Raw genomic sequence first — 72,089 nt, 5'->3', positions numbered from 1 at the left:
TATCAAAATATTTAAATAGGTTAAATCGCACCCTAGAATATTTTTGTGAATTTTTCTTTTACTGAATGAATTATGGTCTAATTACCAGGACATACACATTTTGTATTTTGTTTAATAATGTAAAAATGGACAAAATGGACAGAACCACACATGACTAGCAGCACATGTTACGGAAACTTGAAAATTGTACAGCGAGGTCCTTTGTTACTATTTCTTTTGGAGTGACTGTCCGTGAAGCAAAAATCACGTGCTTACAGCTGCCCCTCTTTGCACGAAGACACGAAGGGTTTTCGCGCAAAGATAAAGCGAGCGATTTTTGCCCGTCCGAATACTCCGTGTGAAGCATTTTTTGAAAGAGATTTGACCGAACCTTTGCTTCAGAGGTTTCCTACATATCCTGGGCTGAACAGGAATCAGGTCAATGTAGTTCGGGAAATTTTGGTAGCTGGGACTACCGTGTGACTGTATTGCTTGCTGTTGTTGTGCGCTGTTGTATGCTGCTGTAGGATGCTACTGCTCAACCGATCTCCCTGTTACATTGCTCTAAAAGGAAAACAAGAAGCTAAGCTAAACTGAGGATCCTGAAATCTCATCCATCTTCGACTTGTTCTTGTTGCCTTGCTTTCTTGTCGGCTATCGCTTTCCTCCGATGCCTCTATTTTGTGAACTTGGAGATGATGCTGGTCCTTCACCTTTTCTGAATGTCAGTTCTCATCACTTTGCTTGATTTGCTGGGGACACGGCTTTCTTCTTTAAATCTTCCAATGGTTTCTTCAGTGGTATGGCTTTCCATCAGAATTGTTATACTGGGCATGCTACAACGTTCCCTAGAACTTAAAATGTATTCCCGCATTATACTGGTGGGCGACCTAGAACTTAAATGTATTCCCGCATTATACTGGTGGGCGACCTAGAACTTAAAATGTATTCCCGCATTATACTGGTGGGCGACCTAGAACTTAAAAGTATTCCCGCATTATACTGGTGGGCGACCTAGAACTTAAAATGTATTCCCGCATTATACTGGTGGGCGACCTAGAACTTAAATGTATTCCCGCATTATACTGGTGGGCGACCTAGAACTTAAAATGTATTCCCGCATTATACTGGTGGGCGACCTAGAACTTAAATGTATTCCCGCATTATACTGGTGGGCGACCTAGAACTTAAAATGTATTCCCGCATTATACTGGTGGGCGACCTAGAACTTAAATGTATTCCCGCATTATACTGGTGGGCGACCTAGAACTTAAAATGTATTCCCGCATTATACTGGTGGGCGACCTAGAACTGAAAATGTATTCCCGCATTATACTGGTGGGTGACCTAGAACTTAAATGTATTCCCGCATTATACTGGTGGGCGACCTAGAACTTAAAATGTATTCCCGCATTATACTGGTGGGCGACCTAGAACTTAAATGTATTCCCGCATTATACTGGTGGGCGACCTAGAACTTAAAATGTATTCCCGCATTATACTGGTGGGCGACCTAGAACTTAAATGTATTCCCGCATTATACTGGTGGGCGACCTAGAACTTAAATATATTCCCGCATTATACTGGTGGGCGACCTAGAACTTAAAATGTATTCCCGCATTATACTGGTGGGCGACCTAGAACTTAAATGTATTCCCGCATTATACTGGTGGGCGACCTAGAACTTAAAATGTATTCCCGCATTATACTGGTGGGCGACCTAGAACTTAAAATGTATTCCCGCATTATACTGGTGGGCGACCTAGAACTTAAAATGTATTCCCGCATTATACTGGTGGGCGACCTAGAACTTAAATGTATTCAAATTGTTTCCCCGTTCTTCCGAGAAAATTTTCGACAATCGGCAGAAAATTTTCTGCCCCGGTTTTGGTGACTTCCTTGGCGTTGCAGCTCGCTGTCCTCATCAATCCTTTGTTTTCCTGCAGCAGACAGAAGGATTTAATTAGTTTTTATCGTGGTGGTAGAGGGTGCCTTTCTGGCGAGCCGTTTTTCTCTCTTCCCCCTTTCTTGCTCTTTGTCCCCATAATTTGTTGGCGGGCAAAGTTGCCTGTTGGGGACTGGTTTTCAATTTATCCCCTTTTATGCTTTCTTTTAAGAGTCTGCTTCCAACTCCCGAAACCACTCCCTTTTGGAGCTTACTTCTTCCAAAAATTTCCGGGCACAATCACTGCATTGCCTGGGACCGGCCCTTAAGACTGTTTGTATTATCCTGCATTGGGATGAATTCCCCTTCGGTTTCTGGTAGTAAGCTTTGAAAAATCCTTTCAAGACATATTTTAGGAAAAGAAATAAAGATATGACAAAGAGAAAAACTTTCTGAACCAATGTTTTTGTGGGAGGAGATAATCAAAAAGAACTTATCTGGAGGACATGACTGGTCCCCGTGATCATGACGTGCACCATAGATTCCCGACCCAGTCTATTTGTATCAATCGATTTGCCCGATGGTCTGACTTGCTGGGGATGATAAATGGATGTTCATCTTGTTGCGAATGTGGTAGCTTTTGCTGCTCTATCTTGTCGCCTCATAGTGCCCTTCGAGGGGTTTTCACTAATGAGACTCTCTCTTTTCTCTCATCTCCCGGCGCCTTATGGTGCCTGTGAAGGTTTTCACCAATAAGACTCTCTCATTTCATGTCCCTCATCTTACATCGCCTCTCGGTGCCTGTGAAGGTTTTCACCGATAAGACTCTCTCATTTTATTTCTTTCGAGGAATCGGGGCGTTGTAGATACGACCCTTTCTTCTGGAGATTCTTTTGACTATCAATTCATTCTCAGTCTCACGATCCTCTTCTTTGCTGGGGATCAGTGTATTATTCTCGGTCTTATTCGCCGGACTTGGCATCTCTCGAACATTGATCGGGAGGTCTTTTGGATGTTTGATGTTGGTTTTGGTGTGGTATTGAAGAAGGGCTATAAAAATGAAAACAACTTGAAGGGTGATGTGCTACAACTTTTGGAATCAAACCTTTGTTGGAATTTAAAACATAACCTCTGCCCCGGTTTTCTTGCTTGGGGAATTTATTTTTTACGCTTATGTTGAGTTACGTGCGTTACGCACATTGTGCTATATTGTGCACACTATGTACATTATGCATCCTATATTTGCTATGATGCATACTATGACCGAGCCGTGAGGCGCCTACGTATCCTCTTTGAGGAATCAGGTCAAACGTAGTTCCCACGGTTTTATATTCCTTGATTTTTCTTTTCTTTCTTTTCATTTTCTTTTCCTTTTCTTTTTCTTTTTCTTTTCTTTTCCTTTCTTTTCTTTTCTTTTCCTTTTTTTTTTCGTATCTTTCCCATTAGTGATTCCAAAAGAGGGGTATTGAAAGAATTTGCTTAAGGCTCAAAGGGGGAAGCGAGGGTTAAAAGTGTTTGGATAGAAGAAAGAATTGCCTCCGTCATCTCATTATTCAACAAATGCCAAATACAAACAAATAAACCAAAAATTGCCGTAATTAAAGAAATTACGCATAATATCTCTTGACTGCATCTGAATTGATAGCCATGTCGACACATCTACCCTCGACATCTGTCAAACACAAAGCACCGTTGGACAATACTCTGGTCACGATATAAGGCCCTTGCCAATTTGGGGCGAATTTGCCTTTCGCCTCGACCTGATGTGGGAGGATCTTCTTCAATACCTGCTGCCCTACTTCAAACTTCCTGGGGCGCACCTTTTTATTATACGCTCTAGCCATTCTCTTCTGGTACAGCTGACCATGGCACACTGCTGCCAATCTTTTCTCATCTATCAGGCTCAACTGTTCCAAGCGAGCTTTGATCCATTCATCATCATCAATTCCGGCTTCAGCGACAATTCGGAGGGACGGAATTTCGACCTCCGCTGGTATCACGGCCTCAGTTCCATACACCAACAAATAAGGAGTTGTGCCTATGGAAGTCCGGACGGTAGTGCGGTAACCCAACAAAGCAAAGGGTAATTTCTCGTGCCACTGTCTGGACCCTTCCACCATTTTTCGCAGTATCTTCTTGATATTCTTATTGGCTGCTTCGACTGCTCCATTTGCCTTAGGACGATATGGGGTGGAATTGCGGTGTGTAATCTTGAATTGTTGGCATACCTCTCTCATCAAGCTGCTATTAAGATTCGCACCGTTATCCGTGATGATCACTTTTGGGATCCCAAATCTGCAGATGATATGGGAGTGAACAAAGTCCACCACTGCCTTCTTAGTTACTGATTTGAAGGTTTTAGCCTCAACCCATTTGGTGAAGTAATCAATGGTCACTAGAATGAACCTATGACCGTTGGACGCTGCTGGCTCGATGGGCCCAATGACATCCATGCCCCATGCTACAAACGGCCAGGGTGCTGACATCGTATGTAACTCTGTTGGCGGAGAATGAATCAAATCTCCATGTATCTGGCACTGATGGCATTTCCTTACGAAAGTGATACAGTCGTGTTCCATGGTTAGCCAATAACACCCTGTTCGAAGGATCTTTCTTGCCAATATATATCCGCTCATGTGTGGCCCACAAACTCCGGCATGTACTTCCGCCATAACCGTCGTTGCCTGCCCGGCATCTATGCATCTCAACAATCCCAAATCCGGGGTTCTTTTGTACAATACTCCTCCACTGAGGAAGAAACCATTCGACAAACGCCGAAGGGCTCTTTTTTGGTCCCCAGAGGCATGTTCTGGATATATCCCCATCCTGAGGTATTCCTTGATATCATGAAACCAGGGTTCGCCATCTGCTTCTTCTTCTACGGCATTGCAGTAGGCGTGCTGATCACGGACCTGGATGTGTAGAGGATCAACATACATTTTGTCAGGGTGGTGCAACATTGATGCTAAGGTGGCTAAGGCATCCGCAACCTCATTGTGAACTCTCGGGATGTGTTTGAACTTTACCGATCGAAATTTCTTGCTCAGATCATGCAAGCATTGTCGGTATGGTATGAGCTTTAGATCTCGTGTTTCTCATTCACCCTGAATTTGATGTACCAAGAGGTTCGAGTCTCCCAAGACCAAGACGTCTTGGACACCCATGTCAGCAGCCAAGCGCAGACCCAGAATGCAAGCCTCATATTCAGCCATATTGTTGGTGCAATAGAAGCGTAGTTGAGCCGTAACAGGATAATGCCGTCCTGTTTCAGAAATGAGTACTGCTCCTATTCCAACCCCTTTTGCGTTTGCAGCTCCATCGAAGAAAAGCTTCCAACCCGGTTCCTCGGGTAATTCCAACTCATTCGTATGCATCACCTCTTCGTCAGGAAAATACGTTCTTAAGGGCTCGTATTTTTCATCAACGGGATTCTCTGCCAAATGGTCTGCCAGCGCCTGGGCTTTCATGGCCGTCCTCGTCACATAGATGATATCAAACTCTGTGAGCAGAATTTGCCATTTTGCCAACCTCCCCGTGGGCATAGGTTTCTGAAAGATATACTTCAATGGGTCCAAGCGGGATATGAGATAAGTAGTATATGAAGACAGGTAGTGCTTCAACTTCTGAGCTACCCAAGTTAGGGCGCAGCATGTTTTCTCGAGTTGAGTGTACTTGACCTCATGCACTGTGAATTTCTTGCTAAGATAGTAGATGGCCTGCTCCTTCCTTCCTGTGTCATCATGTTGCCCCAGTACACAACCAAATGAATTTTCCAAGACCGTCAGGTAAAGGATTAGGGGTTTCCCGGGCTTAGGCGGGACCAATACGGGTGGATTAGACAGATACCCTTTGATTTGGTCGAAGGCCTCCTGACACTCTGCTGTCCAACCTACTGCAGCGTCCTTTCTCAGCAGCCGAAATATGGGCTCACAAGTCGCTGTGAGTTGAGCGATGAACCTGCTGATGTAATTGAGTCTACCCAGCAAACTCATTACCTCTGTTTTGTTCCTTGGCGGTGGCAAATCTCGGATGGATTCAATTTTGGATGGGTCTAACTCAATCCCCCGTCGACTGACGATGAATCCTAGCAACTTTCCTGATGGAACCCCGAATGCGCATTTGGCCGGGTTAAGCTTGATATCATACCTCCGGAGTCTTTGGAAAAATCTCCTTAGGTCTGCTACATGGTCCTCCTGACGCCAAGATTTGATGATCACGTCGTCGACGTACACCTCAATCTCTTTGTGTATCATGTCATGAAACACAGCAGTCATTGCTCGCATGTACGTTGCCCCGGCGTTCTTTAACCCGAACGGCATTACCCGATAGCAGTAGGTTCCCCATGGCGTAATAAACGCTGTCTTCTCAGCATCCTCTTCGTCCATTAGGATTTGATGATAACCCGCATAGCAATCCACAAAGGATCCGATCTCGCGCCCAGCGCAATTATCGATCAGGATATGAATGTTGGGTAACGGGAAATTGTCCTTGGGACTTGCTTTGTTGAGGTTGCGGTAGTCGACGCACACCCTGATTTTTCCATCCTTCTTTGGGACTGGTACCACATTGGCCAGCCACTCGGGATATCGAGTGACCCGAATGACCTTCGATTGCAACTGCTTGATCACTTCTTCTTTGATTTTTACACTCATTTCTGTTTTAAATTTCCTTAGTTTTTGCTTGACCGGAGGGTATGCCGGGTCAGTGGGTAGTTTGTGAACCACTAAATTGGTGCTCAATCCAGGCATATCATCATATGACCATGCAAAAACATCTTTGAATTCCCTGAGAGTTTCGATCAATTCTGCTTTGACATTCGGCTCAATGTGGATGCTAATTTTGGTCTCTTGGACGTTATCAGCGTCTCCTAGATTTACAGCCTCGGTGTCATTTAAGTTAGGCTTGGGGTTCTCTTCAAATTGGCACAGTTCTCTGTTTATTTCTTCGAAGGCTTCCCCTTCGTCACATTCGGATTCATTATCACAAACGACCTCTTGCATCATTGAGTCAGATTCAGATTGATTTATTAGACTAGGTCGAAGATCCGCTGTGCATGCCATGTCATTAGGACCAGTAAAAAGAGAACTGTTCAGAAAGAAAAAGAACAAAACAAGAAATTAAAATGGGACAAAAGAAAAGAACTTTATTAAATTTGCAGGATAAAAAGGGTTCACACTTTTACAAAACGAAAGTAAAATTTGGATTACACCCTTGAATAATCCGATCAAACAAATAAACAAACAAAACATTAATCAAAGCCTACTACCAAGACTCCCCTCGGACAGGAAGAGGAGTAACCGTCCAATTGTTGGTCTTGGCCTCAGGCCCCACAAATTTTATCTCTGCTCTGCTGGAACCTTCTCCAGCTTCCACCATACTGACATCCGCGAACAACCTCTCAAAACTCTGATTCAGGTTTTCATTTATACCGATCAAAGGTCCTCGAATCTTTGGGATCACTGACCCCTTGGCACTTGCTTTAACAAAAGACCTTGAGAGGCGTGGCACTGGTTTAGGCAGAAACCAGACCCTCTTCTTCATTCTTCGCGCCTCCTTCCTGTCTGCTGCGGTTGGTTTGAACCCCAACCCGAAGGTTTCCAGATTCTTAGGAAGGGAAACAGGTTGGACTATCCCTTGAAGTTCAACTCCCAGGCCTTTTCCCGGCACAAATCCATTACCCAGCATTTCTGATACCATCATGACTGTTGCGGCAGCTACCCTAGGGTGCGGGATGATTTCTCCTTCAGAAATTTTGTTGGCCGACCCTGTATCGAGAATCTGGTAGACCCAGGGACCCTTGTCATCAGTGGTCTCTATGAAAGGCACAATGGTTCCGCTCATGGTGCATGTTGTATCCTCGCCGTGCAACACGACCTCTTGTCTTTCCCACTCGAACTTCACTGTCTGATGTAGGGTGGAAGGCACCGCTTTAGCTGCATGAATCCAGGGTCGTCCTAACAGCAAGTTGTAAGATACCGTGGCGTCCAATACCTGGAATTCCATGGTAAACAGGACCGGACCAATGGTCAGTTCAAGTACAACATCCCCCACAGTGGCTGTTCCGTTTCCGTCAAACCCCCGGACACAGATGCTATTCTCCCGGATTCTTCCACGGTCAATCTTTAACTGGTCCAGGGTGGATAATGGACAAATATTGGCGCTTGAGCCGTTATCCACCAATACTCGAGTTACCACCGAGTCTTCACATTTGACAGCTAGGTATAGAGCTTTGTTATGCTCCGTACCTTCCACCGGCAGGTCATCATCTGAGAATGTTACCCTGTTCACCTCGAAAATCTTGCTGGCAATGGTTTCCAGGTGGTTTACAGAAATCTCACTGGGTACATGGGCCTCGTTCAATATCTTTAACAGGGCCCGGCGATGTTCCTCGGAATGGAGGAGTAATGACAATAGTGAGATCTGGGCAGGTGTTTTTCTCAGCTGCTCAACCACAGAATAGTCTTGCACTTTCATCTTCCTCAGGAAGTCTTCAGCCTCTTCTTCTGACACTGGCTTCTTGGTTGCCACTGGGTTGGTTTTTCTTAACTCCACCGGAGCAAAACATCGACCTGATCGAGTCAGCCCTTGCGCTTCACAACTGACTTCTTCCACCTGTTTTCCTTGGTACGTCACCACTGCTTTTTCATATTTCCAGGGCACAGCCCTGCTGTCAAGCATTGGCAGTTGGACCACCGGCTTTATGGTCACTCGTTCTCCACATACCCCTTTCAACATGACTGCCGGTGTGGGTAGGATCCCTGGTATTACCAACTTGCTTGGCTCGGGTTTGCTTGCTATGACGGATGGGCTCTTCCCCCATATTACTACCGGCTTGACGCCTCCCCCCTGCGACTGTACATTTGTTCCTCCACTGGTTAAGACTTCCTTCGGGGCAGCTTGGATCATCATCACCGTTTGTGAGGGTTTTCTTAATTCTCCTCCCTCACACACCAACTCAATCATGTGAGTTTCGTGGTGTGCTGGCAGTGGGTTTTGGTTGATGTTAGGAGCCTCCGGTGTCTGGACCTCGATCTTATTGGCGTCAATAAGATCCTGTATGGCATGCCTTAACTTCCAGCACTTCTCGGTATCGTGCCCGAGCATCCCTGAACAGTATTCACAACTGATTGAACGATCCAAATTCTGAGTCGGGGGATTTGGTTCCCGAGTATGGACAGGACTAACCAAACCTAATTGCCGCAGCTTGTGGAACACAGCGGTGTAGGTTTCTCCCAGTTCGGTGAAGGTTCTTTGTTTCCGCAACCTGTCATTTCTGGCATCTGGATTTCCCCGGAAACCTGCCCCTGAAGGATTTCTATATGCCCTTGGTGGAGGGTAAGTGTTTTGTGGTGGTGCATATATGTTCTGGGGAGCCGGTGCGCGCCATTGTGGGCGAACCGGAGGCTGAGTGTATACCTGGGCTTGGTGTACGGAACAATGTGGTTCTCGAGGTGGATAGAAATTTTGTGGTGGGTTGTATGGGTAGTTTGACCTGTGAGGCCTGGGTTGGTTGTAGTGCGGCCTGCCAGCCCTGGACCAACTGCCTGCCTCGATCGTGGCAACCTCTTCTTTCTTTCTTCTTAGCGCACCTCCCGTGCCGCTTTGAATAGCCTGGGTTGTGGCCTTAAGTGCCGAATAGTTTAAGATCTTGTCCGACCTCAAACCTTCTTCTATCATGACCCCTATTTTGACCACCTCGTTGAAAGATTTTCCAACCGTTGTCACCAAGTGACCAAAGTAGGTTGGATCCAATGTCTGCAAAAAGTAGTCTACCATTTCTCCCTCTCTCATGGGAGGATCGACTCTAGCTGCTTGTTCTCTCCAGCGGAATCCGAACTCGCGAAAACTTTCCCCGGGTTTCTTCCCAGTTCTCAATAACGTGAGACGGTCAGGGACTATCTCTAGATTGTACTGGAAATGACCTGCAAAAGCCTGTGCCAGATCATCCCACGTGTACCACCTGCTGAAATCCTGCCTGGTATACCATTCCAGTGCAGATCCGCTCAGACTTTGGCCGAAATAAGCTATCAAAAGCTCATCCTTGCCTCCTTCCCCTCTCATTTTGCTACAGAATCCCCGCAAATGTGCCATGGGATCACCGTGCCCTTCATATAAATCAAACTTGGGCATCTTGAACCCAGCCGGGAGTTGGACATCTGGGAAAGGGCACAGATCTTTGTATGCCACGCTGACTTGATTGCCCAGCCCGTGTAAGTTCCTGAAGGATTGCTCCAGGCTTTTGAACTTTCTCAACACTTCATCCTGTTCAGGGGCCTTAACCGGCTTCTCAACCTCTGCCGGTACTTCCAAATGGGGATTGTAAGCCTGTGGTTCGGGTGCATGGAATGTAGGCTCAGGGGGATAGTATTGTGTATCATGAGCCTGAAACAATGGCTCACTGGTCGTTCGCTGCAAAGGGGCTGATGCAGGTCCCACAAAAATGGGAATATTGGGTGTTGGGAGAGGTTGATGGGGTGGTGGAGCTTGGGAATCATGAGGGCTTCTTTCTTGATGATAGAGGGGATTTGGGCGGCTTGTGGAAGGGCCAGAGTGAGGGTACTCCGGCACGTGTCCCAGTGTCTCAGGGCTCTTTTGCGTTTTGGCCAGGGCTAGCTGCATTGCATGCATCTCTAGTCCCATCCTTTCAATCTTTTCCATTGCCTCTTTTAGCAACTGGCTCATCGGCCTTTCTTCCTCATTACTATTCTCAGAAGTAGTCATGCTTGTTGCTACCGGTCCTTTGGATCTGGTTTGGTATGAATGTGTTGCCAGAATTCTTTAACAACTAACTGTCTGGTATCAGACAACAACAAACTTTGTTAGTGTTAGAGCTTAACAGATTTGATCATAACACATACAGGATGCAATGCACCTAGGCAGTTAACCGTTTCTACATGCTTTGCTTCAAACCACATGCGTCATCCCGGTTTGTTCATTCGTTTCTTTTTAAAGTATTTTGCGAAACCCCGCGTTTTATTTTATTTACATTTTTTCTTTATTTATTAAAAGCGGTCGAATCTTATGGGGATTGCCTACGTATCACGTCCCCGCGTGAATCAGACCAGGCGTAGTTCTGCCTTAAAGTAAAGACACATAGAAATTCTTCCGGAGTCACTTAATTTCATTATCAAAATTTGCTATTACACATTACTTCAAACAAAATAGCAACAGTACAGACTCCAGGGTTTTAAACTTGGTTTGAGGAAAAGAAAACAACATTGGGGAAACAACAAACAAAACAACCAGGACTCGATCAACAACTAATTTTCCAACTTAGGGACCCACGAGGCATCTTTCGGCCCTTTCGCGGCCCTAGGTGTAAGGTCTCTTTGCAAGCCCTTCAACTCGTTCATAATCCGATGGACGCAGCCCATGATGGAAGCAATGAGGTTTTCCCGAGGTGTCTGCTCGCATGCCAAACATTTTAGGTAGATGTAATGCCCGACTTCGTCAATTCTTGCCCGAATGTTGTCCCTTTCTGCGAACAATTGCCTTATCTGTCGGCTCTTTAACCCTAGCGTTTGTGCATTGGCGGCGAGCTGATCCTGGAATATATCCATTTGCCTTTCCATCCTTGTCATTGCATTGTAATAGCGTCTCCGGTCGGCCTGGGCATCTTGTGTTTGCTTGAAGATCCGCTCTTGCAAAGCGGAATTTGTTTCCTTTGCTGCTTTGACGCTCAGTTCACAATTCCTCATGACTTGCTGTAGGCGCTTTCTCCGGGCCATTGTACCTTCTGCCCATTTGACCCTCATCCTTGCTATGCAAGCCTCTGATAGGTCTAATTCTACCTGGCTCTGGATGACCTGATTTCTCAAACTGGCTATCAATCTTTCGTCGGAGCAACGCCTCTGTCGGTCGATGTTATTCTTACTGGCTTGGCGAAGCCGGGCCCTCAGGGTTTGGTTTTCTTGGGCTAACTTGTTTTTTTCAGCCTGCTCTTGGGCGACTTGTACGTTGTTTTCGAATACCATCCTTTCAATTTGTCGCTTCAGCTTCCTAATTTCAACCAGGTAACCTTCCTCTTTTGCGGGCCAGTCCCATTGTTCTTGCGATGACTCAACAAAATTTCGGAGGTGAGGCCGTTTGGTTGGCCGTTTTACGATGTTCTTCTTGTTCTGCCAAGTGATATAGGCCGGCGAGACTTCACCCCTAGACACATCATTTACTCGGGTATTTGCCGTTAAGTACTGGCATTCACTCCATATGCAACGAACTGTCTTTTCAGGAAATTGGCCGTCACTGCTGACCTCGACTGCATAAGTGCTGAGATCTTCGTCCGGGTGTAGTACTTGACATCTTCCCAACTGCCTCATTACCCTGTAAGGGGCGTAAGGTTGAATACCCCTGAGTCCCATCAAGAGGAAGTGAGGACCAGTGGCGGGCATGTATATGATTTCTTCCACAGAAAGCCAACCCAAAGTCCAGTTTATTTGGTCTGCGGTGATGATCCGGAGATAGGATATCCATTCTTCAAACCCTCCCGGTGATCGGAAACCTGAAACCCTTAGGCTATAACCCTCGATGCAGCCCCCATTTGTAGACATGTAGCGCATATACTGAGGGTGGTGACACAAGTGTTCGATCATCCACATCTGTAACAACAAGTTGCACCCTTCGAAGAAGTCTGCTCCAGCCTTACAAGCCGTGAGGGCTCGGTATATTTCTGACATTATCATGGGAGCAAGGATGCTTTTATCGTTGGTAATCAGGATTTTGACGATTCCAGCCACCTTTAGGTCGATATTTCTATCTTTTCGGGGAAACACCACAAGGCCCAAAAATGCCACCATAAAAGCGAACCGCCTATGCTCATTCCATTTTACCAGATTTCCCCTGCTGCAAACACCACTTTCTGGATCATTGAATCCTCCTATGCTCCCGTACCTCTGGTATATGAATTGTAGGGTAGAAAAACCTCTATCCAGTTCAGCGTATGGGACTCCTTTGCTTATCTTCAACAGATCCATGAATTTGTGTGAATTCACAGCCCTTGGAGCGATCAGGTATTTGTGTCTCAAACCTTCAGTGACGTCCATGTAACCCGCCATTTCCTCTAAGGTTGGGGTGAGTTCAAAATCTGAGAAACGGAACACGTTGTGGGCCGGATCCCAGAATGTAACCAAAGCCTTTATGATGTCGCACCGAGGCCTGACTTTCAACAAATCAACCAAACCCCCCAGGTGCAGTTTGACCTTGTCTTGCTCTGGCCTTTCCAAATCCTCCCACCATAATCGCACTTCCAGGGGGATTTTGCTTCTAACTGTCATCGGCAAACTTGGACTCATGCTCATTCTGCATGTTTATTGGGGTGATTAAGCGAAGATCCAGACTCATTAGACTCAAATACACAAATCGACACACTATTTTCTAGAAAAACGAAATTTTGGTTGTTTCTGAAAAGTACGATGTTACCTTAAAACTTTCGTTATTTGGTTTGTACCTCTATTTTGAAAGAACAAGTTGAGCCCGATGGGGGTTGCCTACGTATCCCGCACCATGCGAGAATCAAACTGACGTAGTTCGGGCATAAATCGAATTTTGGGGACACCCTATTTTTCTCTTAAAAATGAATCAAAGACTCCTTTTTTTCTTTTTTAAAACAAATTAATAAGACACACATTTTTTCTTTTTTCAAAATTCTGGCAGAGCTTTGACCATTTTTGTGACTTTTCAAGAATAAATAAGTACCTCTTAACCGTTATTCCTCTTCCCTTTCCAAACATTCCCGATATTCAGAAACCGGTCAGCATGCAAGCCTTGAAACAAGTAAATGCATAAAGCAAACAGGATGTAGCAGGATGGCCTTTATTCTCAGGTTGCCTGTCCTAGACGGACCCAGCCCCTGTGCTGAGTCCCCTAAGTCAAATGCACATGATGCAAATAAGCGTTCCTACTAGGGATCCGGCATGAAGCTATGTTATGCTAAGCTGTAAAGCCTAGGTGTTTGTTCTAGACCTGGCTTACCCGAGCGGACAACTCGAGCCGAGGATGGGAGCTGTGTACCGGTAACCAAAAGGCCATCCGATTTTGCAACTCCTCCGAATCCTCGTTCTATTTTGGCATATGACACTAACAGAAAGAAGCCACGACCAGCGTGCGCTCCTCAAGAGAGAAGAGAAGGGTTTCGGCACAGTTTATATATACAGTCCAAATAATATCAAAGCAGTAAAAGCAGCATTTAGCACATTAGGCTCAAACACGTAAAAAAACCAGATAATAAATAAAGCCAAATAATAACAATTATTTCAAGCTCGAATTCTTAACCCTGAACCAGTGGTTCTGGGTTACAGTTCCCCAGCAGAGTCGCCAGAGCTGTCACACCTCCTTTTTCCGCACTAGAGAGGGTGGGGGAGTTTTTCCAATTAAAGGACAATCGAAACGGGATTGGTTTATTTATTTCAGAGTCGCCACTTGGGAGATTTAGGGTGTCCCAAGTCACCAATTTTAATCCCGAATCGAGGAAAATAATGACCCTATATTACAGTCTGCGTACCAGAAATCCGGATAAGGAATTCTGTTAACCCGGGAGAAGGTGTTAGGCATTCCCGAGTTCCGTGGTTCTAGCACGGTCGCTCAACTGTTATATTCGGCTTATTTATCTGATTTTTAATACAATTATGAACCATGTGCAAATTTTATCTTTTAACCGCTTTATTAATTATTATTATTAAGAAATGTGAACATCGCTTAAAACATATCTTTGGACTGTGTCACATGAAATGCACCCACAATCCGAAACATATTTTATTTGATGTTTTAGAATTTGGATTTGGGTCGCATGAAATGCACACCCGAGTTTAAGAAAATTAAATTATTAAAGACGCGCCTAAAGCAACTAGCGCATTATTATTTTGCGGAGGCCGTGAAATTCGCTAAACAACCCTCCTGAATTCTAAGTAATTTAAAATTTGTGTTTTTATTTGGCGAGGCTCATCTCATTCTTATTTTTTTTTTAAAAAGAATTTGCAACGTCATGAAAATGCATCTCGAACCACGTCACAATCAATGTACCCGTGATTAGAAACACCTTTCGACTCCGTTGAGAATTGGATTTGGGTCGCATAAATGCGCACCCGAGTTTAAGAAGGTAAGATTTATTAAGGCGCATCCTAAAGAGTCTAACGCATTATTATTTTAGGAGGGTTGTGAGATTTGCTAAACAACCTGTCCTGGAACCTAAATGCTTCGATAATATACATTTAAACAAGGGCCCCGCATCTGCGCGTTTTGTTTATTTTCATCGAGGCTCATCTCGTTCTTATTTTTAAAAGGATATCCTATAACAACTACGTTTCTTGTCGTGTTTGTCTTTATCAATTAAAAATAGTAGATAGTCCTAATTAATTAGGTGCTTGCAAGTTGTTTGTAATGACATTCAGAAAAGCAAAAAAAAAAAAAAAAAGAAATGAGGCCGCACATACAGCCAGCCGAACAGATAATCCCGGGCCCAAATCCAGCCCATGCGTGATAGGCCAGACCTGGGCCTCTGCTTGTTCGATATGGGCCTACCTGGTTTGCTTCGGTTTGGGCTCGACCTTCATGAGATTTATGTTACAAATTTTATGTTTTTGTCTTAACAGATGGTTTGTTAGTTATATGGGACCATTGATCAGAAAAGACGAACTTAACCCCTTGTGTACAGTTTCATGTTTGGCATACGTTACAGCATCTATGGCAAAGTAAACTAAATCTGAGATGCAAACTAATTCATTGAGACCACTTTTATCTAACAGCATACATATGCGATTATCATTCGATACCCTACATTGACATCAACTAGGTTTGCAAACTACTTCCAGCATCCAAACAAGAATAACATTATTCTACATTACATGATATTTAGTGCAACAATCTATGTATAAAAAGACATTCTTCAAGTTTTCTCATTTTGTATTCATCCTCAATTTTCCGATTACATCTGACAGTGTATTAGGTGTGTACCTGGTATGGAGAACAACAGAAGAAAGGAATAGTCAGTCGGGCAGTATGCCACAAACACAGCAGCAGCAGATACATAGCAACAGCACAACAACAAACCAAACCAAATGTTTTCCACAAACCTCAGACGACCAACAATATTTCCAAGAACAAAGAGGACCAACAAATAGTCGAGTACCAAACCAATGAACCCAGAAAAGAAGGATGAAACAACAGCAACAACAGAGTATTCAACGCAGCGACACTACCAATTCAATAACCAGAAATAGCTCAATCAATGCAAACAAAGAACTTGGCCAAGATAGCTTGACCAATATGCACTCTTATACAACTTTCAGGCAGTGTTTGGTTGCAGTGTTTACTGGAAAACTACCTTATGTTTTCAGTTTTTCTTTTTCTGAAGATTCCAAATCCAGCCTCGTTTAAGTTATCAAATGGCCTATTTATAATCCACATGACCAAGGGCAGCTAAGCTGCCTGCCCTGCCAATTGGCAGAATGCCCATACCCTTTTAGGCCCATGCCTAAGCATCTTTGGTGTCATCCCCCTTTATTCCCCACGCCTGGTTTTGTTTAATCAGGAGTTATGGGCATCATTTTATTATTCAATTTAAGCCCCATACCCTTGTGTCTTGTTCCCCCATTGGCATTAGTTTAATCCTAATTTAGTACCCCATTTGTCAGCTCACTTAAACTAATTACTTCTGTTCTTTTTAACACCCCAGAATACCCCTGTCAACCTTGATTATTACTGCCCCTGCCTATTGCAGCATCAGGGCATTTTTTGAACTGATGAAAGTTCGAACTCAAGACTGCCTGGGCTGAACCTTTTCAGTCAGTTTTATAGTGCAAACAAACCATTTCAAACAATGCTGGGACATACAGTCAGTGACAAAGCTCGATTAGTCATGCGACATTATTAGCTCATTCGATTTATTAGTTATAGAAAGCTAATCGACGATATTTATCGAGTCGACTATACTAATTATAACAGGTAATAATCAATCGCTCACATAAACAATATGTTTAGGGACCTAAAGGGCATCAGACAATTTTTGTTCAATTACTGGGGCCTATATGAGTTAACTTATCTGACGATTAAACTAATCGACGATCATGTTTATCACAGAGTACATTCAGAATACACACATAGAAAATCAACCGACCAAAGAAAAAGGTCTTTAAAGAGATGAAAGAAATCCGAATGAAAAATAACAAAAATAACAAACAAACCCAACGAAACATGCTGACCACTTAACTAAAACTAACACAAAAGAAAGGAAAACGTACCGAAAATGTTTAAATCAAACAGACCCAAATCTGATTCATCTTCGAACTTTTGAGGCCGAACAAACTTTAATCAGGGTGTTCTCACATGAGAACACCTTGATTAAGGTCTATTAGACCTCAAACCCTTGTCAAAACTGGCCGGGTTCCCCAGGTGCATGTGTTTCAAGTTCTGGATTTCCAGATCTGGATTTTTAGGAGTTGTGGGTAGATTCGGACCAAACCAAGCTTGGTTTGGTCACGAGGAAGGTCAGGGGAATGTCTGGTATGAAGATGGGGTGGTTTGGCATAGGTCCGGGTTCGACTCAAATCTTCAAACGAAGATTCGAGACGAGGGAAGGTGATTCGAGGCAAGAGGGTAACAGATCCATGTTCAGGAGAGTGAGGGGGTCTTAGGGTGTTCAGGAGGTGGTCACCGGCGTTCGTGCCGCCGGCTTTAATGGCGAGGGAGACGAGGGCGGCTAGGGTTTCTAATGGGAGGTCCGGGTTCGACTTGGGGACGAAGGGGTGGGGTGTTGGTATAGGGGGCGTGGGTATAAGGGAAGGTTTATATATGGTCTATGGGATTGGATCTGAGCCGTTAGATCAGATGATCTCAACGGCTTGGATCTGATGCTGAGAAATGAGACGGGGTCGTTTGGCAGTTAAACGGGGTCGTTTGGTTTAAGTGAGGGGTTGGGTCAGGCTGGTTATTTGGGTCGGGTTTGAACATGGGTCGCTGAAAGAGGTCCTGAACCGTTGGATCGGCTGGGACGGACGGCTCAGATTGATTTGCCTGAAACGACGTCGTTTCAGGAGGTGCCTGGGCAGGCCTGGTTTGGACCGGGTCAGATCGTTGGTTTGGGCCTATTTTTGGTTTATTTCCTTGGCCCAAACCGCTTCCTTCATTCTTTTCTCCCTTTCTTTTTTCCTTTTTCCTTTCTTTTTTTTTTCTAATCTTAAAACTAAAAAATAAAAATGAAATTCAAACAAACATAATTATCAAAATATTTAAATAGGTTAAATCGCACCCTAGAATATTTTTGTGAATTTTTCTTTTACTGAATGAATTATGGTCTAATTACCAGGACATACACATTTTGTATTTTGTTTAATAATGTAAAAATGGACAAAATGGACAGAACCACACATGACTAGCAGCACATGTTACGGAAACTTGAAAGTTGTACAGCGAGGTCCTTTGTTACTATTTCTTTTGGAGTGACTGTCCGTGAAGCAAAAATCACGTGCTTACAAGTACTACATAAATATTCAACTTTCACTTCTAGTATGCTCCGGTAACTATTAATGCATTTTGGTAGATAGGGATTTTAGAGAGTCTGTGGTAGAGGGTAGGTGGGTGATGATAGACTAATGACTATTAAGTTGGTGGTTGGTGAGTGTACTATAAATGTCATCAGTGCTTACGCGCTGCAAACAGTCTTGGATGAGGAGGTTAAAAGGCGCTTCTTGGAGGGGTTGGATGAGATTGTGCATAATATTCCGCCTGCCGAGAGGTTATTTATAGGATGGGATTTCAATGGGCATATTGGGTCGTCTGTAGGTGGCTATAGTGAGGTGCATAACGGCTTCGGTTTTGGGGATCGGAATGGAGGAGGTACCTCACTCCTAAATTTCGCTAAGGCATTTGAGCTTGTGATTGCTAACTCGAGTTTTCCAAAGAGGGAGGAGCATTTGGTTACTTTTCAAAGTATGGTGGCAAAGATGCAAATTGACTATCTCCTCCTCCGAAGATGTGACAGAGGGTTGTACAAGGATTGCAAGGTTATCCCGGGTGAGACCCTCGCGACACAGCATAGGCTCTTAGTGATGGATGTTAGTATTAAGATAAGGAGGAAGAAAAGGTCTGTACGAGGACATCCGAGGATCAGGTAGGGTACCTTGACTAAGGATAAAGCTCAAGAATTGGATGAGAGGTTAGCGGCTATGGGAGCATAGAGGAGTAGTGGAGACGCGAGCATTATGTGGTCGACGACGGCGGATTGTATAAGGAAGGTGGCAAGAGAGGTGTTAGGGGTCTCGTCGGGCTACTCTGGTGGTCACAAAAGCGACTGGTGGTGGAATGAAGTGGTCCAAGGTAAAGTGGAAGTGAAGAAGGCGACGTACCTGAAGCTAGTAGAGAGCACTGGCGAGGAGGAGAGGAGAACGGACAGTGAGGGGTATAAGGTAGCTAGGAAGGAGGCGAAGCTGGTGGTTTCGGAGGCTAAGAATGCGGCTTTTGCTCGTTTGTACGAGGACCTGGGGACCAAAGACGGGGAGAAGAAGTTATTCAGGCTGGCCAATACGAGAGAGAGGAAGGCTCGGGATCTGGATCAAGTGAGGTGCATTAAAGACGTGGATGGTAGGGTGTTGATGGGGGATGATCAAACTAAGCGGAGGTGGCAAGCCTATTTTCATAAACTTCTAAATGAAGAAGGGGACTGTGATATTGTTCTAGGTGAATTGGGGCATTCCGAGAGTCATTGTGACTTTAGGTATTGTAGACGCATCAAGGTTGGGGAGGTCATGGAGGCTATGCATAAGATGAGCAGGGGCAGAGCTACCGAACCAGACGAAATCCCGGTAGAATTTTGGAGATCTGTCGGTAGAGCAGGCTTGAAGTGACTGACTGGGTTGTTTAATGTTATTTTTAGAACGGAGAGGATGCCGGAGGAGTGGAGGTGGAGTACGGTGGGGCCGTTGTACAAGAACAAAGGTGATATCTAGAGTTGTAACAACTATAGGGGTATCAAATTACTGAGTCATACCATGAAAGTTTGGAAGAGGGTGGTAGAAGTAAGGGTGAGGAGGACAGTATCTATTTCAGACAACTAGTTCGGGCTCATGCCGGGGCATTTTACCACAGAAGCTATCCACCTTATTCAAAGGTTGGTGGAACAATATAGGGAAAGGAAGAAGGATTTGCACATGGTGTTTATTGATCTGGAGAAAGCCTATAACAAGGTTCCTAGAGAGGTTCTATGGAGGTGTCTGGAGGCAAAAGGTGTGTCGGTTGCTTATATTAGGGTGTTGAAGGACATGTATGATGGAGCTTAGACTCGGGTTAGGACAGTGGAAGGCGACTTGGAGCATTTTTCGGTTGTTATGGGGTTACACCAAGGGTCTGCGCTCAGCCCATTTTTTTGCCCTGGTAATAGATGCACTGACACACCATATTCAAGGGGAGGTGCCATGGTGTATGTTATTTGCTGATAGCATAGTGTTGATTGATGAGACGCGAGGCAGCATCAACGAGAGGCTGGAGGTTTGGAGACAAACCCTTGAGTCTAAGGGTTTCAAGTTAAGCAGGACTAAGACAGAGTACTTAGAGTGCAAGTTCAATGTTGAGCCGACGAAAGCAGGATTGGACGTGCGACTTGATTCACAAGTCATCCCCAAGAAAGGCAGTTTCAAGTACCTTGGGCCGGTTATTCAGGGGAATAAGGAGATCGACGAGGATGTCACACACCGTATATGGGTGTGGAGGTTAGCGTCTGGAGTCTTGTGTGACAAGAAAGTGCCTCAGATTCTCAAAGGTAAATTTTATAAAGCGGTGGTTAGACCAGCCATGTTGTATGGGGCTGAGTGCTGGACAGTTAAGAACTCACATATGCAAAAGATGAAAGTAGCTGAAATGAGGATGTTGAGGTGGATGTGCGGGCACACCAAGATGGATAAGATTAGGAATGAAGTTATTCGGGAGAAGGTGGGTGTCGCCCCCACGGATGACAAGTTGCGGGAAGCAAGGCTCATATGGTTCGGACACGTCTAGAGGAGAAGCTCGGATGCGCCGGTGAGGAGGTGTGAGTGGCTGGCTTTAGTGGGCATGAGGAGAGGTAGAGGGCGGCCTAAGAATTATTGGAGAAATATGATCAGACAGGACATGGTGAGGCTTCAGATTACCGAGGACATGGCCCTAGACAGGAAGTTGTGGAGATCGAGCATTAAGGGTTATAGGTTAAGAAGTAGTTGAGAATATCTCTACGGCACCGTAGAGTGAGGCTAGTCTGTTAGGACTTGATCTTTGACTGTTAGTGGTTTATGTTGAGTTCACACTACTTTTTTCTTCCTCTTTGATATGCTTTATCTACTAGTTATTGTTTTGCTTTTCACTTATTTTCTAGTTATGGTGATGTTGTTCCTTGCTCTATGGTTTTGTGACGACCCAAAGGGGTCATCACCGTCTCTAATTGAATTATGTGTCTCCGAGGCCTTGAAAACCTCATTTAGGGTTGCCTCAATTTGCGTGACACATAGCCGGAAAGCTTAAACATGAAATTCTATGAAAAATGTTAAGTTTTGATATTAAAATGAACAAATTTGACTTCGGTCAACATTTTGGCTAAATGGACCCGGACCCGTGATTTGACGGTCTCGGAAGGTCCGTAGGAAAATATGGGACTTGGGCGTATGCCCGGAATCGGATTCCGAGATCCCAAGCCTGAGAAATGAATTTTTGAGTGAAATTGTTTTCTTGAAATAATTAAGGAAATTGGAAATGAAATTTGATTAGAAGACTATGTTATCAGGCCCGTATTTTGGTTCCGGCGCCCAATACAAGTCTTAGATATGTTTTGAATCACTCCTATAAAGTTTGGTTAAAAACAGACATCGTTTGACGTGATCCGGACCCTAATCGGGAAATTGATGTTTAAAAGGAAATCTGAGAAAAATCCATTGATCTTGAGGCTTAATTCGATGTTCATGATGTTATATTGATGATTTGATCACACGAATATGTTCGTAGAGTGTTTTTGAGGTAGTGTGCATACTTGGGTTAGAGCTTCGAGGGCTCGAATGAGTTCCGAGTAGGTTCCGGGATGTTGTAGGCTTAAAAGACCAGATGTTGCAGGTTCAAGAAAATATTGCAGGCCTCTGAACCCTCTAGCGCAGCCTGCGAGGAATCGCGTGCGGCCGCGGAGGGGATAGCGCGGCCGCGGTCGCCTTTGCGCGGTCCGCGGTGGGTGTTATGCGGCCTCGGTCAGCTTTGCGCGGTCCGCGCGGTGCAAAGATCCGCAGGTCTTTAGGAGGGGCCAGCGCAGCCGCGATCGGCTTAGCGCGGTCCGCGGTGGGGGCTTCAGAGGGGTATAAGTTCACGTGAATTTCAGTTATTTTTACACTTTTCAAAACCCCAAAACATAAGAGGCAATTTTCTATATAACCTTTCTTCTCCAAAACGATTGGTAAGTGATTTCTAACTCATTTTCTTCACTCCTTAACATCTTTTAACATGATTTCAACTTAAAATCAAAGATTTTCATGGGGGAAAATGGGTGTTTAGGGTAGAACCTAGGTTTTTCTAAAAATTGAGGATTTGGACCTCAATTTGGGGTCAGATTTCAAAACTAATTATACATTTGGATTCATGGGGGAGGGTAAACGGGTTTTGGTCTGAACCTCGGGTTTCGACCATGTGGGCCCGGGGGTAATTTTGACTTTTTGAGTAAAACTTTGGGAAAACTCATTTTCATGCATTGGGATTGATTCATTTAACACTTATTGATGTAATTAAGTAACTTGTGACTAGATTCGAGCAGATTGGTGGTGAAATCAAGGGGTAAGGCTATAATTAAGGCTTGAGTGGTGTCCAAAGCTTCGCGGTAAGTGTTTGGTCTAACCTTAGCTTGAGGGATTAGGAGTTGAGTCTTATTTGCTACGTGTTAATTGTCGAGTACGACGTATAGTCATGGTGACGAGTATCTATACGGTTGTATCTAGTATGACCGTGAGTCCTTATATTACGGATATTCTGATTTTGTTGTATCTTCCATGCCTTAATGATGATTTTCTATATAGTGTAACAAGCATGTGAAAGAAATTTTGACCCCTGCACTTTGAGGAGTGTTGGCTCGAGTTATAATATGAATTGTGAAAGTGTACGAGATGATTGAACCCCTATGGACCGTTGGCTCAGGTGGTAAAGTGAGATGAGAAGTGAAAGTGAAATAAAGAGAAAGAATTATTAAATTGCTCCCTTGCCGGGATGTTTGTTGTTTTGTTGATTATCTCCCTTGCCGGGAAGCTGAGAATATTGATATTGTTCCCTTACTGGGATTTAACTGCTTAATTGCGTTCCCTTGCCGGGATTTCTACCATTATTTGTCTACTCCCTTGCCCATTTGTTTGTGATTGTTGTTTGGGTGAGGAAGAGCGTAAAGCACGAAGGGTGATGTCGTGCATTGTTTGCTATTGTGAGGAAAGAGTGTAAAGCACGAAGGGTGATGTCGTGCCGCACGATGTACCATTCCGTGCCGATTTTATTGATTATATGGTGAGGAAAGAGAGTAAAAGCACGAAGGGTGATGCCGTGCATATTTTTATTACATGATTGTTTTGGTGAGGACGAGAGTAAAAGCACGAAGGGTGATGTCGTGCATTTGTTGATTCCTGATTCCTTGTTGATATCCGAGTTATGTTGTTTCTTTCATTACTTGTTGTTATTTGATTTACTTCGAGGTTATAGATTCCCTTACCCTATTTGCCTTGTGATTGTTGTTTGGGTGAGAAAGAGCGTAAAGCACGAAGGGTGATGCCGTGTATTGTTTTGGTGAGAATGAGAGTAAAAGCACGAAGGGTGATGCCGTGCAAATTGTTGACTTCTGATTCTTGTTGATATTCTGGCTTTGTTGTTTCTTTCTTTTTTTGAGGTTTTCTATTTGGAACTGTTACCTCCCCACAACATGTTTCCCCTTCCCACATTTACTGATTATTTCCTGTATTTCTTTTTCATTGCACATATAGATATTTGAACTGCACAGGTTATTTGGAGTCTGGTCCTAGCCTCGTCACTACTTCACCGAGGTTAGGCTAGACACTTACCAACACACGGGGTCGGTTGTGCTAATACTACACTCTGTGCTCTTTTGCACAGATCCAGGTCTTGGACAGCAGCAGTAGCGTGGGGGCCAGCCTTCAGTCCAGTGAGACACTGAGGTAGCCTTGCAGGCGTCCGCAGGCCCGATGTCTTCTCTATTTTTTATTCTAGTCTGTTATCTCCTGTATTTCAAGACAAACAGCTTATATTTTTTTTTCTTTCAAATGGTTGTATTTAGTACTCTTAGAAGTTCGTGAGTAATGTGACACCAGTTCTTGGGTAAAGGCATATGTTGATTCTCGCATTATTGTTTCGTGTTCTTTAATTTAAGTCTTCCGCATAATTATTTAAATTCTGTTGCTTTCATGTTGTCACTGATAATTGTTAAAAGATGAAACTATTAATGAAGTAAGCAGTTAAGGATTGGCTTGCCTAGCTCGCATTAGTAGGCGCCATCACGATTCCCGAGGGTGGGAAATCTGGGTCGTGACAGGTTTCTATTGAAGGTACTTATAGATTGCCTCTTTCGTCTTCTTTTTTTCTTCTTGAGCTGAGGGTCTTTCGGAAACAGCCTTTCTACCCCCTCGGGATAGGGGTAAGGTCTGCGTACATACTACCCTCCCCAGACCCCACTAGTGGAATTTCACTGGGTCGTTGTTGTTGTTGTTGTTGTTGAAGTGCAAAATGAACATCTTTGTCCTTAATTATTTTGTGTCAAGCTAAAAATTGTTTGAATTGGTGATTTTTATCTACAACCATTTCTACTGTTGGAGGTTCCCAATCATCTTGAATTGGTGCATTAAGATCACGCTCATCCTCGATTATCATATTGTACATTCCCAATGGTCCCTACTAAGTTATTATGCTATTTACCGTAGTTTCATTTTTTATATATTTTAATTTAATGCATTTTCAATTTTAATGTATTTCCAATTTTAATGTATTTTCATTTAATGTATTTTTAATTTTAGCAACATCTAATATTTTATATTCACGCCTTTCAATTTTAGTAATATCTAATATTTTATATTTGCACCATTTAATTTTTGAGATGATTATATATTTTTTGTACAATTATAATTTATAATAAAATTAACTTACAATTTTACATAAAAATAATAAATGCACTGATCACGCCCAACTATGCCTTATAAAAAGGACAAAGCGGTCATTGCAAATATATTTTGGTTAAAAAGTCCGAAGTCGAATCCCATAGGGATTTAACCTATCAATCACAGCTATTGGACTCATCCAAATTCACGTATTCAATCTTCAGAAATATTTAAGTAATAAATTGGATGTTTACTAACTAAATATTACGTAGTGAAAATGCAATAATTAAGAACTAACTATGAACGAGTTGTAGACAAGAATTGGAATGATCTAAGTTTTGATTTTCCCTATTGTCGGAATCCTTTCCGCTACATTTTTTATAAATTTTCCTAAGTTTTCTCTATCGATCATGAGCACTCTAACTGTCGTAACTCTCTCCCGAGTAACTAAAACAATATACAAGACATATTCTCCCGAATTACTCTAGTTAGCCTTAAGTACAACTCATTTACATCGCACCAAGGTTTCTGTTATCCCTAATCCAACCTTTAAACCTTTCGTATTGATCCCTCATATACGTTAGGAGTGATGTTGTTTAAAAACTGCCTAAATATACACTCTCTCCTGAGTAATACATACTAAATAGGAACAGTTAATTGAGGGCCCTTCAATCAACAACAATAAGCATATAGTTGAACAAATAGAGAGAATACTATAGCAAATCTATATTAACGTAACAAGATCCATCCTCCAATAGGTTCCATCAAAAACCTAGATGAGGATTTTAGCTACTCATACTCGTAGTAACAATATCCAAATTAATTTGCATAATTAAATTACAAAGTAAAGATAAAGGGATGTAGAAATCGATGATTCTAACTCCCAAGTAGTGTTTTACGAGTTATTCTTGCCTCCTTCGGTCGAATCTTCGGTCTAATATCCAATCTTGATCTCTCCTAAAAGTGGCATTTTTAGGGCTATTTATATGTGTAGGAAAAGACCTAAACATGTAGGCCAAGTCCTAGTCAAACCAGGAGACGAAATAAGCCTTCAAAACTCGAACTGGATCTCGCCCCAGACATGGCGTCGCCAGCCTAACGCCTGGTGGACCTGGACTTTGCCTGGACACGCCAGCCTAACGCCACCTTCAAGCCTGGCCTTTGCCTGGCCTCGCCAGCCTAATGCCAGCTTCAAGCCTGGCGTCTCCAGGATCTCTCATTCATTGTTCTCGAGCATGCTTTCAACGTTTAAGTACCCTTTTGCTCTAGTTTCATCTTTAATTCACCTACACATAAAATAGACTCTATTACGCACTAATAAAGTGTAATTTATCATTAAAGCATATAAAATGCAAGGAAAATAATGTACAAAACTATGGAATTATAGCCACACATCAATACCCCACACTTAAACATTGTTCGTCCTCGAGCAATCAAACTACACTTATAGACACAACCTTGAGCACTTTATTTTTACACAATTGAGGCACATCACGCCAATGACCATGGTTTATAGAAACAATTAAACCCTAGCATATGCAATCATATACACTTTCCTTTTCTTTTGCCATACTTCACGAATATTCACAACAAAAATAACATGGTCCTAACAATTCTAGCCTCAAAAATCAACTCAATGTCACAATGCACTCATGACTTAAACACCCAACATTATAGAGATAAGTCTAATAACATTACCTATCCCTCGTGGAACCATGTGACCTCACCACAAAAATAAGAGAGTAAGTTGAATTCACATATTCAAATCAAATGCTCAAATATATTTTAAGGACCCATATATATCAAAGAATATCGCTCACTCTCACAAAAGAAGTCACATGCATGCAATTGGTACCATAGGCTTGCCCATAATGTAAATCACTACTAATGTAAGCTCGCTCGATCTAAAATCAATTAGGACTTTTTCAAGGTTGTAATGTGGGGTAAGGGATGGGAAGGATATATTTAGGAATATTGGCTAACCCTCCTAAGCAATTTGACACATCATATAATAATCTTTATGCGCAAATTCCTCAATCCCCTTCAATTTCACAAACAAAATCATCCCTATCAACGTACCCTTCTTCTTTAAGCACTACTTTAATTCATACCCACAAGACAATAATTTATTAATCTCTATTTTTATTTCTTTTTTTTATCCAAATTTTTCTCTCTGTTTTGTCCTTTGCAGTTTTCACTAGTGACGTATTACTTTACAGAACAAATGCACCTTTCTTCCTTTCATTGGTTCCACTCAAAATCCACCACGCACTTATTCCCTTCTTACTTCTTTTAGCGCTCATTTCACAATTAACGTGCTTTAAGAGGTAAAAGGATCCAAAATATCTTAAGAACAAAAAGGGTATAGGCTTGTAATGTGGGTGCCAAATAAAAGTCTATAGGCTCAAAAAGGTTAGCTAGGATTATATTCTGTTTGTGATAGCGATAACGCTCGAAAAGACATCAAAGATAGCCTAAAATCATTTTTCACACCGAGTTTCACCTAAAATTTCGCTTCAACTCACATACTAGGCAAGTTCTAGATACAAGTATAATATATGAACTATACAAAATCTCATCACACATGGCACATGATTCACTAAGGACGGTCTCATTCCGATTCTCAAACTAATGCAAGTATTCACAGAGCCACAAGATATTAAGCATTAAGCACAAAGTGAACATAAGTCAAGAAAATCAGACGTAGGCGTCACAAAACATGTTATCCAAATAACCAAGGCATCATAAGCAATTTTAGCTCATAAGGAAGATATTACACATGCCAAAGCCTAAGTATGCTACTATAAAACAAGTCAAGGGCGCATAGGAATCTCATCTTTCTTTCTCCATTTATTTCCTAATTCTAATCTACTCAAAAAATAAAAAAAGTAAAAAAAATAAAAGGAAAAACTACTACCCTGTTCAAGCAAAACCCTTGGAAAAGAACCGAGGCACAAAGAAAAACCAAGCGGGAATTACTACACTACCTGCCAAGATTTTTTTTTTAAGACTTAAATCTCTCAAGAAAAAAAATTAATTAATTAAACTAACACAACTAAAATATTATAGACCCAGACAATCTCCTCACCCCACACTTAAAATTGTGTATTGTCCCCAATGCACATCATAACTAATAAGAGGGTAAAAGAAACTCCCTGGTAGGTCAAAGGCTGAAGCACTAACAACTCATTGGGTACTCAGACTTCTCCCAGCTTGGTTCTTTATGTGGGTACCTCATACTTAGTTCCAACCATCTGGTTTGCTGTTGCATTCTTCCAATAACTTTGCTTTCCATTCTCCTAGAATATAAAAAATCGACGCTACAAAAATAATACAATTAAAAAAATAGTAAAGCTGGGTTGCCTCCCAACAAGCGCTTGATTTAACGTCGCGGCACGACGTGGATCACTTTCTGCCTCCACTTTGAACTTATGAATTGGACCCCAAGTTTTGATTCTGCTCTATGATCATGCTCCTGTGGTGGTGGAACAAATCTGACTGGCCCAAGAAAACAATGTAGTATTCTGCACTTCTTGGCCTTTAGATGAGATGTGTAATCCCGACTTTCTGGTAAGAAAAATTCCAGAATGTAGGCATCTTGTTCCTTGACTCCTAAAATGACTCGGAAGACTCTATTTCTGTATTGTCATCTAAACACAATGTGGAAAATTCTTGGAGTGTGGGAAAATGCGCTCAACTACATAAACATTGGGATTGACAACATCCTCAATACTAATGACACTAGAGTCAACAAAATATGTATCATCAATGTACTTGGTTGACTCTAGTATCTCTTCTACAACATCGGCATCCTCCAAATCTAGTTCGATTGATTGTTGGTGTTCTACTCTGGCCTTCTCCACTAGCACCTCCTCGTATTTTTTAAAGCCTCCAATATAATGGCAATTTCTGCAGCCAATTCATGCTCTTCTTGGCTACTATCCACAATATACGCTTGTTGTGCTTTACAAGGTTCAATTAGTTTATTCGCTTGAGCCTCCAAGTAGTGAATAGTTGCCTCTTGCCTTTGTATCTTCCGTGGTTTCTCATCATATTGTTCCACATGACACTTTAACATATCTTTGATCTCTTTCAGGTCATCATCCATGAGTTCTTTATTCCTATTAACTTCACAAGAAAAAGAAGAACCATCAAAGTAAGGGGCTGGGGGAAGATAAGAAATATAAGCACAACCATGAAAGTGACCATCTTGACCACCACACATATCACATACATTTCACACATAAGATTGAGTTGGTGCACATAACTCGCTCTCGGGAATATTTTGATAATTTTGCCATGGGTGTGATTTTCTCCACTATATGCATAAGGCTGATCAAAAGTAGAATTACCAACATCAAAACTCTCATAATTCCAAGATGTCATATTCTCAAATCAACAAGTAAAACAAAAAAATAAAAAAAAAATCAAATACAACAATAAAATAAAAGTTCAAACTTGAAACCTAGCAATATGTACACCTATAGCTCCACCGTTAGTTTCCCGGCAACGGCGCCAAAAAGTTGATCACGCCCAACTATGACTTATAAAAAGGACAAAGCGACCGTTGCAAATATATTGCGGTTAACAAGTACGGAATCGAATCCTACGGGGATTTAACCTATCAGTCACAGCTATTGGACTCACACAACTTCACGTATTCAATCTTCAAAAATAGTTAAGTAATAAATTGGATGTTTACTAACTAAATATTACGTAATGAAAATGCAATAATTAAGAACTAACTACAAATGAGTTGTAGACAAGAATTGGAATGATCTAAGGTTCTGATTTTTCCTATTGTCGGAATCCTTTCCGCCACGTTTCCTATAAATTTGCTTAAGTATTCTCTATCAATCATGAGCACTCTGGCTGTTGTAACTCTCTCCCGAGTAATTTAAACAATATACAAGATATATTCTCCCGAATTACTCTAGTTAGCCTTAAGTACAACTCACTTATATCGCACCAAAGTTTCGTTATCCCAAATCCCACCTTTAAACCTTTCGTATTGATCCCTCATATACGTTAGGAGTGATGTTGTTCAACAACTACCTAAATATGCACTCTCTCCTGAGTAATACATACTAAATAGAAATAGTTAATTGAGGGCCTTTCAATCAACAACAATAAGCATATAGTTGAACAAATAGAGAGAATACTATAGCAAATCTATATTAACGTAACAAGAAAATCATCCTCCAATAGGTTCCACCAAAACCCTAGATTAAGAGTTTAACTACTCATACTCATAGTAACAATATCCAAAGTAATTTGCATAATTAAATTACAAAGTAAAAATAAAGGGATGTAGAAAACGATGATTCTAACTCCCAAGTAGTGTTCCACGAGTTATTCTTTCCTCCTTCGGTCGAATCTCCGGTCTAATATCCAATCTCAATCTCTCCCAAAAGTGGCATTTCTAGGTCTATTTATATGTGTAGGAAAAGACCTAAACGTGTAGGCCAAGTCCTAGTCTAACCAGGAGACGAAATAAGCATTCAAAACTCGAACTAGATCTCGCCCCAGGCCTGGCGTTGCTAGCCTAATGCCTGGTGGACCTGGCCTTTGCCTGGCCTCGCTAGCGTAACGCCAGCTTCAGGCCTGGCCTTTGTCTGGCCTCGCCAGCCTAATGCCAGCTTCAAGCCTGGCGTCGCCATGGTCTCTCATTCACTGTTCTCGAGCACGCTTTCAACGTTTAAATATCTCTTTTGCTCTACCTTCATCTTTAATTCACCTACACATAAAATAGACTCTATTACGCACAAATAAAGTGTAATTTTTCATTAAAGCATATAAAATGCAAGGCAATAATATAACAAAACTATGAAATTATAGCCACACATCATGCACGAAAATTAATTTATCAAAATTATACGCCAAAGTTAAAATGCCAAATTAATATTATAAAGATATTATATAAACATAATTAGGCATATATAAAGAGATCAGTTAAAAGAGTTAAATAATAAAAATAATAATAAAATAATAGAGAATAGTAATGGAGGAGGTGAATAATGTCGCTCCAAATTTGGAGTGACACTATTCATCCCCATTTTGCAGCCAAAAATGCAGCAGTATTGGAGTCAATTTTCCCCAAAAATCGACTGCATTATAGCAAATGAAGGCAATATTAGAGATGGCCTTAGAAGCTCATATCCTCAAATTCTAATCTAAAAAGAGATTAATTCATTTCTTCTTTATAATTGCAATCTGATATATGGTCTTTTAAATGTTCCAAAAGACGTGTAATGTGTACGCAGTAGTGTTAAGGAATGTCATTAAGTTAAAAAAAAAAAATTAGTGGCTACTAAAGTAAGGCTGACGTTGGAAATAAAGACGTGCATACTAAAGTCACACGTCAATTGTACGATTCAGTGGAGCACACTTTATGTTGTGTTACTTTGAAATGAGTTGCCAAATTTTTTAAAAGAGTTTTACCAAATTTTTGAAAAGAAATTTTGAAACCAAGAATTTGACCAACACCAAAAAGTTTCAATCTTATTTTTAAAAAAACACCAAAAATTTGACGACCAAACTGTTTAGGTAAATTTATTGTTCAGTTCCCCTCCCCACCCCCACCCCCCAAAAAACCTCCCTTTCCCTTTTTTGTAGATTAAAATATCATGTATTTCGATATTAATCGATATCCATAAAAAAATTATTCCCTCTATTTCAAATTATATAATATATTTTTCTTTTCATTTAATACTTTATTCTTAATAAAAAAAAATTTATAATCATACATATATTATGACCCTACAAATTTTTGATATGACCATAAATTTTAAAGGTCTTCCATTATCTTAAATTCCTTATCAATCAAACTACCTCATGAAACGGAGGGTTGACCAGATTATCTGTTTTCGAGAAGAAATGAGCGGTTGACCATTGTGTTATATAAATAAATAAAATATTCCAGGGAAATAAGAGATTGAGTCAATATAATCAACTGAAGGATTAATTGCATTTAACTACTTGCCTACTAATCAAAAGTAAAATGAAACACAATAAGTTTAATGTGTTATGAAACAATAAAAGAAGAAGAGAAGTATTGGAGAGAAAAGTAGAGAGAGAGAATTCTTATTAATTTTGGGATGAATTACAATGGAATAAAATCCTCTATTTATAGAGAGAGGGTGACTTAGCCACCAAATAGTGAACCTTATAATCTCTCTAAATATAGACATTCACCATAAATAAAATTCTATTTATAACACTCCCCTTGAATGTCTATTCAACAGATAATGTGCCTCGTTAAAACCTTAACTAAATAAAACCCAGTGGGAAAAAAATTCTAGAGAAGGAAAAAGAGTACACATATCTAATAATATGCATTTTGGTTGCCTCGTTAAAAACCTTGCAAGGAAAACCCAATGGGACAAAACCTTATAAGGAAAAAAGAGTACAACGCGCATTAACTCCCCCTGATGAGAGCATCAATTCATATATTTAAGCTTTCACATTCCAATCTTGTGCACTAGCTTCTTGAAGGTTGATGTCAACGGAGATTTGGTGAATAAAATAGCCATATTAAGTCCAATGAATATGTTGCACCTTGAAAATTATCGCTATCACATTATCATGCTTATAGCATATGTGTGCAAATAGCACTTAAGATATGGTACTTCAGGACCAAGAATTGTATATGCTTTAAGCGATTTAAATCCTTCAAGAATTATCATATAAGTATAGTCATATAAGTCATATAATAGACTTTAATTAGATACATATCAAGTTTTCATGTCATGCTAGACAAATAAGATATCGAAAACTGATTACACATATTATTGACTTTATACTTTCAAGTGTTTGAACTACAACCCAAAACTATATGTCTTTCATATGGAATCAATTCTACTTGAATTGTGTCTCTTTTATTTGGCCAATACTTTTGTGTCTATATTCGAGAGACTTAATATCCTCATCTATACTTAGCGCTATGATAGATGTCGTCGACAAACTGTCATGACTCAAAATTCCACCATATGAGTCGTGATGGTACTTAGTATCTAAGACTAAGTAAGCCGGTTATAATAACAATTCAAGCCATTTTTTTAGGATAATCGAAACCAACAACAAAAATAAAGATACAACCTCCCAAGACTGGTAGTACTGAGTCACGAACTGTAACTTAATACATGAAATGATCTGAAGGAAATTAAATATACATTACTGCTCGAATAATAATTAACAGTACAACAAGAGGGAAAGACTTCAAGGGACTGCGACGACCAAACAACCCTACCTTGAATCCTTGCGATCACACTCTAACTCTGTCTGAGTCCTATATCTCCAATACCTGGCTCTGTACATAAAAATGTATAGAAGAGTAGTATGAGTACACCACAGCGGTACCCAGTAAGTATCAAAACTAACCTCGGTGGAGTAGTGACGAGGTACAGTCAAGACACATCTAATAACCTGTGCAATATAGCATACCAAAATAATAGGAAACAAATAGCAATGATAGCAACAATTATCAACTAGTGATATAAACAGCAGGACAACAGGAACACCAAAAATATTGCTCAATAAATAATGAATACAAGTATAATCATTTAATCAAGTCCTTCAATTACACATCTTTCATCTAAATGTTTTCCAAATAATAATCTTTAGAATATAATACTTACTAATAAATATATTTCGAATATACTTCCTTCAAATAAATATCTTTCAAATCTAATTCTTTGAAATAATATTTTGAATATAATTCTTTCAAATAAAAGTCACATTTTGACACCTCATTTCACAATCATAAAAATACGGGTCTCACCCCACCTTCATATTTTTCGTAATACGGGCCTCAGCCCACTTTCATATTTCCACGGCATCTCGTGCCCATATTTCTATCACAACTGCACGGACAACTCACGTGCCAAAAATATCAATATAAAAAAAATATGCACGATCAATTTACTTTACAAATAGTTTGAGTGAAGAAAATGACATTGCACTTAAATTAAAGCATCATATAAACTATTGATTTGGATGTAAAACTTATTACTTTAAAACATAATAGTAATTTCTTTTATTTAAAACAACTCAATCATTGAAAATCACTAAAAAACCAAAAATATAAATCTTCAAAGTCTCGTACTAAAAGTCAAAGCCAACACAATGCAATAAGGAGCACAAAACACAAATAATAATAGTGTCAACTAGAGCATCACGAAAGAAGATAAGAATTTACATATTAATGAAACAAAATCACCAAAGACAAGAACATAAACAAAGAAATATCAACAGGGCACTCCTGAGATACCGCCTCCTAGTCCCAAATCATAAATAAATTCACAATATCTCATTTCCTTATATCACTGCGGGAGCCTTCACATATAATTTTAAAGAAAATATTTTTCCCCAAAATAGCATCCCGCGTTTTAGCCACCCTTAGCATACCGCATGACTTCTAGTAGTTCCCCTACTAGCCACGCATTTCAAGCCACTCTTATCTCACCGCATGCGTTTCAACACCCTGGCCTTATATCACCGCATGCATATCAATATCACAATATTTCACAAATCGTACTTCAAGTGCCCAAATATCACAGCATAATACAACTTGCACCTCAAGTGCCTAATTATCGCAGCATAATACAACTTGCACCTCAAGTGATCACATATCAAAACATATCACAAATTGCACATCAAGTGCTCAAATATTACAGCATATCACAAATTTCACATCCAGTGCTCAAATCTTATAACATATCACAAATTTCACGTCAAGTGCTCAAATATTACAACATATCACAAATTGCACATCAGGTTTCCAAATGTTACAACTTGCCACATAAATCAACAATACATTATTTTCCACAATAAGAAGCCCACGGTTCGGTCACAATGCGCACAAAAAATCTAACAAAATATCTAGGGGTGAAAACTCAACAAAATAATATTTCACAATTTAGCACTTCGCCTCAATATGATTTACAGCCTTTATAACTCAATATCAATTCCTACAACATGAACTGAAAAGAAATTCATCAAGGGACAACACTTTTTTTTAATTCACAACTTCATGAAATAAATAGATTTATTCATCTTATTAACTAAATTTCTTATTTAAATTGTATGTAGATAAAATCAATAATGAAAATTATTTCCATAAAAATAGCAACTCAAACAAACACAGAGTTCACATAAAATTCAAGTAGCAATCGCACCAAATTATCATATAAAAATAATCTAGACAAAAAAGGAATGAGACATGACAAATAACAGATTTAATAAGTCCCAATAATTTTCCAATTTAATACATAAGGTTGTCTACGAATTTTAACCGATATAATTTGCACATATAAACCAAGTACGTACTCGTCACCTCGCATACATAGTTTTCAATCACACAATTTCCACATAAGACTCAATGCCTAAGGGAAAATTCCCCCACACAAGGTTAGGCAAGATACTTACCTCAAATCACGCTATCTCAATCCAATAATAGACATTTTCCCTCGATTATCCAACTCTAAATGGTTCGAATCTAGCCAAAATTAATTCAATACCATCAACACAAATTATTGGAATCAATCCCATATGAAAATACCAAATTTTCCAATAAAATCCGATATTAGATAAAAAATCGCCCGTGGGGCCCACGTCTTGGAATCCGACGAAAGTTACAAAATATGAACGCCCATTCAACCACGAGTCCCACCATACCGAAATTACTAAATTCCAACAACAAATCGACCTCCAAATCTTAAATCTAAGGTATCGAGAATTTCTGCCATTTTCAACCCAATTCACTAATTTCATGATAAAAACAACAATAGATTCATCTATTTTAATCAAAATCGAGTTAGAATCACTTACCCCAATCCATATGGTAAAAATCGCCTCAAAAATCGCTTCAATCCGAGCTCCATAGCTCCAAATGTGTTAAAAATGGCTGAAACTCGCATTTTGTAATCTGTCCAGGTAAGTCGCAGGTGTCGAATATGACTATAAATCGCATTTGGTAACAGCGATTTGCCTCTTGCCCAGAACACAACATTACCGCCTTCAGTAAATCAATCATAACGTTTTGTACAAATGTCCAAATGATGAACGGTTTGAAGTGTTAGAAACTAGACTCAAAGACCTTTAATTTGATAGGTTGTGCATCATATAACACCTTATATATATACATAACACCTTATATATATATATGTAGATATTCTCGTCCAAAGTGTGATCTTGTGCGTGCTCATTTAGAATTTTAGTCTATCTTGAAATTCTAACTTGGCTTAGACTTAGGCTTCTCCTTGGACCCCAAATCACTTATAATATACTTTGTACACTTATTATCATATCCAATTGATATCCATCATATTAATAGTCCGTCTTTACACCAAAATAATATAATTAGCGCACATCAACTTTCTTATTAGCTTAAGTACTTCAAAAATTTTCTAGAATGTTACATTCTCCCCCACTTAGGGTCATTCGTCTTCAAATGAGAAGTAGAGTCGACCCCAATTCTGCATATAGCTTCACTCTTTTCTCACACACCTCAAGTTCCCAAAATTTTGACTAACTCTCAAATTTTCTAGAAATTTCGGCAGAGACTCCCCTGTAATTGGGTCTATCTACCTGTGAGAGTAACACCAAAATAACTCCTAAAAACACATCCACAACCCCAATCAATAACACTAATATCAAAATTACAAGAATTGCATCATCATAATAATATTTGAACATAAAACACATCATATATATGTCCATAACTACATCTATTGTCTTAATAATTATCCATAATTGATTACAACATCGCCAATTAACTTGCTGAAACAAAATTTCGTTTCGAACCTCCACTTTATTAACAACGAGGCACGAGGCATGAAGACCTCATAATTATTTACCTGAATTAACGAGTCACATTTTACGCCACTTGGCACTCACCTCATAGGCTGAAACTAAATAATTACAACACGAATTTAGCAAAAATATGCACAATAACATATAAAAAAATTATCAAATAAGCCTAACAGGCATGACTCCCTGTTAATACTATAGTACAAATTATAATTTCACAAAAAGGTTAATTTAAACACATAAATTTTTATTAAAAGGATCTCGTCCTCATATAACTTCAATAGCAGCACATAGCTCGTTTTAAATATTTCACATCCTCTAAAAATTGTGAGAACCCCGTCCTCAACTCCGAATCATAAGTATTTGGCACATTGTGCCAACGGAATTCTTTTCATTTCCTTTCTTTCTTCTTTTAAATAATTTCCGTTAAATAAAATCACAACATATAATGAACCCTCATATCGATAGGGAATATAATTCACAATTGAAATCAATTATTTGGAAATTACATCAAACTCACTGAAATGATTAACAAAAGTCACTTTTAGCCTCAACATTATTCTTAGTGACCAACACATAATGATGGACATAGCTATCTCCATAACATCTCTCAACATGAGTATTCATATAAGTAGATTTTAGGTTTAAGAAACTCACTTATGAGTGGAGAATATTATGAGGATTTGCCTCGCTACTCAGAACCGAATCAAGTTAATGAAACTGTTACTTTGTAATAACTCGAGATCGTATTTGTAGTGACACTATCTGGTATAGCGACCTCTGCCATACCATAAAAAATATATCAATGGGTTGGGCCCCCATCTCTTAGGTTCCCTCTACCCGCTTGTCCTCCACCCCTAACTAATAGTGTAGGTAGAGTAGTAATTGTAATGGAGTACGTGGCCTGTGTGTTCTGATGAAATAGGTTTCTCCCAAGTCTCGGATAATTTCTCATGATGTTCCTAGTATCACCATACTCAAAACAACCCACTTGCGGTTCGGCTGCTCATACTGAGTCTGTTCCAGATAACTGAATAACTATTGTAGGAAATCCCGTGCTAGCGGTGTATTAAAAGATGACTGTCCCACATGAGTGCCCTAATTAATTGGAGCACAACGAGTATTCAGAAATGCAGTCTGGGCTGGCCGACCGCCCAAGCCTCCGCCATAATGAGTTATAACTGCAAAAAAGAATCTGTCGAATTCTATAGAACCTCGAGACCTTTTGGTCTCCTTAGTTTCCTTTTTTTTTCCTCGCCCCGAACACGTTTTAGCATCTTAGCAAATTTTTTTACCACTAGTCGAAATGAAGTATCAGCCTGTAGTTCCCTAGTCATACAAAATTTTATGATCATAATAAAGTCTGTTAATGAATCCATGGACTCGTTTTCTCGCTGTAGGAACGAATGTAGGGATATGACGTGTTAATGCACTAAACGTGATGGCATATTCTGATATTGATGTGGTGTCCTTACACAACCGTTCAAACTCTGTGCGCCACACATTACGGAGAGTCTGGGGAACAAACTCTTTCAAAGCATTTCTGAAGACTGAGCCCAAGTAAGTGGTGTTGCATTGGTTGGTCTTCCCTCTCTATATGCTTTCCACAAACACCGATGGAGAATTATCTCTCCCAAGGCCAATTTCTTCTTTTACTATGCTGACTTAACATTGTTAAGTTGATCCATTTCTTTACATACTCTTCGATTCTTGCTTGGGTTAACTCTTCCCCCTATTTATACACAACGATAAGTAAAGCTCTATACAGACAAATCTTAGAACGAACGACATAGTCTAGAAGCTCATCAACCACCGTACTTCCTCTAAAGCACCCCATAATCCGCATCCGAGACGTCCACGCTGAGTAGACCTTCTGTAAATCTAAATTGGTTTATCTAACTCCTTTGGTACTGAAGTATAGGATTATTAAGGACGCAAACATATCGTAAGTCCCAAATTTATCCCTTGCAAAAATCTCACGCCTTAAACATGTGCAAATTTTGGGGAACGTTATAGTACCACAAATATACATTTTAGGCCAAGACTAATATAACATGTGACCCCACAATCCGTCCATTGATAGTGGACTCCCCCACTTGGCGCGAAGTCATAGGTCACAACGTTCGATGATCCACAATATTAACCTTTATAGCTCGTACAAATCAACCAGATGCCAAGGTCTGTTCTACCCCCACACGATTCACGAGTGATCTTTCAATACATCCTCATCTTCAGTCGGGACCACATATTGAGACAATATTGAGCATTTCTAGTTGCCTTAAAAACCCTCTGTAGTATCACGAACTGTTGGCGTATAGTTGATATCGAGTGCGTAATTTCATACACGAGTGGATGCAAAAGAACATAAGATATATGCTTCAAGCTGAATAAATACTACACGATAAGGAATGAAAGAAGTGGAAATTTTCCTAATAGCTCTGTAGCCTCTCGAAGATAAGTATAGACGTCTCTGTACCGATCCTCAAGACTCTACTAAACTCGTTCGTGACTCGTAGAACCTATGAACCTAGAGCTCTGATACCAACTTGTCATGACCCGAAATCCCACCATATGAGTCGTGATGGCACTTAGTATCTAAGACTAAGTAAGCCGGTTATAATAACAATTCAAGCCATTTTTTTAGGATAATCGAAACCAACAGCAAAAATAAAGATACAGCCTCCCAAGACTGGTAGTACTGAGTCACGAACTCTAACTTAATATATGAAATGATCTGAAGGAAATTAAATATACATTACTGCTCGAATAATAATTAACAATACAATGAGAGGGAAAGACTCCAAGGGACTGCGACGACCAAACAGCCCTACCTTGAATCCTTGCGATCACACTCTAACTCTGTCTGAGTCCTATATCTCCAATACCTGGCTCTGTACATAAAAAATGTACAGAAGTGTAGTATGATTACACCACAGTGGTACCCAGTAAGTATCAAGACTAATCTCGGTGGAGTAGTGACGAGGTACAGTCAAGACACATCTAATAACCTGTGCAATATAGCATACCAAAATAATTGGAAACAAATAGCAATGATAGCGACAATTATCAACTAGTGATATAAACAGCAGGACAACGGGAACACCAAAAATATTGCTCAATAAATAATAAATACAAGTATAACCATTTAATCAAGTCCTTCAATTATACATCTTTCATCTAAATGTTTTCCAAATAATAATCTTTAGAATATAATACTTACCAATAAATATATTTCGAATATACTTCCTTAAAATAAATATCTTTCGAATCTAATTCTTTGAAATAATATTTTGAATATAATTCTTTCAAATAAAAGTCACATTGTGACACCTCATTTCACAATCATAAAAATACAGGTCTCATCCCACCTTCATATTTTTCGTAATACGGGCCTCAGCCCACTTTCATATTTCCACGGCACCTCGTGCCCATATTTCTATCACAACTACATGGACAACTCACGTGCCAAAAATATCAATATATAAAAAAATATCCACGATCAATTTACTTTACAAATAGTTGAGTGAAGAAAATGACATTGCACTTAAATTAAAGCATCATATAAAGTATTGATTTGGATGTAAAATTATTAATTTAAAACATAATAGTAATATCTTTTATTTAAAACAACTCAATCATTGAAAATCACTAAAACCAAAAATATAAATCTTCAAAGTCTCGTACTAAAAAGTCAAAGCCAACGCAATGTAATAAGGATCACAAAATACATAATAATAATAATAATAATAATAATAATAATAATAATAATAATAATAATAATAACAATAATATTATAATAATAATAATAATGTCAACTAGAGCATCATGAAAGAAGATAAGAATTTACATATTAATGAAATAAAATCATCAAAGACAAGAACATAAACAAAGAAATATCAACAGGGCACTCCCGAGGTACCGCCTCGTAGTCCCAAATCATAAATAAATTCACAATATCTCATTTCTTTATATCACTGCGGGAGCCTTCACATTTAATTTTAAAGAAAATATTTTTCCCCGAAATAGCATCCCGCGTTTTAGCCACCCTTATCACACCGCATGACTTCTAGTAGTTCCCCTACTAGCCACGCGTTTCAAGCCACTCTTATCTCACCGCATGCGTTTCAACACCTGGCCTTATAACACCGCATGCGTATCAATATCACAATATTTCACAACTCGCACTTCAAGTGCCCAAATATCACAGCATAATATAACTTGCACCTCAAGTGCCCAATTATCGCAGCATAATACAACTTGCACCTCAAGTGATCATATCAAAACATATCACAAATTTCACATCAAGTGCTCAAATATTACAACATATCACAAATTTCACATCCAGTGCTCAAAGCTTGTAACATATCACAAATTTCACGTCAAGTGCTCAGATATTACAACATATCACAAATTGCACATCAGGTGTCCAAATATTACAACTTGCCACATAAATCAACAATACATTATTTTTCCACAATAAGAAGCCCACGGCTCGGTCATAATGCGCACAGAAATTCTAACAAAATATCTAGGAGTGAAAACTCAATAAAATAATATTTCACAATTTAACACTTCGCCTCAATATGATTTACAACCTTTATAAATCAATATCAATTCCAACAACATGAACTGAAAAGAAATTCATCAAGGGACAACACTTTTTTTTTAATTCACAACTTCATGAAATAAATTGATTTATTCATCTTATTAACTAAATTTCTCATTTAATTGTATGTAGATAAAATCAATAATGAAAATTATTTCCATAAAAATAGCAACTCAAACAAACACAGAGTTCACATAAAATTCAAGTAGCAATCGCACCAAATTATTATATAAAAATAATCTAGACAAATAAGGAATGAGACATGACAAATAAGAGATTTAATAAGTCCCAACAATTTTCTAATTTAATACATAAGGTTGTCTAAGAATTTTAACCGATATAATTTGCACATATAAACCAAGTACATACTCGTCACCTCGCGTACATGATTTTCAATCACACATTTTCCACATAAGACTCAATGCCTAAGGGAAAATTCCCCCACACAAGGTTAGGCAAGATACTTACCTCAAGTCACGCTATCTCAATCCAATAATAGACATTTTTCCTCGATTATCCAACTCTGAATGGTTCGAATCTAGTCAAAAATAATTCAATACCATCAACACAAATTATTGGAATCAATCTCATATGAAAATACCAAATTTTCCAATAAAATCCGAAATTAGATAAAAAATACCCTTGGGGCCCACATCTCGAAATCCGATGAAAGTTACAAAATATGAACGCTCATTCAACCACGAGTCCAACCATACCAAAATTACTAAATTCCAACAAAAATCGACCTCCAAATCTTAAATCTAAGGTATAGAGTATTTCTACCATTTTTAACCCAATTCACTAATTTCATGATAAAAGCAACAATAGATTCATATATTTTAACTAAAATCGAGTTAGAATCACTTACCTCACTCCATATGGTGAAAATCGCCTCAAAAATCGCTTCAATCCGAGCTCCATAGCTCCAAATGTGTTAAAAATGGCTGAAACTCGCGTTTTGTAATCTGTCCAGGTAAGTCGCAGGTGTCGAATACGACTTATAAATCGCATTTGGTAACAACGATTTGCCTCTGCCCCAGAACACAGTATTACCCTCCTTCATTAAATCAATCATAACTTTTTTGTACAAATGTCCAAATGATGAACAGTCTGAAGCGTTAAAAACTAGACTCAAAGACCTTTAATTTGATAGGTTGTGCATCACATAACACCTTATATATATATATGTAGATATTCTCGTCCAAAGTGTGATCTTGTGCGTGCTCATTTAGAATTTTAGTCTATCTTGATATTTTCCAACTTGGCTTAGACTTAGGCTTCTCCTTAGACCCCAAATCACTTATAATATACTTCGTACATTTATTATCATATCCAATTGATATCTATCATATTAATAGTCCATCTTTGCACACAAAATAATATAATTAGCGCACATCAACTTTCTTAATAGCTTAAGTACTTCAAAAATTTTCTGGGGTGTTACACAAACATTTTATATCGGTTCCAATATTTTTTCATAAAGACATAACATAGAGATCTCTTCATTCATATATTCAGGTACCTGAATCTCTCATGAGATTTTATGAAGTGTTATGTCATGTGATCTTCTAGATCACTTGCTTCCTTTATTATGATTATTTTGATCATTTCCCCATCTTCTTTATCAAGAAGTTTATTTGAAACCAATTTGTCTATATGCTTTAAACGTACCGTAGACTTTGTCCTTCTAGGACTTAATAGGAGCATTTGCAATGAGAATATAATTACTTTCTTTGGGTCAGCAAATGCGTCTAGCATGCTTTGCAATATATTGCAAATGAATTATCTTTTTATGAACTTCAAGTTCATATAATCATATTCGAGGATCTAGATATACAAATGATAATTCATTCGACATAACTTTTTCTTAACTGTTTATCGTGTCTCCCCCTCATGTTAGAAAAACTAACTTGTTTCCTCAACTTTGAGAACTCATCTTTGTGCGTTATGGTGTTAATCAAAATATACACCACACAACAATAATAATAAGATGGAGTTATTTGGTTCCTGACCCTGAACCATTTGTGAGGGCTGAATGTAATATACTTTCGTATATAACCTATATATATCAAACTGATATAGATAACTTTGTTCTCATGAGCAATAATTTAGCTATTAATTGGATGCACTTAATAAATTATTTTGCTAAATCAACTATGATGTAAACCAACTTATCAAGATGATCTGTCTTGAATAGAAAATATGGAATTATGCTCGAAATTAAATTATTGAGCAAGTTACCTTACAAATATCATATTGCAGGTTAATAATAATCGCACATGTAACCATCTTATAGATGCATCTTATGTGGTATACATGACAGGTGAATGAGCCCATATTCACCTGCGATATTTCCAGTATTCATGTGATTAAATCCATATTTAAGTTGGTCTATTAATTAATAAGAACAAGCAACATAAGAGAATTCGTAAAGAACTTTCTAGTTCTTTAGTATTTACCTATGTGAATTCTCTATTATTTTTGCACATCATACTTAAATTGATATGACAAAATCAAATATCGAGATCAGCTCTATCAATAACACCATCAAAGATGTTGGCAATAAAGTCTCCCCCTTTGAGAGGAGTCCCTGCTGTGGTGCCGATCATCCGTGGGAATCCCGTAGTTCCCCTGATGAGACCGGAAAGCTTGAAATAAAGTCGTTCAGGTCGCCAATTTCTCCAAGTGGCAACCCACGTTCCTGGAAGGCTTTGAACCCTGACCCCTCAGGATCAACGCCAGTGGTACCCCTGGAGGAAGCTGCATCAAATCCGGCTACGCGATTCGAAGCTACATCAATATCCTCTTCAAGGACCCCCAACCCATGAGCTCGACCGGAGCCAGCCGTTTCGGACTCAGCAGCCTCCGACTGAGGCGCCTGCAAGTCTCTCGCACTCGACCTCTTTCTCCTCCTTAGTGGGCTTCTATCACCACCTCTCCTTCAGTATCAGGATTTGACTCTGAGGTTGAAACAACAATCCCAGTAGCGGCTCGATGCTCGAGTGACCTAGTTTTCTTTGCCGCAGGATGAACAACAGCTACCCTGCTTTTCCTCTTCTTGTTCGTGCCGGGCTCCAAGGCCCCTGCTTTGCCACCAGGTGGCGGCCTCATCTGCATATTCTCGCCAAGACCTGCACCAGCGCAGTAACCGCAATACGCTTTCGCTAAGGGCTCAGGAAGAAACAAAAAATACAAAGCATAGGCGATAAAGGAACCTTACCATGATTCTTGGCCACCCAACGCTTCTTATCTAGGCCGTTCCAAGACCGAACGCGATAGGGGAACCTCTCATTCAACCGCCCGATCCATCCCGACAAATCTGGAACTACCTCCGGGTGCCAAGCGACGGTTGCAGGGAGCACAAAGAGATTATTATTTCAAAAGGAAGAATAGTTGAAAAGCGGGTAAGGGGAAAATTATTTACGTCAGGTATTTCACCTCTCCAGAAAGGGCATCCTCAGGTCCGGGATGATATCCGAGGTCCTTACTCGGATAAACCTGCTCATCCATCCTCGATCCTTTCCCTCGTCGACGCTCGTGAAAAAAGCTTTTTTGGACCAATGGTGGAGCCTGATTAAACCTCGATACAATCAAGGGTTGTACATCCTGATCAGATGATTGAGGGTAAAAATCTCACCCTCAAATCCTTTGGTGAAATAACGAAGCATCAATACTATCCTCCAAAAAGAAGGGTAGATCTGACAAAACATAACTTGATATCGGTCATAGAAATCAAGGATAACCGGGTCTATCTCCAGGGGAGGGGCCTCGATAGATTTATCAAGTCCTAGGGTGAATGGGTAGGTGTACACGTGAAGGAAGCCAGCCTTATAGTCAGTTATATTATCGTCGGGACCGGGAATCTCCACCTCCACTGCCTCGCTCCATCGGCAGTCCTTCCTCACCTTGTTAATATCGGTCACGACGCTAACATATTGGGATAGATACTCGCATCGGCCCCATGTAGATGAAGTGGCACCGACATTAAAATCCTCTAACACGTCGAGATCAAGTGGGGTACATTGTTCCAAGGAGGGAATCGCTCTGGTATCTTCCTTAGGCGATCGGGATGATGATGCTGCGTCGTTCTGTCGGGGAACCGTCCTAGAGGTCCTAGCCATGTCAATGGTAAAAATCCTTCTATGAAAAGATGAAGGGGTGTCAAATACAAAAATTATGACTCATGAGCTTGGAAGTGGGGTGAAAGTGGAATGTATCAAGCAACTGATGCATTTATAGGAACCGCTGGGGAAGCAGAAGGGACGAGCCAATGGTTGTTCATGGGTTTCTCAATTACCGCATCTGACGGTGGCCTTGCACAGTTCTCTGGAACATGGCATTTAATGCACTTAAATGGTTGACGTCACGGCAATGATGACCTCGAGACGACAGTTCAAAATCGTTTCCTATTACTTCATTCTAGGAAACACGGAGACTATCTGTATACGATGAAATCAGATGAGTCTATTTCTTGCCACTAAGGTGCATTCAGGGGGTCATATCAATATCTCGAGGCTGCAGGACTACGATCGAGCTCCCTCCCCCGAGATTCGCCTGAGACCCAAAAAAGGTTCCTAGGATGGGGAATTCCCGAGGCAAGCAGCCATCATCAGCAGGGTCTAGCATCATGCCTCGCCGTCTCATCCCCGTATCTTTACATTTAATGCACTCTGTACTATATTGTATTCCCTCTCCTATATAAAGGGAATCCATGCCACTTTATAAAGGGCTGATGTTGCTCCAACTATTCCTCCACAAGATCAATAATATATATATCTCTCTCTCTCTCTCTTTCTTCTCTATAAGTTGCTCGTCCTTACTAGCTCGAGGCTACTCTTAGTGTTATTAGTTTTATACTTGTTCTTTATTTATTGCTTGGTATCGGCCATAAAGAGCCTTGTTTAATCATATGTTAACTATTATCCCATTCCCGATTGCCCCTGATAGCTCGAGATCGAGCTGGATATCGGCCCCGAGGCTTCTTCATCGACCAACTCGAGGCTCGGGTGGCAAGCCCTTGGGTTTGATTATTGCCCCGTTTTAGCTTGTATCTCTTCATTAAACTTCATATTCTTAGCATCAACTGCTCTAACAACTAACATAAAAATAGATCACGTATTTTTAGAATTTCATTTACAAATTTAATTTTGTTACCATTTTCACAGTAAACAGAAGAGAAGGCCCTGAGGCTCCTCTGTGACCAAAAAGAAGAAGAGCTTAAGGATCTTCGGGCTGAATTGGCCAAATCTAGGGAAAACGAGACCGAGCTAGATGAGCAGGTAACTGTGATTTTAACAAAGTATGTCCTTCCTGGCTTTACTTTGAAGGCTAATACTTCGATATCTCAGCTGCAGCAGAAGTTGGAGATGATCTGGCAGCTTCGAGGCGAGGTTGATCAAGTTAGGGCTGACTGCCTTCAGTGGAAAAAGAACATGGATCAGCTCGATGCTGATAAGGAAGCTGTCACAGCCCAATTGACCTCGATTGAGAGCCAACTCTAGGGCTTTAAAGTGAAAGGCCTGGCTCAGGCCAGGAAAATCGAGAAGTTAGAGGGAGAGCTTGCTAGAGCTCGGGCCCAAGCTGAGAAGACGAAGGTTGCAGCTGATAAATCCATCGCCATATATCTAAGGGATGTTTTAGCCATTCAAATTGAGCTGAGGGAGGCCTCCGACCGGGAAAAACGGAGCAATGATCTGGCCAAGTGCCAGGCCCGGAGGGAGACTCTCGAATAAATTATGCCCGGGGGTTCAATCTTGCTGAGGAGATAGCCGAAGCAAAGGCATGGGAAACCGATGCCAAGTTTCTCTTCTCCTCCGATGACGAGGACGTTGTGAGTGGTTCCGGAGACGGAGAAGGCGAAGAGGGCGTCTCCTAGGAAGAGGGAGTTCCCGAAGATAAAGCTGCCAAAGGTGCAGTTCCTGAGGGTGTCGCTTCCGGGGATGTGGCCCCGAAAATAGATTAGGTTCTTTTTTCTTTTTTGTGCAAGGGCCCCTTGTGGGCGTTGTAAATATATTTTGTAAAATTTCCCTTATGATTATAAAGTATCTTTTTGTTCTAACTTGTGTTGAATTTTATTTTGTTTTCATTTGTGGAAGATTTCGATAATTCAAATAATCAGCTCGAGTACCGGTTCAGACTCAGAACGTAGTAAACCCTTAGGTTTTTATTTGATCAATATAATACCTCATAGGGTTTTGTTAATCCTTGACCTAAATTTAAATAGATTTGATGTGAGCTTGGGACGTTGGAGTTCTCGTGTCTGATTTGAGTGAGAACGGAATCTCGACCTCTATATGTTTTGGCCTTTAGGCCTTTTTAAGTTGGCCCTTAGGCTCTTATACATCATCCCTTAGGCTCTTTAAGTTAGCCCTAAGGATCTTATACATCGGCCCTTAGGCTCTTTAAGTTGGGCCGTTTAGGCCTTTAAAACGGCTATAATTTTTCCCTCTTTCCGGCTAAAAAACTTAGTAAAATTTTTTTTTATGCCTTAGCATGTATTTTTTGTACCCGTTCGGATTTTTCGAATACCTCTTGAGGTTTTTCTTAAGGTTGATGTTATGAAGCCTTTGGATTATTCGAGGGCCGAATATATCGAAGCCCTTATATATTTCGAGGGATAAATTTATCGAAGCCCTTTATATTTTGCTTTTGCCGAGGGTAGCCTGATTTAACCGGTTTTTCAATGTTTGAAGGCCTTTAAATTATAGCGGAAGTCGAACGTCTCTAAGCCGCATTATTTTGGCCGTAGCCTTTATATGACCATAGTCTTTAGTATAGCCGTAACCTTCGGGTATGTCACTTGGACTTGTTTCCCGATAACTTTTCAAACTTGTCCAAAAAGTTAGTCCCCGAGTATATTAGTATTGGCCTTTGTTTCGAGGGGTGCCTCTTTAAGGTCTTATGAGTCCGAGTTTTCGATGACTCAGATATATTGTCTGTCGATGATAGTCCCCGAGTATTTCGGGGTGTTTTGGACCTTGAGCCGCTTCCCATAGGATTGTAAGTGTAGAGCTCGTATGATAGTAAAAAGTTTTGAGACACAAATTGTTTTTGAGATAACTAGAATGCTTCTTCAAATTATTGATACATGCGTACATGTTTTTGCCGTCGGGGCTCAACTATTCTATATGGACACTGTTCATTTGACCGTTTGACCCATTATAAAGTTCTCCTATCGAGTCCCTCTTAGGCGTGAAGTATTTTTCTCAAAAATATAACCTCTGAGGGTGATGCCCCCAGTATTCGAGGTTGAATGAAAAGAAGCCTTGGATATTGTTGAGTTCTCCTTAGGTAACACATAGTTATTGCCTTATTAAAAATATTGACGGTAAAACCCATTTGGGACAAAATCCGATCTAAGGAAAAAAGAGTGCAACACATACTTTTAAGCCTAAGGTCTTCGTGTAAAAAATGATGCCTTCGAGATCGTATGCCTTCGATAGCTTCGATCGAAAATCTGTAATGAGTTAGTTTTAAATTCAAATGGATAAAAAAGGATAAAGTCGTACCTTAGCAATAGTATCGTTTAAGCAATGATATGTTCCAATTGTTTGGCAGTTCTTGACCTTCCATTGTGCTAAGTTTGTAAGATCCTTTACCGACAACTTCGAGGACTCGGTACGGTCCTTTCCAATTCGGGCCTAGTTTCTCTTTATTCGGGTCTCGAGTATTGAGGGTGACTTTCCGTAGGACTAAATCCCCGATTCAAAAATGTCGAAGGTTGGTTCTTCTATTGTAGTATCTTTCGATCCTCTGCTTTTGCGCGACCATCCGAACAAGTGTTGCTTGTCACTTTTCATCTAACAACTCTAGGCTAGCATTCACGACCTCATGGTTTGACTCCTCCGATGCATGTCGAAATGGGTTACCCACCCTCGACGGGGATGAGAACCCCGGAATTGTATACTAGAGAAAATGGGGTGGCCCCCGTGCTAGACTTCGATGTTGTCCGATATGCCCAAAGAACCTTGGGTAAACTTCTCTCCATTTACCCTTTGTGTCGTCTAACCTTTTCTTTAGGTTTTGAATAATAGTTTTGTTTGTTGACTCGACCTGCCCATTTCCAATCAGATGGTACGGTGTTGATAAAATCCTCTTTATTTTATGTGCTTCGAAGAACTCCGTTACCTTGCTGCCGATGAATTGCTTTCCATTATCACATACAATCTCGGCAGGTATCCCAAATCGGCATAAGATGTGGTCCCAGATAAAGTCAATAACTTTCTTTTCTAGGACCTTCTCGAAGGCATGTGCTTCCATCCACTTAGAAAAATAATCAGTCATAAATAAAATAAACTTAGCTTTACCAGGGATCATTGGTAAGGTCAAACTACGTTCTCCTGCTTCCACATCAACCAATGCCTTCCCTGTTGCAAGGAAAGGCCTTCCCAATATTATTGGCACCTCATAGTTGACTTCACAGTCGAGAATCATAAAATCCGTAGGCAAAATAAACTTGTCAACTCGGACAATAACATCATCAATAATACCAAACGGCCTCTTCATTATTCTATCCGCCATTTGCAATCTCATTGAACTAGCTCTCAGTTGACCAATACCCAACATTTTGAATACGGAGTAAGGCATCAAATTTATACTTGCTCCCAAATCACACAAGGCCTTTGCAAAACCCGCACTCCCAATGGTACATGGAATGGAATATGCATTGGGATTTTCAAGCTTTGTTGCCATCGAGTTCACAATGGCACTCATTTGATGACTCATTTTGATGGTCTCACAATCCATAGATCTCTTTTTAGTTACCAAGTCTTTCATAAACTTGGCATATCCCGGCATTTGCTCAAGAGCTTCCACCAAGGGTATATTGATCGACAAACGTTTCATCATCTCAATAAACTTCTTGAGTTGGTTTTCATTCTTCTGCTTTGCAAGTTTTTGAGGGTAAGGTGGAGAAGGCCTTGGCAAAGGGGCCTTGACATTAGGCATTACTGTTTCCGGTATGTCTATCACGTGTTCCCTAGACGGGTTCACATCATTTCGAGTCTCCTTCTCATTGTCATGAATATCAATTCTCGCCTCACCATCCAACTTCTCTTCACTCACTTGCTCAACAATTATAGGATCATCTTCATTTTGCACTTCAACGTCATCACTTACAACTTCCTTTTGCTTGGAGGTACTTGCTTCACCACCTCTACCACTCCTTGTGGTCACAGCCATTGCATGGCCGGTATTGTTACCACCCTTCGGGTTTACTACCATGTCACTAGGTAGTGCCTTCTTAGGGCGAGTGTTCAAAGCTTGCGAAATCTGACCAAGTTGGACCTCTAGATTGCGGATAGAAGTATTATGGGATGCCAGTTCGGCATCAGAGTCGGCGTTCTTCTTCATCATTTGCTCAAACATAGACTCAATCCATCCCATCTCATTGTTGGACGAGCTAGGACTTTGGGACGGAAATGGAGGCAGATTGTTTGGTTGTTGAAACATTGGAGGCCTTTGAAAACCCGGCTCCCAATTACCTTGATTTCCGTTATTCCAACCTCCTTGGTTGTTGTTTCCACCCCAATTTCTATTGTTACCCCAATTCTGGTTGTTGTTCCCCCAATTGTTGGAGTTGTTGTTATTGTTCCAATTTCCTTGGCCTTGGTTGCCCAAATTCTGATTATTCCCTTGCGATCTCCATTGTTGATTTGGAGCATTACCTCGTTGTCCTTGATAGTTGTTGGCATACAAAACCTCTTCACTTTGCTCATAATACCTATCATCCTGGTTGTAACCACTACTACCTTGCTCATATTTTTCTTGATTGCCTTGCATTTGGCGGCCTCTTCTTTGAGCTTGAGGTACTAGAGACACCTCATCTTCAACATTATCATCTACCTCCTCCCCCGGGAGAACATTTCTGTCGGATTATTATTTGTCATTTTGTACCTGAATCGATTAACTCACACAAGTTAGTAAAATAGAAGGAAGGAAAAACAAGACACACAACTAGTCAGATAGATAGCCAAAACCGTTTAACTCCACGACAACAGCACCAAAAAGTGATCGGCTCCAATCCTACACCACTATATAATGGCAAGGAGTGGTCGATGCAGCTTTTACCTGAAAGGTCAGGATCGATTTCCACAGGGAGTTAACATTGGTTGGGATATGGGTTTCTATCTAATCTAGCTATGTGTGTTTCTTTTAATTGCACTTCTAACCATGTTTGGATTTGTTACTATTCTACTTTTAATGTTATTGTTTGCTCAAAATAAACTAAGTACAATATTTTTGTAAAGTTTTCTCAAGTGATAAAAGCACTAGGGAAGTGACTTACACCTAGGCGAGTATCTAATGGGATCTAAAATTTAGGACAAGCTTGTTATATTCGGGGTCGGGATATAACCCTTACACAAAATTACTCACTCTATACATCTTGGTAGTTTGAGTGACTTTGCCTTAATTGGCTTTCTCAAGCCCAATTGGGTGTTCAAACAATACAAGTAAAATTGGCTCAAGTTGGGCATTACTATCTCTAGGTTTAACCCTTTAATTGGGGCTATCAATCTCTTTAATGCACTCCAATTCCTTGTTAGCCTAATTTTCCTAGACTTAGTCACTCTTTCTCAAGAAGAGTCTAAGTCATAAAGGCACAAATCAGTGTTTGCAACCACCAATTCTATAATTAAAGCATGAATCAAGCTAAATATCACTAACCCATAAATAATTAAGCCCTAAAATTGAATACTCATTAAATACCCACACTAGGGTTGGGTCACAACCCTAGCTAATGGGTTTATCTACTCATAATCAAGGTAGAAATCAAAGACGAATATGAAATATAAGCCATAAAAGTTGATTACAAGAATAAAATCTTAGAATATAAGCTAAAGCTACTCTAAAATTACTCAAAGTGGTAAAAGTACGGCTGTTCACGAGCTCCGTGATAGAAAAGATGACCTAAAAATGTGAAAAAGATCTATTTATACACAGCTAAAATTACTGGACAAAAATACCCCTACGAAGATTCCGTTGTCAGTGCAATACTGAGCGCCTCAGCGCTTGGACTTTCACGGCCGCAAAAAAACATGCACGGACAGTGTTTCTTCTCTTTTGTGCTTAGTCTGGACTTGATTTTGCTGGGATCGTAAAATAGACCGCCTCACAATCGCTGCCACATAAAATGTTCGCGAATCGCGCTCTTTATTTGAGATCATATTGCAAGGTCTCTTATTCTTTATCTCGCTCTCAGCTGAATTTGCACTGCATCTGCGTCAGGTATTCCATTGCCGCACTATTTTATCGCAGTCAGCGGTCCCTGTCTGCATCCAAAACACCTTCTTTGAACCTCAATTTTGTTGTCAGCATAATTGTGGAGGCCTCAGCGGTGGACCTTCCGCGACCCCTCCTTTCCTTCGCTATCATCACTTTTATCTCAGCTTTGAACTTGTGCAGATTTAACTCCTTTATGAGATGGTTATGACTTTCTTGCTTCATTTTGACCAAACCCTGCAAACAAGCACAATAAGTCAACTTTCGGGATTACTTTTACACATTTTTTATCTAAAACTTAAGCAAAAGAGAGCATAAGAATGGCAAGAATCCATAGTTGATGCTAACGCTGAGGTAGTCTCTTTTACGCTCCCAGCGGAATCAAGTCCAGACCAAGCACAAAAGAGAAGAAACGTGGTCCGCGCAAATCAGGCGCGGACCGCAAAAGTGCAAGCGTTGATGCGCTGACAGCGGAACCTCCATAGGGGTATTTTTGTCCAGTAATTTCAGTTGTGTATAAATAGATCGTTTTCACATTTTTAGGTCATTTTTTGTGTCAGAGAGCTCGTGAACAGCCATACTTTACCACTTTAAATAATTTTAGAGTAGCCTTAGCTTATATTCTTAGATTTTATTCTTGTAATCAACTTTTGTAGCTTATATTTCATCTTCATCGTTGATTTCTACCTTGATTATGATTAGCTAATCTCATTAGCTAGGGTTGTGACCCAACCCTAGTTTGGTTATTTAATGGGTCTTTAATTTTAGGGCTTAATTGTTTATGGGTTAGTGATATTTAGCTTGATTTATGCTTTAATTGTAGAATTAGTGGTTGCAAACACTGATTCGTGCCTTTATGACTTAAACTTCTCTTAAGAAAGAGGGATTAAGTCTAGGAAAATTAGGCTGACAAGGAATTGGGGTGCAGTCAAGAGATTGATATCCCCAATTAAAGGGTTAAACCTAGAGATAGTAATACCCGACTTGCGCCAATTTTAATTGCATTGTTTGAATACCCAATTGGGCTTGAGAAAGCCAATTAGGGCAAAGTCACTCAAAATACCGAGAGGTATAGAGTGAGTAATTTTGTATAAAGGTTATATCACGACCCCGAATATAACAAGCTTGTCCTAAATTTTAGATCCCATTAGATACTCGCCTAGGTGTAAGTCACTTCCCTAGTGCTTTTTATCACTTGAGAAATTTTACAAAAACATTGTACTTAGTTTATTTTTAGCAAACAATAGCATTAAAAGTAGAATAGTAACAAATCCAAACATGGTTAGAAGTGCAATTAAAAGCAACACGCATAGCTAGATTAGATAGAAACCCAACTCCCAACCAATATTAACTCCCTGTAGAAATCGATCCTGACCTTTCGGGTAAGAGCTGCATCGACTACTCCTTGCCATTATATAGTGGTGTTGGATTGGATCCGATCACTTTTTGGCACCGTTGCCGGGGAGTTAAACGGTTTTGGCTATCTATCTGACTATTTGTGTGTCTTGCTTTTCTTTCCTTCTGTTTTACTAACTTGTGTGAGTTAATCGATTCAGGTACAAAATGAAAAATAATGGTCCTATCGAAAATGTTCTCCCGGGGGAGGAGGTAGATGATAATGTTTAAGATGAGGTGTATCTAGTACCTTAAGCTCAAAGAAGAGGCCGCCAAATGCAAGGCAATCAAGAACAATATGAGCAAGGTAGTAGTGGTTAAAACCAGGATGATGGGTATTATGAGCAAAGTGAAGAGGTTTTGTATGCCAACAACTATCAAGGACGACGAGGTAATGCTCCAAATCAACAATGGAGATCGCAAGGGAATAATCAGAATTGGGTCAACCAAGGCCAAGGAAATTGGAACAATAACAACAAAAACTCCAACAATTGGGGGAACAACAACCAGAATTGGGGTAACAATAGCAATTGGGGTGGTAACAACAACCAAGGAGGTTGGAATAACGGAAATCAAGGTAATCGGGGGCCGGGTTTTCAAAGGCCTCCAATGTTTCAACAACCAAACAATCCACCTCTATTTCCGTCCCAAGGTCCTAGCTCGTCCAACAATGAGATGGGATGGATTGAGTCAATGTTAGAGCAAATGATGAAGAAGAACGCCGACTCCGATGCCCAACTAGCGTCCCATAATACTTCTATCCACAATCTAGAAGTCCACCTTGGTTAGATTTTGCAAGCTTTGAACACCTAAGAAGGCATTACCTAGTGACACGATAGTAAACCGGAAGGGTGGGAACAATACCGTCCATGCAATGGCTGTGAACACAAGGAGCGGTAGAGGTGGTGAAGCAAGTACCTCCAAGCAAAAGGAAGTTGTGAGTGATGATGTTGAAGTGCAAAATGAAGATGATCCTATAGTTGTTGAGCAAGTGAGTGAAGAGAAGTTGGATGTGAGGTGAGAATTTATATTCATGACAATGAGGAGGAGACTCAAAATGATGTGAACACGTCTAGGGAACACGTGATGGACATACCGGAAACGGTAATGCCTAAAGTCAAGGCCCCCTTACCAAGGCCTCTTCCACCTTACCCTCAAAGACTTGCAAAGCAGAAGAATAAAAACCAGTTCAAGAAGTTTATTGAGATGATGAAAAGTTTTTCGATCAATGTACCCTTGGTGGAAGCACTTGAGCAAATGCCGGGATATGCCAAGTTTATGAAAGACTTGGTAACTAAAAAGAGATCTATGTATTGTGTAACGACCCGACCGGTAGTTTTGAGCATTTGCACTTTGCTCGCCAGTTCTTGGGTACGACTAGCCCCGTATGATATATTATGACTTATGTAAATTGTCAGTTTTATTTTTCAGGATAATCGGAATAGATTTGGAAGAACAATTCTAAGCTTGAAGCATTAAATTTGAAAGATTTGACCAAGTTTTGACTTTTTAATATTCAACATCGGATTTGGATTTTTATGATTTGGTTAGCTCTGTTAGGTGATTTTGGACTTGGGAGTGCGTCCGGAATATATTTTGGAGGTCCGTGGTTTTAAGCTCGAATTGGCGAAGTTGGAAATTTGCATTTTTCGGTCGGCATTGGAAATCTTGATATCGGGGCCGAAATGTAATTCCGAAAATTATAGTAGGCCTGTAGTATCATTTGTGACGTGTGTGCAAATTTCAGGTGATTCGGATGAGGTTTGATAGACTTTCTGATCGAATTCGGAATTCGGAAGTTCTGGAATCCTAGGCTTGAATCTGAGGGTGATTTGGTGTTTCGACATTGTTTTGAGTGTTCCGAGGGTTGGTATGAGTTTGAATGGTGATAATTGACTTATTGGTGCATTTGGTTGAGATCCCGAGGGCCTCGGGATGGTTTTGGATGGTTGCCGGAAAGTTGGACTTAGAGTTGTGCTGCAGAAAATTGGTTGCTTCTATTGTTTCCGCACCTGCGGAGTGGGGACCGCAGGTGCGATCATCGCAGGTGCGTGGAGGCAGCTGCATGAACGGATTAAGCTGCAGGAGCGGAAGATCTACCACACTTGCGAGCCCACAGGTGCGAAGCCTGGGGCGTAGGTGCGGATGTTTGGCCCTTAAGTGAAAAACCGCAAGTGCGGCTATTTTGTCGCAGAAGTGGTCCGCAGATGCGGAATTGGAGCCGCAGGTGCGAGATGCCTGGGCAGAAAGTAGAAAAGCTCACCTTCGTGATTTTTAGCCCATTTCTCATCATTTTTGCTCGGTTTTGAAGCTTTTTGAGAGGATTTGAAGAGGGATTCAAGGGATAACACTTGGAGGTAAGGTTTTTGAACTCAATACTCGAATCTATGGTGATTTCTATCTAATTAGACATGAAATTAGTGGGATTTAAAGCCTAAAAATGGAGGATTAGGGCTTGAGTTTTGGAGAGCTTTGAGTGGTGATTTAAGGGGACATTTGAGGTCCAATTTTGATGTTCTTGGTATGTATAGACTCGTGGAAGGATAAGGATTTTAGTGATGTGATTTTTATCAGAATCCGAGATGTGGGCCCGGGGTCGGGTTTGACCAATTTCGGGATTTTTTATGAAATTTAATTATTTTCGTGTGGGCTTTGTTCCCTTAGCATATATTGATGTTATGGTTCTAATTTTGGTTAGAGACGGAGCATTTGGAAGCCGAATCGAGAGGTAAGGCGTCGCGGGCTAGAATTTGGCTTGGATTGAGGTAAGTAACGCTTCCAAACTTGGTTCTGAGGGTTCGAATCCCCAAACTATGTGTTATATGATTACTATTGAGGTGACGCAATGCCAAGTGATGAGCGTGTGGGCATTCACCGTGAGAATTGCGGCCTGGATCATTCCATGACACTACTTAGTGACTCTTTCTTGCTGATATATTTGTTGTAATTATGTGATTAAGTTAATGAGCTGTAAATCATGCTAATTATCATGTTAAGCCTTCACACCAATACTGTTGAGACCCGAGAGGTCGTTTCTTGCTGTCATATCATTAGCTTCATTGATATTCTGTACTCAGTCATGTTCATGCATATTATATCATGCCTCAGTCTCGATTATTGTTATTTGACACATCATATCCTTGTTGGGGCTAGTATCATGAAATTTTGAGCCCGTGTGTGTGAGACTAGAGAGTAATGACTGAGTGAGGCCGAGAGCCTGATATTGAGTGATAGTATAGGATCAGGCTGCACACTGCAGCGGGATATTGAACATGCCTTCGTTGGCTTGTTATAGCGCTTAGGCTAAGAGAAGCCCCTCCGGAGTCTTTACACCCCAGTGAGCGTAGTTGGTATTATTGAGGGATGGATCTTCCCGGGACATGGATCTTGTCCGAAGTATTTATACTTGGAGATGGATCTTCTCCATAGGCTGGAATGGCCTTCCTCGGTATTGGATGACTGTTGTCAGTGATGTGTATATATTCCGGGATGGATCTTCCCTGGTCCTTGTGAGCCATATACAATACCGAGTGGTTGTGAAGCTGTTATTGTTATTATCTGGAGCTGGATCTTCTCCATAGGCTGGAATGGCCTTCCTTAGTACTGAGTAATTGTTGTCAGAGATGTATATATTCCGGGATGGATCTTCCCCCATATACAGTACTGAGTGGATGAGCATTTGAGATTGTAAGCACATGAGGCACTCAGCATGGTGCATTTCATACAATATGTGCATTGACATGTAGATGTAGCAGAGTTACATTTCTTTACCTGGTTCATACTTGCTCTGTTTTACTGTTCGAGCTATTTATTTAACTGAAAGCATGCCTACATTTTTGTACATTATTTCGGTTATCCTTGAGGAGGTTCAGTTCGTCACTACCTATCAGTCCAAAGGTTGAACTTGTTAATTACTAAGTTGGTGTACTCACGTTACCCCCTGCACCTCGTGTGCAGATTCAGGCACTTTGGATCTAGTGGCAGATGTTCGATCGAGGCTTCAGACTTAGAATATTATGGAGGTACATGCACGACATTCGCAGGCCTTGGCTCTTCACCTTACTTTCCAGTTATATTTCAGTTGTTCCCTTAGACATTATTTGAGACTATGTATTTTTTTCCTTAGATGCTCATGCACTCAGTGACACCCCGGTTTTGGGCTGGATTGTATCTATTCATGGAATTTCTTATGTTTCAAATAGTTCTTTAACTGTTAAAAGCTTCCGTAAGTGTTTTCAAACTTATATTTTTCGTGTTGATTATTGAGTTGAGGCTGACCTAGTTTCACGATAGGCGCCACCATGACGGGTCGGATTTTGAGTCGTGACAGATTGTGAGACCATCAATATGACTCATCAAGTGAGTGCCATTTTGCACTCGATGGCTCCAAATCTTGAAGATCCTGGCACATTTACCATTCCATGTACAATTGGGAGTGCGGATTTTGCAAAGGCCTTGTATGATTTGGGAGCAAGTATAATTTGATACCTTACTCCGTATTCAAAACTTTGGGTATTGGTCAATTGAGAGCTACTTCATTGATATTGCAAATGGATGATAGAACAATGAAGAGGCCGCTTGGTAATATTGATGATGTTCTTGTCCCAGTTGACAAGTTTATTTTGCCTGCGAATTTTGTGATTCTCGACTGCGAAGTCGACTATGAGGTGCCAATAATATTGGGAAGGCCTTTCCTTGCAACATGGAAGGCATTGGTTGATGTGGAAGCAGGGGAGCTCACTTTCAAGGTGGGTGACGAAAAAGTTATCTTCCATGTGTGCAAATCAATGAGGCAGCCGAATAGTACTAAAGTTTGTTCTTTTGTGGATATGGTGACGGAAGTGATAGTTGATGACATGAGTGCCATGCTCATTGTGGAGGATCCTTTGGAAGCTGTATTGCGGAACCATGATGTGACCGAGGATGAAGGCTTGGTAGAGTATGTCAATGCCTTGCAAGTAATGGGTTCTTACTCCTATGTGCCCCGTAAACTTTCCTTGGATCTTGAGAATAGAAAGACTCCACCAACAAAGCCCTCAATCGAGGAACCTCCCGTATTGGAGTTTAAGCCTTTGCCTCCACACCTCAGGTATGAATTCTTGGGACCTTGTTCAACTTTACCTGTTATTCTTTCTTCTTGCCTTACTAACGTGCAGGTAGATTCCACCCTTGAGGTGCTTCAAAGAAGGAAGAGGGCAATTGGATGGACTCTAGCTGATATTCGGGGAATAAGCCCCGCCTTTTGCATGCAAAAGATTATACTTGAGGATGATGCCAAACCCTATGTTAAACATCAAAGGAGGTTGAACGAGGCTATGCAAGAGGACGTCAAGAAGAAAGTTATCAAGTGGCTAGATGCAGGAGTTGTGTACCTCATCTCGGATAGCTCATAGACTTCACCGGTACAATGTATGCCGAAAAGGGGGTATGACTATGGTCAAAAATGAGCAAAATGAGTTGATCCCCACTAGGACTATAACCAGATGGAGGGTATGCATGGACCACCGGAAGCTGAACAAAGTGACCCGCAAAGATCATTTTTCATTGCCCTTTCTTGACCAAATACTGGATAGACTTACTGGGCCTTCCTACTATTTTTTGGATGGGTACTCAGGTTACAACCAGATTATGATTGCACCGAAGGAACAGGAGAAAACCACATTCACATGTGCGTATGGCACCTTTGTATTTTCCCGGATGCCATTTGGTTTGTGGAATGCACCAGTTACCTTTCAGCGGTCTATGATGGCTATATTTACTGACATGGTGGAGGACTTCTTGGAAGTGTTCATGGATGATTTTAGTGTTTTGGGTGACTCTTTTGAAGAATGTTTGGGTAATATTGACAAAGTGTTGGCCCGATGTGAAGAGACAAATCTAGTGCTTAATTGGGAAAAGGGCCATTTTATGGTCTAGGAGGGCATTTTCCTTGACCATAAGATCTCAAAGAATGGTATCGAAGTGGACAAAGCGAAGATTGAAGTGATTTCAAAACTCCCTCCTCCTACTTCCGTCAAAGGAGTGAGGAGCTTTCTTGGGCATGCGGGATTCTACCGAAGGTTTATCAAGGACTTCTCCAAGGTAGTGAATCCCTTGTGCAAATTGTTGGAAAAGGAAGCAAAGTTTGTGTTTAATTATGAGTGAATGAAAGCTTTTGAGATTCTCAAGTATAGATTGACGACCACTCTCATCATCACCGCACTCAATTGGAGCTTGCCATTTAAGCTCATGTGTGATGGTAGTAACGTTGCGGTAGGAGCAATCTTGGGGAAAAGGGTGAACAAGTTGTTTCATTTGGTGTACTATGCAAGAAAAACTATGAATGATGCACAGGTTAATTATACGGTGACAAAGGAAGAGTTGCAAGCAATTGTATTTGCAATGGAAAAGTTTAGGACTTATCTCATGGGTGCCAAAGTGATTGTTCATACCGATCATGCGGCACTCGGTTATTTGATGACCAAAAAGGACTGTAAAGCTAGATTGACGAGATGGGTTTTGTTGCTTCAAGAATTTGACCTAGAGATTTTTGATCGGAAAGGAAGTGAAAATCAAGTGGAGGACCACTTGTACCGCTTAGAAGAGGAGGGGAGACCCAAAGATGGTCTCAAAATTAATGATGCATTCTCGGATGAACAACTCATCTTAGTTTCTTTGAATAGTATGCCTTGGTTCGACAATGTGGCCAATTTTTTAGTGACCGGCATTGTTCCGAGTGAGCTCTCTTCTAACCAAAGGAAGATTCTTAAACAGGACAACTTGGATTATTACTGGGATGAGCCTTATCTTTTCAAGATTTTTAATGATGGTGTGATCCAGAGATGTGTTCCGGAAGAGGAGCAAATGAGTATTCTTGATGCTTTCCATTCCTCGCCCTACGGTGGTCATCATGGTGGGGCGAGAACTGCTTCAGAGGTTCTTAACTGTGGTTTTTATTGGCCTACTTTGTATAAAGATACTGGTGAGCTTGTCAAGAGATGTGATGAGTGTCAGAGAGCTGGTAAAATTTCTAAGAAGGATGAAATGCCTCTCACCACTATTCTTGAGGTTGACATTTTTTACGTGTGGGGAATAGACTTCATGAGGCCTTTTGTGGGTTCGTGTGGCAACACTTACATTCTGGTGGCCGTTGATTATGTTTTCAAGTGGGTTGAGGCTGTGACTTTGCCCAACAACGAAGCCCGGAGTATGGTGGTGTTTCTCAAGAAAAATATCTTCACACGGTTTGGCACTCCTCGGGCAATCATCCGTGATGGGAGTTTTCATTTCTGCAATAGGGCATTTGACACTCTGCTTGAAAAGTATGGTGCCAATCACAAGGTGTCAACCCCTTATCATCCTTAGGATAATGGAGAAGTTGAGGTCTCCAACAGGGAGATAAAGGGCATATTATCGAAGACTGTCAATGCAAATAGGACTAATTGGTCAAGGAAACTGGATGATACTTTGTGGGCTTACAGGACTGCTTATAAGACTCCAATTGGTATGTCTCTGTACCGGTTGGTATTTGGGAAAGCATTCCATCTTTTGATTGAGTTAGAGCATAAGGCCATGTGGGCACTGAAGAGGTTAAATCTTGAGTGGGATGTTGCAGCAAATTTTAGGGTAGAGCAACTCAATGACCTTGATGAGTTTAGGTTTCATGCCTATTCCAGCTCCCCATGTATAAGGACAAGATAAAGTAATTACATGAAAAATATGCCCGGAGCAAGGAATTCAAGGAGGGTGACTTGGTTCTCTTATTCAACTCTGAGTTTTGACTGTTTTCGGGAAAGCTCAAGCCAAAATGGAGTGGCCCTTTTGAAGTGGTACATGTGAATCCATTTGGTGCTCTTGATTTAAAGAATAAAAATGTTGAAGTTTTTAGAGTTAATGGGCACCGAGTCAAACACTATCTGGGAAAATTTGATGACAGCCACGTGATGGCCTTAATCAATTTCAAATGATGATGGTAACATGCGTCGTGCCACGATGTTAAATCAGGCACTTCTTGGGAGGCAACCCATGTGTTTTTCATTTTCTTCTTTTTCGGGCCTAATACTGGAAAATTTGGCTAAGTATGCATTTGGACCGCACTCAAAATTCCGCGGTCAGCGGAAACTTTTTCGCGGGGGCGTGATTTGGTAGCAGACGCGGACTTGAAAAGTCCAAAATGTGACCTCTCTAAAGTTTCAACCGCGTCCGCGGTGGATTTTTCTCGATTAGCGGACCTTGTTCCAGGGTCGCGTCCACTTTTCCGCTCTCAGCGGTAATGTTGAATAGGCAACTCTTTAGAACAGCCAAAAGTGCGGACCGCGGTGGAATTCCACGGCTGCGCCAGGTAGGTCGGTGTGGGCCCTCATGGTTTTATTATAAATAGGAGGGCCCTCCTCCTTTTACCCTTTTCGCACTTTGCACTCTCAAAAGAAAGTTCTTAGTGTTCATATCCTATAATCTGATCCCAACTTCATAGCTCTAGACATCAGTTAGTTTCCATCACAAAATCAAACAACTGGTATGTTCAAATCATAGCATTGCTTCTATATTTTTGTTTTTTCTTTTCTCTTAGTTTTAGCTTCTTCTTTTTAATTAGGGTTTGATTAATCCCTATAAACTAGGTATTGAGACATGTGGGTACTTGTAATGTATGCCTAATAGGAGGTAGGGTTGTTCATTTTAGAACTTAAATTGCATAAGTTGTATGCTAGTGAAAACCCTAGGTTACCCGTTTCTTTTTTGAATTCCGCGGCCGCGGCCATAATTCTACGGTCCGCATTAATCTAAAGTGTGGACTTAAAATTGGTTTAAATTCTGCGGTCAGCGATGGAAATTCCGCTGTCAGTGGCCTGCTTTACGCGGCCACGCTTCCTTTTTCACGGACCGCGGATTCTAAGTTCAGAGAATTGCTATATTGGGTCCGCGGCCGCGTTCATTTTTCTGCGAACAGTGGTGCAGCTTTCGCGGCCACGCCCAAAATTCTGCTCTTAGCGGTACCTCAGATTCAGATATTGAGTAGTGTGATTCCCAATATTTCACAGACACGGTGTTTTTTCCGCGGCTCCTAGTTCCCTTTACGCGGCCGCGCCTCTTTTTCCGCGGTCAGTGGATCCTGATCCTGAGAGGCAGTATATGCAAGTCCTTTGCTATGCTTTATTTCCATGTGCATTATTTTAGGTTTAACTGCAATGCTTAACCATATGATTAATACATTGTTCTGACTTTGTTTCATGGCTTATTCTCTGCAAAAAATGGTCCGATCTAGAGGTGTCGGTGATGCACAAAAAGTGAGGGTTGAATCCTCCCGAGGAAGGGGAAGAGGAGGACAAGGAAGGACCAAATTACCATTAGCGGTCCAGAAATCTATAGGGAAACTACAGAAAACCATCAAAGTTGCGGACAAAGCCGCATCCCATTCGGAGAGTAGTGATTATGTCCCTTCTAGGGAAGTTTTGGAAGGAGACTCAGTGCCAACACATATTCCCGCAGACTTCCAAGGGAGATTCCAATTGAGAGACGAACCTACACCCCCTACTTCTCCTGCTTCTTCTGAGTCATCTGATGGCTCAGAGGAAAGTAGTGAGTCTTCAGTATCAGCCTCTCCTCCAGCTACATCTTTGGCCTTACCAGCAAACCCTATTGATGTAGATGCTGAGATCTCTGACAATGGGAGGGGTGGTGACACCCAGACAAGAGGGTTGGAGAGAACAAAGAACCCGGTGGTATGGCAAGAAAGATTTGTGAGTGAAAATGCCTACCACAAATATCGAGAGTAGTGGCCTCAAAGGTCACTTACACATGAGAGGGTCATCATTTAGCGGGATCTGCTACCTCACAACCCAAATGTCAAGCGGCAATTCAGTGAGAGAGTAGGGTGGCAGTTTTTCACCAGTAACTTACCAGATGCCAATAAACACTTGGTCAAGGAGTTTTAAGCTAATGTCGCCCACATCAAAAAGGGAACATTTTTTACCAAAGTCCGGAACAAGAAGATTAAGTTTGATAGAAAGACTCTGAATGATTATGCTGGGTTCAATGACGGGGATGAGTCCTTGTATCTGGAGAAGGTGGCTATGGATGAGTTTTATCCCGCACGTGGCTGGCATCAGTGATTGCTCTCCCGGGGACTACTCCATCTTGGCTAACCCCTGGGGTCCCAATCTATAGGAACACTTTGAGCTTCGAGGCAAAGGGTTGGGAAATGTTTGTGTGCAGCCGGTTAGACCCCACTACTCATGACAGTGATATGCCGGCCTCCCGGGCTATTATTGTGGGAGCCATCATGGCGGGGTACCCGATCAACATCGGGAATATTATGTCTAGGGTGATCACCAGAGTGGTTAACAAGAATGAGAGCTCATACCCTTTCCCTAACTTCCCCCCATGTACCTCGAGGATCAGGAAGTTGAAGGAAGGGACTCTGACACTAAGGTGAAACCAAAGAGGCCATTCTCCTGGTACAGCCTTCAAGGTTCAGACAATCTCAAGTCCAAGGGTAAAGCCACCACTTCCACTGGCTAGTCTAAAGAGCCAGGGGTGGTGGCCACTGGTTCTAAGCCTCCCACTACCATACCACATCCTCCCTTCGGACCATCTACTTTTATGCCTTCTTCGGTGCCTTCTTCATCAGCATATCCTCTGACTGCACTGAGGGTTAACCAGACTCTGTCCAGCAACAACAACTGGTTGCAGGCAGCTACATCAAAGTTGTCTGTCCTATCCAGCACAATGGCAACTCAGGAATCACTTAAGGAGCTTCTGGACAACTAGAAGAAGCGCATGGACTACCAGAAGCTGATCATGTCCACTTTGGAAGCACAGGAAAAAGTAATCACGGACCTGAGCAAACAAACGAAGAAAATGAAGAAGACTCAGGCCTCGAAGGAGTCAGTAAAGCTGCTGAGGAAGGAGGTTGAAAAGATTAGATCAGTTGGAGACATCCCATTGGACCTACTATTGGAGGAGCCAGATCCAGCAGCTCAGGCAGCACAGGCACCAGAGCAAGAGGCTGACAGAGAGCCCGTGAAGAGAGGGGTGATTCCCCAGACTGATAACTTGGAAATTGAGCTGAAGGACCCCGCGAGAGGTGACTCAGGCCAGCCAGAGACCCCATGCAGACAGAGGAAACATATGGAGTTTTTTTTACTCTCTAACCCCTCTTTGATCTTATTTTTGCTTTTAGCATTGAGGACAATGTTAGTTTTTATTTGGGGGAGTGGTCCTATTTTGATTTGATAACTCGAATATAATTATGATACTTATTTTTCGTTATTGTTATTTTTCACTTTTGGTATGTATATAACTTTACCATTTATTTTTCACTTTTCGTTATTTTTCAATTTCGGTATGTATATAAAGTTACCTTTCTATGTATATATTCATTCCCCTTTTATGTATATTCGTCTCAATCCCCTATTGTAAATATTCAATTTACTTTCCGTATTTTACTTTATTGCTTCTTTTGCAATTTTTCTTAATAGAATAGCTTCTTATTTTCATTTAGTACTTTCTTTTTCAATTTGTAGCTTCTTACTTTTACAAGTTTTCGTGATCAATAAGCCTTTGGTTTTCTTAATGCCATGGTTCTTTCCAAAGGTGGAATTTGTGTGAACCGGGTGGCTCTTCCCGAATATGGATGGCATGACAACCTTCTTAAAGGTTTGAGTCTGTTTTCTTTATATTTTTGTGTAAATTGTAGTAATAAATAAAAGTGTCTCCGGCAAAGCTTCACTTAGGCTTAACACATTTACTATTGACCTTATGGTTAGAAACAAGTTGATTTAAAAAGAATGGTGCTAGTTTTCGGGACCATTTGTGTTTCTCAATCTTAGCTAAGGTTGTTGTGGGCCCTCAACTCTGTTCTATTTAGCAATCCAATAGCTTGTGAGGTGAGGTATTGATTTGCAAGTCCAAGTCTCGTGCCAATAAGCCTAGAACTTGCCATGAATCTTTGTCTAGGCGAAATTCTAAGTGAAGCTCGACTTGAAAAATGCTTATAGGTCTCCTTGATCCAAATTGGAACTTGAAAGCATCTATGGCCCACCAAATATGATATCCCTAGTTAACCCCGTTGAGCCAAAGCCCTTGTTCTTTCAATAACCATGATACAAGGCTTTATCTATTCAAAAATGACCCTCTCTTGGCACCTGATCTTTCCTTAACACAATTGGCAAAAGCATAAGTTTGGGGGGAGAAACGAGGAATGCAAAAGTGATAAAAGGTACAAAATGAAGAAAAGAGAAGGCAAAAGAAAAAGAAAGAAAAGCCAAAAAGTCAAAAAGAAAGTGAACAATATAGAAAAATGAAGGGATTCAATAAAAGCAATAATGAAAGGGTTGGACTGATTAGAAAGGAGAAAAAAATGATTGTCATGAACAAGAAAGAATGACAGTGTGTCTCTCTCGCCCCCTAAGGAAGAAGAAAATGACTCAAAGAGTCAAGAAAGTGTGAGCCGAAATGAGAAAATGAAGTGCTTAAGGAAAGATGAAACCTTCATAGACCGATATATCCTACTTTGAACCAAAGAGCCTTCATTACATTCCCGCAAAAGCTCTATATGATTTGAATTGAGTGAGCTTACATTAGAGGTGATTTACATGAGCGGCAAGTTTATGGTACTTAGAGCCGGACTTGTGACCTTTCTTTGAGAGAGATGAGTGTATTTTTCCACAATTATTGTTCTGATTGCTATAATCTAAAGTGAGATTTTCTTTTGGAAAGTAGAGGAGAAAGAGTTTGGGTTCCACAGCAATCTACGTAGTAGAGCAAGCTTCCTTGATGAGTTAAGTCAACTCTTGATACTCTTGTGTTGCACTAGAGCCATGGTGCTAAAAAGATTGTGTGTTGTTGATAATACATTTGAGTTGAGGGTAATTGTTATTCCCAATTTATGCTTGATAAGGTCACCTTAGAACAGCTGAAATTCTCTTTTTATTTTATCTTGTGGAGGTGAAAATTACTTTGTTTGCTTGAGAACAAGTAAAAGCTTAAGTTTGGGGGAGTTGATAACTATGGATTCTAGCCTATCTTATGCTCTCTTTTGCTTAGGTTTTGGATAAAAATGTGTAAAAGTATTCCCAAAAACATACTTATTGTACTTGTTTGCAGGGTTTGGTCAAAATGAGGCAAGAAAGCCATAACCAACTTATGAAGGAGTTAAAATTGCAAAAGTTCAAAGCTGAGATAAACGCGCTGACCGCGAAGGAAAAGAGCGACCGCGGAAGGTCCACCACTGAAGCGACCACAATTACGCTGACAGCAGAATTGAGGTTTAGAGAAGGTGTTTTGGATGCAGATAGAGACCGCTGACCATGAGGAAATAGCATGGCCACGGAATACCTTACGTGGCCGCGGTGCAATTTCCGCTAAGAGCGAGATAAAGAATCAGAGACCTTGCAATTATGAGCTCAAATGAAGAGTGCGTCCGCAAACATTGTGCGCGGCCGCGATTGATGCTAAAGTTGAGGCGGTCTCTTTTCTGCCCCCAGCGAAGTAAAGTCCAGACCAAGCACAAAAGAGAAGACATGCAGTCCATGCCTATTTTGCGCGGCCCGAAAGTGCAAGCGCTGAGGCGCTCAGTATTGCGCTGATAGCAGAACCTCCGTAGGGGTATTTTTGTCCAGTGATTTCAGCTGTGTATAAATAGATCTTTTCATATTTTTAGGTTATCTTTTGTATCAAGGAGCTCGTGAACATCCGCACTTTACCACCTTAAGTAATTTTAGAGTAGCTTTAGCTTATATTCTTAGATTTTATTGTTGTAATCAACTTTTATGGCTTATATTTCATCTTTATCTTTGATTTCTACCTTGATTATGAGTAGCTAAACCCATTAGATAGAGTTGTGACCCAACCCTAGTGTGGGTATTTAATGGGTATTCAATTTTAGGGCTTAATTGTTTATGGGTTAGTGATATTTAGCTTGATTTATGCTTTAATTGTAGAATTAGTGGTTGCAAACACTGATTCGTGCCTTTATGACTTAGACTTCTCTTGAGAAAGAGAGACTAAGTCTACGAAAATTAGGCTAACAAGGAATTGGGGTGCATTCAAGAGATTGATAGCCCCAATTAAAGGGTTAAACCTAGAGATAGTAATACCCGACTTGAGCCAATTTTACTTGCATTGTTTGAACACCAATTGGGCTTGAGAAAGCCAATTAGGGCAAAGTCACTCAAACTACCGAGAGGTATATAGTGAGTAATTTTGTGTAAAGGTTATATCACGACCCCAAATATAACAAGCTTGTCCTAAATTTTGGATCCCATTAGATATTCGCCTTGGTGTAAGTCACTTCCCTAGTACTTTTTATCACTTGAGAAAAATTTACAAAAACATTGTACTTAGTTTATTTTCAACAAACAATAGCATTAAAAGTAGAATAGTAACAAATCTAAATATGCTTAGAAGTGCAATTAAAAGAAACACGTATACCTATATTATATAGAAATCCAACTCCCAACCAATATTAACTCCCTGTGGAAATTGATCCCGACCTTTCGGATAAAAGCTGCATCGACCACTCCTTGCCATTATATAGTGGTGTAGGGGTGGAGCCGATCAGTGCCGTTGTGGTAAACTCATACTACACTTCTATAAATTTTTGTACAGAGCCAGGTATTGGACATATTGGACTCGGATAGAGTTAGAGTGTGATCGCAAGGATTCAAGGTAGAGCTACTTGATCGTCGCAGTCCCTTGGAGTCTTTCCCTTTTATCATATTGTCAATTATTATTAGAGCAGTATTGTATATTTAATTTCCTTCAGATCATTTCTTGTATTCAATTAGAGTTCGTGACTCAATACTACCAGACTTAGGAGGTTGTATCTTTATTTTTGTTGTTAGTTTCGATTATCTAATTAAAAAATGGCTTGAATTGTTATTATGATCGGCTTACTTAGTCTTAGAGACTAAGTGTCATCACGACACATGTGGTGGGATTTTAGGTCGTGACAAGTTGGTATCAAAGCTCTAGGTTCATAGATTCTATGAGTCACGAACGAGTCAAGTAGAGTCTTGCGGATCAGTACGGAGACGTCTGTACTTATATTCGAGAGGCTACAGAACTGTTAGGAAATTTAGACTTCTTTCATTCCTTTCGTGCGGATTTGTTGATTGTGGAATTTGAGCCTTTGTATCTCTATTCTGTCATATATAGTGAGGACACGTGCTATCGGGTCAGCTGAGTAGACACCCGCGCATACTACTAGGGCTGCGAGTAGGGGTAGGCGTTCGGTACTTCGGTATGGTATTTATGAATTATGGTTCGGTACTTCGGTATTTGGTATATCAATTATGCATACCAAATTAGTTTGGTATGGTTCGGTATTTTTTTGTTCGGTTCGGTATGGTTTCGGTATCGCACTGTCCCTATCTAACTTGACAAGCAATGCCACTAGCCACTGGTGATTCGGTGAAGGAGTGGTAATTTGCATACCAGATTCGGTAAATAAACACCTCAAATACATACGTAACATACAAATTTAGATTAGCACATGTCCATGGGAGGTTATTCTAATTCACATGCAGGCATCATTTTCTATGATAAAAGTAAGGAAGCAAGACAAAACTATGGATTGGGAATGAGGTATAAAAATCTTTGCACCATTGTTCTGTTTGGTAACTTCAGATTCATATTGCTTCTCAAAAATGATTGAGCATATGAAGAAAGTTGTAAAACTCAATGCTTTCTGTTGGTTACAAGAATGTTATTATATTGGAGCTTAAAGGGTTTTTTGGCGTATTATATCATCCATTGAGCAGAAAGAAGAGTCAAATGGAAAAGAGAACAATGTGAAGCTGATTAAAGGATATAGGCGGAAGGTAAAAGAGGAGTTGTCCAAAATTTGCCATGATATTCTAGAAATCATGGACAAACATCTCATTCCATAACGAGAAGCTACTGTCTTTTATTAAAAAAATTAAGACTAATGTTTAACAATCCATTCTAACTGTTCGGTATTCCGGTATACCGAAATATCAAAACCTCAATACCGAGGACTGTACCGAAATACCGAATAACCGAAAAATTGATACCGAATTATACCGAAATATCGAATAAACCGATACCGAAATACCGAATTAATTCGGTCTGGATCGGAATTCGGTTTTTCGGATTTTATGCCCACCCCTATCCGCGAGTGGTCAAGGTCGAGGTAGAGTCCGAGGAAGGGCACGTGTCACATATAGAACACCTATTAAAGTAGTAGCTGAGGAGCCACCAATAGCTCCAGTTAGGGGGCAAGTACCAGAAGCACCTGATGTTACCCCCCCCCCCCCGGACTTTAGGAGACTTTAGCACAATTCCTAAACTTGTTTGGTACATTATCTCATGCGGAACTGATCTCTATTTCACCAAATATTTCACAGATAGGAGGAGTAGCTCAGACTCCAACAGCCCGTAATCTAGAGCAGCAGGTTCACATTGGTCAAGTTCCGGGTACAGTACCGATATAGCCTATCATTCTGATTCAGTTTGAGGTCAGGTCAGGGGCATCAGAAGGAGAACAAAAGAGACTTGAGAGGTTTAAGAGGTATGACCCACCTACTTTTAGTGGCACAGCTATAGAGGATGCTCAGGAATTTCTAGAAAATTGTCATTGTATTCTCCGCACCATGGGTATTATGGAAGTTAGCGGAGTCGCCTTTGTTGATACCCAATTTTTCTCTATATATTTTTAATGTGAAAAATACTTTCAAAATGGCATATGTATATGTATATAAGTATGTCCAAATGTTTTATTATTTTTCCTTAATTTTTAAAGATTTTTAAATCAATTTATTGCCCTATTTTATCCAGAAAAACCCAATAATTATTCCCAAAATATTCATTTTTGGTGATTCATTTATTGAATTCTCATATTTATGCTTAAATATAGCTAATATAATTTTTACATATTTTTACAAATTTATTTAATATTTTTAAAGCTAAATTGCATATAATTGCAATATTAGCCTCTTTTGGATTTAATTACGTTTATATCTATAAAAATTAAGTCCAGTATTTTTAAATTGATAATTATGTATTACAAATTACTTTAGTACCTTTAATTTATTTCCAGAAATTATTTTACTATTTTTATAAATCAAATAGGGAAAAGTGGCTATTTAAATTTTAGCCCCATTTTGTTTCAATCATAGCCTGATTTGAATCCCCAATTGAACCCAATTTGAAGCCCAATTAGCCCCGACCCAATTACAATATGGACCAACCCAAACCCAACTCTGTTAAACCGCCCCACCCACCCGATCAATCCAGGCCGTTGATCAAAATGATCAACGGCCACCAAACCCTCTTTCCTTACTTAATCCCAAACGACCCTTAAACCCTATCATTTCTCATACTCCGCCGCCTCTGAATCCCCCTCTATCTCAATCTCTCTCTCAATCCTCTCTCGAACCCTAGCCACTACCCTCAACTACAACCCTAAAGCCTCCCAAATCCATGGCTTCCCAGGCCATCGGAGGCCTGTATCCACCTGCTATGGCTTCTACATTCCCGATTATCATGGTTTCAAGGCTAGATCCTAGAAACGTTTGGTCCATACCTTGGTCGATTTCGGTTTATGGTTGTTCTCCGGTCATCTCTAACCTTTCTCCGACCAGCCATGGCTACTCGAGTCTGACTCTTGACTATCCTGCTTAGATCGATGGTTTTCAAAGCCTTTCTCACCATTTGGGGTTCTTCTGATTTCTTTTAAGTCTGCTTCCGATCTGTGTTTGCTCTGAACTTCTAAACGTTTTTCTCGAAGTTTCTTTTAAAACTCTACCTTCAAAAACCCTTATCTTTTCCGATTAGGTTTTCTGTTAAGTTATTTAACATGTTTTGCTGTGTTTCTTCTACTTGAGTTTGCTTGTTAAGGGCCTTAATTCCTTTTGAGGTTGCTGAATCTATTTTTTGTTGGTATTTGTTCGATTTACTTGTTTTTCATCTCTAGACTCGATTGGTGTTGAAAACCCTAAAATTTTGGGTTCATTCGAGTCCTGAGACTATTTGTTGTGTGATTTACTTGTTCGTCATCTCTGAGTTCGAATGGATTCAAAACCCTAATCTCTTTGGGGGCCTATTCGAGCTTCTAAAGTTGCTTGTGTAATTCATTTGTTTCAAGTGCTCGACTGGATTTGAAATCTTCTGTTTCAGCATCTGT

The 72,089-nt window shown here is 40.5% G+C and overlaps 3 protein-coding genes across 3 annotated transcripts; 2 read left to right on the top strand and 1 right to left on the bottom strand.

Annotated features, from left to right (window-relative positions):
* Window positions 1-18,444: 18,444 nt before the first annotated feature.
* LOC138874745 (uncharacterized) lies at window positions 18,445-18,966 on the top strand. Its single transcript, XM_070153526.1, has one exon. The coding sequence runs from the start codon at window positions 18,445-18,447 to the stop codon at window positions 18,964-18,966; it is 522 nt and encodes a 173-aa protein (XP_070009627.1).
* An 87-nt stretch (window positions 18,967-19,053) lies between these two features.
* LOC138874744 (uncharacterized) lies at window positions 19,054-20,127 on the top strand. The gene is made up of 3 exons (XM_070153525.1): window positions 19,054-19,653; window positions 19,725-19,786; window positions 19,977-20,127. Exons 1-3 carry the CDS (start codon window positions 19,054-19,056, stop codon window positions 20,125-20,127), a joined length of 813 nt encoding a protein of 270 aa, XP_070009626.1.
* A 29,128-nt stretch (window positions 20,128-49,255) lies between these two features.
* Window positions 49,256-51,130, bottom strand: LOC138874743 (uncharacterized). Its single transcript, XM_070153524.1, has one exon. It carries the CDS (start codon window positions 51,128-51,130, stop codon window positions 49,256-49,258), a length of 1,875 nt encoding a protein of 624 aa, XP_070009625.1.
* Between the last annotated feature and the right edge of the window lie 20,959 nt (window positions 51,131-72,089).

This window comes from Nicotiana sylvestris, chromosome 8 (genome assembly GCF_000393655.2).
Source record: "Nicotiana sylvestris chromosome 8, ASM39365v2, whole genome shotgun sequence".
Classification (NCBI taxonomy): Eukaryota; Viridiplantae; Streptophyta; class Magnoliopsida; order Solanales; family Solanaceae; genus Nicotiana; species Nicotiana sylvestris.
The sequence above is the reverse complement of the archived record's forward strand: the minus strand, read 5'-3'. Positions and strand labels throughout refer to the sequence as shown.

What these genes read in the sequence shown, in the direction of transcription:
- LOC138874745 (XM_070153526.1), top strand. Translation starts at nt 18,445, where the DNA reads ATGACTATTAAGTTGGTGGTTGGTGAGTGTACTATAAATGTCATCAGT.
- LOC138874744 (XM_070153525.1), top strand. Translation starts at nt 19,054, where the DNA reads ATGTGGTCGACGACGGCGGATTGTATAAGGAAGGTGGCAAGAGAGGTG. An exon ending in CCGAACCAGACGAAATCCCG is followed by an intron (nt 19,654 to 19,724) that starts GTAGAATTTTGG and finishes TGTTATTTTTAG; the next exon opens with AACGGAGAGGATGCCGGAGG. An exon ending in GCCGTTGTACAAGAACAAAG is followed by an intron (nt 19,787 to 19,976) that starts GTGATATCTAGA and finishes GGAACAATATAG; the next exon opens with GGAAAGGAAGAAGGATTTGC.
- LOC138874743 (XM_070153524.1), bottom strand. Translation starts at nt 51,130, where the DNA reads ATGCAAGGCAATCAAGAAAAATATGAGCAAGGTAGTAGTGGTTACAAC.